Source organism: Nylanderia fulva, unplaced genomic scaffold (assembly GCF_048542155.1).
Source record: "Nylanderia fulva isolate GAGA-0341 unplaced genomic scaffold, ASM4854215v1 Scaffold128, whole genome shotgun sequence".
In the NCBI taxonomy this organism is placed as follows: Eukaryota; Metazoa; Arthropoda; class Insecta; order Hymenoptera; family Formicidae; genus Nylanderia; species Nylanderia fulva.
In genome coordinates, this window is record NW_028189496.1 from 10,078 (window position 1) to 71,025 (window position 60,948).

Below are 60,948 nucleotides of genomic sequence, written 5' to 3' on the forward strand. Positions count from 1 at the left end.
ATCTCTATATAAATATTATGAAATGCATTCAAAGATAGGACAAAATATAACCCCCATAGCAAAAACACCAGTGATATCATAGTGATATGTTCTAGATGTCATTAACGATATGCGAATGTCCGCTTGTGTCACAATGATATCATTGTGACATTACACTTATTGTGATAAAGCGGACATTCGCATATCGTTAATGACATCTAGAACATATCACTATGATATTACTGGTGTTTTTGCTATGGGGGTTATATTTTGTCCTATCTTTGAATGCATTTCATAATATTTATATAGAGATATAAATTAATGTTAATATTATATTATATCTTTATTTTTTGCTATATAGATAAAAAAATAGAATCAAATAATGCGATTTACGTTAATATACATTATTATTCAATGGAAATTAAAGATAAAATGACGCTTTTGGATTTTTTTTGTATCGCTATAAATAATAAATGAAATACATTCAAAGACAGAGCAGGACGTTGCTTATTGTGAAAATATTTCCGATATTTTCAGATATTCTGATTTTACGCAATCTTTAGGAGAATTCTGACAATTTTTATTTTTCACCAGGGATGAGGATAACATCGCTGAAGAAATCCATGAAGATGCTGAAATGGAAAATTACGTGGATGACGATAAGATCCAAGAGGACACAGAACGCGTAGACGATATGGAAGTACTGAAGTACTTAACAGAAAGTAATGTATGGTCAACATAATATTTTTTTAAGTACTTTAGAGAAGCAGTATCAAATTTGGGACGTGCTTCACAGGGATCGGCGGGGAGGGGCCGTTCTCACCTCTAATTTATTTGTTTTCTGTTTCAGGTAAAGCCTTGTGTCCACGATCCGAGAATTCGGTCCGAGAAGTTTGTAGCCAATAAAATAGCCGCTTTTCTGTAAAAGCTGCAAATTGATTGGTTACAAACTTCTCGGTCCGAATTCTCGGATGTGGACACAAGGCTTAAGATATGGAGGGGCAAATTTTTTGGTTGTGCCTCACAGGAAAAGGCGGGGATGGGGCCTTTTCCCCAAAAACAAAATAATAATAGGAAAAATTAATAAACCTGAAAAATAGGCCAGATAACGAGCAAAAAATTTTTTTAGATGTAGAAATAATTAAAACTTATTTATTTGTATTATAAAAGTATGATGAAGTTCAATTATTTCTACATCTAAAAAAATTTTTTGCTCGTTATCTGGCCTATTTTTTAGGTTTATTAATTTTAAATTATACACGAGCGTTTTGTTATTTTTATGGTTTTTTTTATAATAATAGGACTTAAATAAGATCGAGTACACTGAAAAAAAAATTTTGTTAGATTAACAAAAATTCTGTTCGAAAATGGACGAAACGGAATTCTGGTTGAATCTACCAGAATTCCTTTTAATACAACAAATATCTTATTTGCACCAATAAACTGATTTGTTGTACAAACAAGATGCTTGTTGCATTAAAAGGAATTCTGGTAGATGCTTGTTGCATTAAAAAGAATTCTGGTAGATGCTTGTTGCATTAAAAGGAATTCTGGTAGATTCAACCAGTAATTCCGTTTCGTCCATTTTCGAACAGAATTTTTGTTAATCCAACAAAATTTTTTTTCCAGTGTAGGATTTTCTTGTTACAAGTAGTTTCAGCGGTAATAGTTTAATTTATAATTTAATTAAAATAAATGTACTTTGCGTTTATAATTGATATATTAGTTATTAAACATGTATTGTACATATATTATATATATAATTTTTTTTTATACATATACATTATTACATCATTGTAACATAAAATACGCATATATATATTTATAACTTTTTAAAAAATTATATGTATTTTTTATATGAGATAAATAAATAATTGTTTTTTAATTATAAAATTGATTTTACTTTTTTTTTTAATTATAAAATAATAATAAAAAGAAAAGGGGAAGAAGAGGAAGAAGCGTGTACGAAAATCCTTTTTTGTACTGGAACTGTACTGATGTTGTACTGGTATCGTACTGATACCATACTAGTATTATAAGAGTACAGCGTATGATAAAATTTTATTTCAATATACAGTGGTGATACAGTGGCGCTACAGTAGCCGTACCGCGTACTAATACGGTGTATTGGTAATGTACTCCTACGGTACGCACGTACGTGATAGGTACCGTACTGATACATAAAATACGACGTACGCTCTCCGTACCGGTACCGTGGAAGTATTTTGTTATCTGGGTCTCATTTGAGTGGAACTAAAATTGTCGATAATTACCGACAATTTTAATTTCGCTATTATCGACAGTAATATATATATATGTCAAAAAGCCATTTTAGTATGTTCAATATATTGAAATCAGACAACATAATATATTTTTACTGTCGAATCATCTCGCACACGCATCTAAGCGTGTCAATGACAGTAAAACATACATATATAAATGTGTCTCTTTATGACATAGTTGAACACAATTTCAATATTGCTCTTTTATATATTTTGATGATATATGTAGTATGGTATATAGTAAGTATGCATATTTTCATGTATTTTTCAAAGGAAATATACAATCTACCATATATATTGTAACCGTGGATTTATTTTAGTCCGTCGGATTGATAATGATCCGAGAAATAGGGCCGATGTAAGTGGCCGACGGCACACCTTCGGTGCGGAAAGCGGGAAATTCGCGTAGATACCGAAAATTATGTTTAATTGGGCGCCAGGCGCGAGATTCGCGCCACTCTGAAAATTTACAAATCGACAGATGACCTTTATAATCCGTAAATCATCCCGAAAATTTCCGCGATGGCGATAATCGACTCGCTCAGATCGTCAGGGGGTAGAGGGGGGAGTTCGGACGTGAGAGAGAACGGACTTCGAGATAGGCTATTTAAAATCGCTCAAATGTAACAAGCATTGAATATATTTGAACAATGGTGAACAAAGATAGACAAAAAAATAATTGTATAAAAACTTGAGTGAAATGTTATGTCAAGAAGGAAAAATCAATATTCTCTCGATAAACTACAGATGGAAATCCGTTTTAGTGACGCCGAAATACAAATAAGCGAGACCGTAACTTGATTCGGACAATACAATACGGCGTATTTACGGCCGAGACGCGTTGTTATTATTCCGCGCCTTTGAGACGACCCGACGCGGTGATATCGGCCGACACGCGGGACCCGGAAGTAAATTCGCACGCCTACGTGTCGAATAATTATTAACGCACGAGACTTAATACGGTCCGTGCGACGTAATTGATTCTAATGATTTTAGGCAATACAAAATTTCCGTAAACTGTAGTAGGTCCCGCGCGACTTCCTTTGAGATCGATCACGCCGGTCGTCTCTCGCACAAGGTTACAAAGAATCGGAAGAATACTCGAATAATGGTATGCGCGAGAAAGAATACGCTACATTTCTCATACGTGACTATAGACCAGGCAGTATACGAAAAGCTTTAAACTCTAATAGACGAGAAACGACACAAGAATTACGAGACGAGACTTTATTCTACATTAATGTAACGAAATCGCGGCGACTGTCGGCGTATCCGCGGGAGAGAGAGCCTCTCTTAATAAGCGCGCGGGAGAGAGCACGCAGTCGGCCGGGCGCCGGGATAAATTCCACGCGGAATGAATCTCTAAATTAAACCTCTCGTAATATCGCAAAATGACACCGGTGAATATCTAATAACCGGCCGCGGCCGTGACACGCGTCTCTCCCGAATACGTTACTCACAAAAAAAAAGAATTTAGCGGCTTTACAAAATTATAGGGCCGTTCGTCTCACCGGTATCGGTGGGTCCTTCGATGCTTCGGCATCCGCACGCAGGAACCTCTGTTCTCGATCACGCTCCGCCAGACAGTGACGAGCAAGAGGCCTGCCGGGATCACGCTGATAATAAATTGGGCATTTTCCACCCGTGGCGCTCCTTATCCTGGCAGGGCCGCCGGGTGCCCCGCGGGGCCCTGCAAATTTGCTTGAGGAAAATCTCTCTCGCCGTTCCTCTGTGCTTCCGCCTCGGGTTCCGTTGTTCCTCTTTATTTTTCGTCGAGGAGACTCCTACGAGCGCGCCTCTTTGCTGTTCCTCCAAAAATCTGCCAGATCGATTGTTTGATCGATTGTGAACTTTCGTATATCCGAATAGGCTGAGACGCAAGGCAGTGTGTCTCCCGCGCCTCTCGTTTCCGGGGCTCTCTCGCCTCTCGCGAGAGAGTGGCCATCCCCGTCTCTTACCGGAATCTCTGCGAAAGAAGGAACATTTATTGACGGTATCCCGGTTCTTAACGGGAGGAGCAATCCAGAAAATCTGTGTGAGAATAATATTTACCGGGCGTGATCCGGACGTGGTAGCCCCTGCTCGGTCCGAAATCGTCCTCTTCGTTCTCTCCGTCCTCTCACTTTCTCTCTCTCTCTCTTGGTTTCTCCGGTTGAGACACGTACCCTATGCAAAATTGCTCGCCAAAAACGCAAAATCGCTTAAACAAAAATTATAAAAAAAGTAAGTCGCGGAACGGATGCGCGGGGCGCATCCTCCTACGCGGAAGAAAACGCAAAAATTATTTTTCGGGTGCTCTCTCTCTCTCTCAAAAGTTGGCGAGAGAGCAAAGGTTCCCGAATTTCTCGCCTTCCCGGCCGGGCCTTCGGCCCTTGTGACGGACAGTAAAAAATGTCACGTCACAATATATATATATATATATACAAGGTGGTTCAAAAGTCCGGCAACGGTCAATTATGTCCAAGAAATAGTGGTCTTATGAATAAAATATAAAAATTGCAGGGTTCAACACGGGAAAAATTTTTTATATATAATTATATCTAAATAATTATATAATTATACATAATTATATGTGAAATATATTCATTTTATATATAATTAAATTTATTTATATATAAATTATGAAGTTCTAGTGTAATTTTTTTCTTTAGCCTTCAATGTTTCGTATGTACAGCCAGATAGACTGTCGTACACTCGAAGCTTGGTGCCGTCAAAAGAAATACATCGCCAGTGATTACTGCAATTTCCTCCAATAATTTGTAAGCTTTTGTCGTTACAACTTGCTTCAATTATATGAGGATATAAAATATCTTTTTTTAATAAGTAGAACGCACATGCAAATCGTTCTGGGAGAAGATATTTTAGAAACAATTAGCAGGTAATACTTCATCTCGATAAGACTCGAATTCATCGAAAAGTAATTTTATCAATCTGTCTGCATTATAATTGATTGATCTGAGACATTCCACAAAAGTACCTATAATAATAATAATAATAATAGTATTTTATTTTAGTAAAATATATGTATATCTTCATTTTATATAAATACAAAAATTGTATTGCCATGATATCTACATTTAATTACATTTTATGCAAACAATTTTATTTCTTAGGAAACAGAATTTTTGCACTAAAAGAGATTCTGTTAAATTGATGATTTAAAAAAAGTGCGTGATTGATATAATTTTTTTACAAATAATGTAAGAATTTATACCTTCATAATTATTCAACAACACTTCTCCAACTTCGCGTAAAATCCTAAGTCTTTCGTCTATAAGTGGAATTATAGTTTTGCCATCGTCACTTTGTAAAATATGCTCAAACTCACTTTTATTCACTTTTATTATTTTTGTGTAATAATTAGGATTCCATAGAGGTTTTTCTTTCTCCTGCAAACATTGTACATTATCAATTACGGGGTTCCTTAACACCGTCTTGTTTTATCGGTAAAACATTATTTTTACGCACTTTTTTCTTTCTATTGGATGAATAGTAAATGCTTCTCCACGATTAAAGTACATATAAAAGCAAAGCGTAAACCTACCGATATTATATTAAAAACAAAAAAATGTTTTCATTTTTTAATAAAAACTTTTTCTTAAATCAGTACATTCGAGCTTTGTGTCTATACATATATACTTCAATTGTGGAAAAAGAGAATTATTATTCTATTTAAATAATAAAAAGAAGTGTGCGCAAAAATGTTTTATCAATAAAATGGAGCAGCGTTCAGAATCCTCTTAAAAAATAAGTATAGCTTTCAATATAGTACATAAACTAAAATTTTAACAAGCTAGAAACAGGCGGATGTGGAAAATAGAGCATCAATTAAAAAAATAATTCTTTATTGAAATTTATATGTTCTGCACAGAGCAAATATAAAACGGGGTATCAACTATTTAAATAAAATTTCTCAATTAATGATTTTTATTATAATAAACATTATCCAAACTTTTTAAGAATATGTATTATACATTATGTTGCAAAATTAAAATCAAAAAGACATCTACTAAAGAAGCTATAGCTATAAAACATATTTCATATATAATATAATATAGTAATATGGTGTTGTGCCTCCGGGAAGGCACGGAGAGTTTTGGGTCTTAGCCGACTGAAGGATGAGGATCTTAGGATCGGCGGGCGTCTCCACTTTTGACGAACTCCAATTTTTTATTTGAATAAATCTTTTATTTCTCTTATTTCTTGAGTTGGTTTAATTCTGTCTAACCTCGGCGCGGAGTGATCAGATTAGAATAGTTAGCGCTCGGCAGGTAGAATACAGGAGGTAATCTGTTTTAGTGGTGTATGCCGGTTACGCTCTGATTAGCGACTTGTCTATCTGAATTTTTGTTAACGACTTGTTTCTCTGGATTTTCGTTAGCGACTGACTTTATCGCCTCGCTCTCCGTTCGCGGTGGTCTCCTGTCTTTTCTACATCTTTTGGGAGAAGATGTAGAAAAGCTCTCCCATTAGCTAATTTTATTCACGCGTTTTTAATCTAGGTGCAAGCAAAGCAGGTTAACTCTTTGCTTGCGATCCGCGGTTTCCGGCGTTTCGCTTATTTTCTGTCGCGTTTGCGTCTTCTCGCGATAAGCACTTCGCGAGAGCGTGAGAACGTTTTTCGAACAATTATATAATGCCGACTTACTAATTTATTACTAATATGATATTTAATATAATATAGTTATAGTCATTCGGACTATAACAATACGTTTAATAAATTGAAGTCATGTAGGTATTGTGCATACACATCAAAAGTTCTGTGTTATTAGAGTAATGAACAAGATAATAATCCTGTACAATATCCAGTCATTCGACCAATGAAAACTCAACTAAAGTCATTGACTCAGTCTCATATTCCTGAATCTACGAAGTTGATAATAAAGAATTTTTTTGCTTATATCCAGATCCAATTAATTATTCCTATTTGGATAACTGGCTTTATTAAAAAATGCTGAAAGACATTGGGATTCTTATGCAACAACTATTATTGTATATATACAAGTAAATAATATTTAATAATAATTAATTTAACACATTACTTTAATTCATTGATTAATCTGACATTGCTTTCCTCATTAATTCTTTAGAAGATTTAAAACAAGGGAAAAGAAGGCTAAAATGAGCACTGAAATCAGACAATGTGAGAAATACAGATGACGCATGTTATAATGAAAAATCAGTCATATTATCTAAAGATGCCGTGAAAGAACAATTAAATACAGTAGAATCATTTTTCACAGTTGAAAACGAAATCGAAAACAAATTCCCTCCGATAAATTATTCTTCACAAACTTCTACGAAATCAACAAGACTAAGCTTACTTCTAATAAATCAACAGAGAAAAATCTTATTTAAATCATACAAAATACTTCTTCTGGTGGATAAAATAGATTTGCAAGTTCCTTCTGAAGCTGTTTGAATTTTAAATACCTCATATGTGTTCTGAGTTCTAAAACTAAAAAAAATAGAATAATTCATAATTTCATAATTTGAATAAACAGAACTTATATATTATAATTAATATGTATTTCTTTAAAAAAACTTTGGTTATCTCGCGCGTTACGTTCGTCTCGCGCGGCGCGATTACTTAGGAAGTATGTTTAATAGTGTGAGAACTGGTGCGCCGGTTGTAAGCGCGTTCTCTACCCAACGTTTAATTGCTAACGAGATGACGTTCCAACCGTGAGGCTGTTCCTCTTAATGCAGGATATAACGCAGGATAGATGAGTCCGCGTGTGATATACACACGCGGAATAACTATTATGTTCCGTTCCTTGTAACACAGGATTTATTATTGCGGCGTCCAAGTTTGCCGCTCGTCGAAGTACAGAAATTTGTTGTCGATATACGCGCAGGGCTGTGTATGTTTTCGCTGAGAAGTAAGTACAGAGAAGTGAGTCAGAGGAGCGTTCGTTCCTTTATTTATATTTTGGGAGCTATCCCCACGTATTTTCAGCCGCGAATCGCGTAAGACCATGTTCTCGAGCAATACTTATATTTCACGATTGGCTATTCTCTGATCGTCGCTGTAAGCACGAAACATCCCGCCCCCCTTGAAGGTCATGTCTTCAAATTAAGCTCCGCACCAGTCGATTTATGAAATTTACGTTGTAATGAAGATTTCGTTACGGAGCCCTGTTTAACAATCAATAATGGGAACGTGTCAAGCGGCGTGATATGAATTTAACAACGAATGGAAGCAAACGCGCCCAGTGCGTCACAGAGTGAAATAAAGATACGCAACAAGCACATGCAACGAAAGAAATGCTTGAGTAAAGATAAAATGAAACGCATTCTACAATAAAGAGAAACGGAATGCAACGCTAAACAATATAAAATAATAAAATAAATATAGCGCGCATTTTACAATAATAATAAAAAAAAGAAACGGAACGCAACGCTAAACGATATAAATAAAATAAATAAAAAGGCGCGCGTCGTGCCACATGCATAACACGTATAGCGTGGAAGGAACGCGCGTACAAATAATTCAATCGATCGCGAGTTTGTCCGTGTCATTTATTAGCAATATTGCCAGTTTTGTCAGGGGCCTTGTGACTTGTCCTCGTGCTGTCTTCAGCGTGGCCGTTCGGGCAACACCATCAGCGCCCGGATGCACTCGTTCAACTCGGCCCAACAACCACTGCAATGGCCCTAGTCCTAGCTGCTGAATTAATACAAGCTGACCAATTTTTAATTGCTGCCCCTGGTTAGCTTTCCACTTCCTCCGCTCGATGAGAGTGTGCAGATATTTCGTACTCCAGCGTCTCCAAAAATGCTGGCGCATTTGTTCCACGCGCTGCCAGCGTAACAGTTGTCCCGGATTTTCCGCTGTCAAATCTGTAACTGGGAAGCTATTAAGCGCTGCACCAATCAAAAAGTGACCCGAAGTTATGCAGTTGAGATCGTTTGGATCCTCGCTTAGCGCTATTAATGGTCGCGAATTTAGTACGGCCTCTATTTCACACAGGACCGTCTGCATTTCTTCAAAGGTGAGGTTCGCGTTTCCGACCACGCGATTCAAATGTATTTTCGCGGATTTCACCGCTGCTTCCCATAGCCCCCCGAAATGTGGGGCATGGGGCGGTATGAATTTCTAAACGAACTCGTTCTGCCGCACGAACTGACGCACTTTTTCCTGCCCTTCAGAACTATTGATTATTTTGTATACGAGGGTGGTCTGAAAAATTTCCGACCTAACAAAGATACAAGACACTTTTTCTTTAAATTTATTTTTATTTTTCTACATAGTCTCTTTGTAAGTCTACACACTTCTCCCAGCGATGCTTTCATCTCTTTAATCCGACCAAATAGTACTCGGCAAAATAATTGTTTACAAAGGTAATGGCCTCCTCATTTGACGAAAATCTTTGTCCTCTGAGCGCAACTTTTAGCTTAGGATACAAAAAACGTCGCCTGGGGCTAGATCTGATGAGTAAGGAGGGTGGTCGAGCAGTTCAAACCGTAATTCGTGGATTTTCGCCAAAAAATATTTAATGACAGCTTGATATTCGATTTTTTTCATTTTTATAAAAACACTCACATCGACTCACTCAAACGATTGTCAAACAACAACTGCGCGTCCAAAATGGCTGAAATTTTGGTGAGTATTTTTCAAAAGATGCGCAAACACATTCCCTAACTTTTATTGATGAGTGCTGTCGTCTTCATGTTAAGGTCAAAAACTTTTCAGACCACCCTCGTATTTCCCTAATTTGCTTATTGGCTCCGACGAATGTCGTGCCATTGTCGGAATACACGCACGCCGGCCTGCCTCTTCGCAACATGAATCTTTTAAACGCCCCCAAGAAGGCGTCCGCCGTGAGATCGCTTACGATCTCCAAATGCACGGCCTTGGTCGCGAAGCACACGAGAACCGCGATGTAAGCCTTCAGCATCCTGGCGTTTCGCCGCTTAGATTCCTTTATAAGTATCGGGCCGGCATAGTCTACGCCCGTATGCGTGAATGGCCTTGACACGTTTACCCGTGGTCCAGGCAAATCCGCCATCACCGCCTGAGATGCTGCCGGCCTACACCTGAAGCACGTTACGCATTCGCGTAACACCCTGCGAACCGCTGAACGTGCCGCCAAGGGCCAATAGCGCTGACGCACCGCGCATATTGTGGCCTGCAGTCCCGCGGGCAAGCTCCTAACGTGCTCTCCACGAATAATTAATGTAGTAAGAACGTGGCTTTTTGGTAGCAGCATGAGGTGCACCGCATCCGGCGGCAATGCCGCTCTGCTTATCCTACCTCCAACGCGAATGACGCCACACTTGTCCATAAATGGTGACAATGATAATATACGACTCCCGCTGCCGATGCTCCGGCCCTCGCCCAAACGGCGATACTCCCCCGGGAACGACCCGCGCTGCACACAACGTACCACGACCTGCATGGCCGCGGTCATCTCCTGGTGAGAGATCGATGACCCGATCTCTTCAGCCCGTCGCGCACGACCGAACCTCAAACAATATGACACTATGCGTAATATTTTCTCCAGGCTCGAAAATTTCTCTAATAACCCCGAGACTATCGGTCGATCTCCGACCGCCACGACAGCAATCACTCTTTTCTGCTCGGGCAGTTCTCCCGACATCTCGACGTTCTTAATCGGCCAATGTCCCTCGTTAAGTCGAAGGTACGTCGGTCCTTCCCACCACAGACCAGATACGGCCAGAGCCGCCAAGTCCGCGCCACGCGATAATATATCGGCCGGGTTGTCCGCGGACGGCACGTGTCGCCAATCCGCGCCCTCGGTCAAACGCTGTATCTCTCCGACTCGGTTCGCGACGAACGCGCTCCTTTTACGAGACGAAGAACGAATCCATTGTAAGGTAATGGTGGAGTCCGACCACAGAACCCCCGCGACGGGAAGCCCGACCGACTCTCGAACCTTTTCTATTAATTTTGCCAACAGCAGCGCCGCACTCAACTCTAAGCGCGGTAACGATATTGCCCTCATGGGCGCGACTCACGATTTCGAGACCAGTAACCGTACTCGGCCTTCCCCGGAATTGTGTGTTCTTACGTACACGCACGCACCATAAGCACGCTCGCTCGCGTCGCAAAAGCCGTGCAGCTGCACGCTCCCGGCATCGATCACGCGGCCCACGAAACGCGGCACGCGCAACTCACTAAGATTCGTCAATTGTTGTTTTACTCCCAGCCAACGCGTATGAATATCCTGCGGCAGCGACTCATCCCATTCAACCTGCGTCTGCCATGTGTCTTGCAGAATTAACTTTGCTACTACCGTCAATGGCCCCAGTAGCCCCAACGGATCAAAAAGACTCGCGATCTCCGATAAAATAGTTCGCTTGGTTACGCAATTGGCAGGCGAGCCGCTCTCATAGTCGAATTTGAAGCTATCGGTAACGGGATCCCACGCAATTCCCAGGATCTTAAAGCTCGAGTCCCCGCCAAGAGACACGCTCGCATCCGTCGCGTCCTCCACGTCCTGCAACAATTCTCAGCAGTTGGATGCCCACCTGCCAAGCTCGAATTTTCCGCGCTTCAGTAGCGCAACCATCTCCCCGCGGACACGCCTCACCTCCGGCAGGGTGTTAGCACCGGTGAGCAGGTCGTCGACGTAGAAATCCCGGAGCACGCACCCCGACCCGATCGCGTACTCGTCCGCATACTTTTGTGCCAGGTGCTGAAGGCACCTGGTAGCCAGGAACGACGCCCAACTCGTACCGTACGTGACCGTCAGCAGCTCGTACTCGCCGATCGACGTCCCCGAGTCCTCTCGCCACACTATTCTATGCAGATGTGTCTGCGATTCGTGCAGCAGTATCTGACGATATATTTTAATTATGTCCGCCACGAAGGCATACACGAATGTTCGAAAACGCATTAATATTGATATTAATTTCTGCAGGATAACCGGACCTATTTGTAAAGCCTCGTTGAGCGAAACTCCCGTGCTGGTTTTGCACGAGGCATCGAAAACCACGCGTAACTTCGCGCATGGACCGGTCCCCTTTATTACCCCGTGGTGCGGCAGATAGATAGGCTTACCCCCGATCGAACTTGCAGGTGCGACTCTCATGTGCCCCAACGATTGATATTCGCGTAAGAAATTCGTGTAGGAGCGCTTCAAACCCGGGTCGCGGTTAAGCCGCTTCTCGAGTGTAAGAAAACGCTTTATCGCTGTTTCGCGCGATTCGCCGAGTCGTTGAAATGTGTCCTCTTTTAGCGGCAATTTCACTACATATCGGCCTTCATCGTTTGTCGATACGTTCATCATGAAGTGATTTTCGCACGCCTGCTCGTCGCGGGTATAACCGTTAGAACCCGTCAGTTCCTCGATTTGCCAAAATTGATTAACTTGTTCGTGGAACCGCGAGTTACTAATCGTCGCGTGTAATGCACGCAATTTGGCGCTCGATCGCAAGGTGCCACCACCCGTACGCCCGGCCAAAATCCAGTCCAAACGTGTCTTTTGCAAAAGAGGGTGCTCGGATGTCGCACCAATCTGGCCCACGCACGCCAGCTGCCAAAACAGATCGACTCCGATTAATAAATCGATGTCGGAAGACACGTTGAATTTCGGGTCCGCTAGATCGATGCCGGGCGGCAGCCTGAAGGCCTGACGCTTCAGCGTGCTCGCCGGAACTCTATCTGCGATTTGATCGGTGACAACGCAGTTCAGCTCGGCCTCGAACGAACTCAGTCGCGACCGGAGTCTGACTCGCGCCATCCGATTCAAGACGGACGTCGAGCCGAATATGCCCGATATTGACATTTCCATAGGCCATATCTCTAATTTTAATTTCGCTACGAATTTAGTCGAAATAAAGTTCGCCTGTGCTCCTGCATCCAGCAAGGCACGGCATGCCACCCGTGAGCCGCCCGCGCCGTAAACGCACACAACCGCTGTCGACAGTAAAGGCTCCGCGCCGTCCCCCCCCCCACCGCACCGTGCGCGACCACGGCGGCAGGGTCGTTCGCGATCGGAGTCGAACCGTCCGTCGTTGAGCCGACGGTCCGCGAATTCTCGATTCCCCTTCCCTGATTCGAGAGATGTAGCAGCGTGTTGTGCTTCAGCTTGTATGTCCTGCAGCCGCTCGACGAGCACTCGGCCGCCATGTGATCCCGGCTACGCAAGCAATTCAAACAAAGTTTTCGGCCGCGCATCTCACCTATGCGCCGGTTTACCGGAAGCGCTAAGAAGCCTCTACAAAAGTATATCAAATACGCACCCCCGCAATAAGTGCACTTTCCCCCCTCGATCGTCGCATGCAGCGCGTGCCGACCCGAAGTCGATCGCGCCCGCGAACGAATGTCGGAGCGCTCGGAAGCGCCCGATCTCCCCCCAGCCGACTCCTCTAAAATCTGACTACGATGGGCGAGAAAATCAATTAATTCTTTGAAGGTGGGCAACTCCGAGCCCCCCAGGGAAGCATGCCACTCCCTGGATGTTACATGGTCTAATTTGGAAGTAATTATGTGTATTAACAACGCGTCCCATTTGTCGGCGTTGCAGTCCAATGCAGTCAACGCGCGTACGTGTGCCGCTGCACCGTCCGCCAGCTGCCGAATGCCACTCGCGCTTTCTTTTGTAATCGCCGCTAATTCGAATATTGCCTTTATATGTGTCTGCACGATTACACGCTTGTTGTTGTAACGGTCTTTTAGGATATTCCACGCAAGGTCGTAATTATTATTCGAGATCTCTAATGTTTTGATGATGTCGAGAGCTGAACCCGTCAACGACGCCCGCAAATATTGAAATCTTTGTATATCGGATAATGTTTTGTTGTTATGTATGACCGACATAAACGTGTCATGGAATGGGAACCATTCCTCGTACTTTCCAGAAAACGATGGTAAATTTAATTTCGGTAAACGGACGTGTGTTGCGGCTTTACTCTCGGATCGCGTTGATCCCGGCGTGGAGGCCCGCGGACTATTTTGAATGCTGTCATTTTGCAATAATCGCCGCATTCTCGCGCACAACAATTATACATTGTCTTCGAACGCGACCCTGTCATCTATCTCGGCCTCGTCTGTTGCCTCTAATTGCGACTGGACCTTGCAGTAATCTTCCCATATTGGGTCTAAGCACGCGCGTCTCACTTCCAATTGCGCTCGTGTCTCGTCATCTACCGCGATCACGCTGTTCACAAACGTCTCTATCCGCGTGCACGAGCCCTTTATTATTCCGCTTCTTCTTTTCAGCGCTGCTACCTCCGATGTCGTTACGTTTTACGTCGCCGCACCCGCGCCACTTGTACCAGGGCTACGGTCGATCGGCATTTTTTCGGGTCACAAATAATTTATAGTGACTAACGCGAATCGAGTATTTACAAATAAATAAATAAATAAGATAATTGCGCAGCGCAAAAAAATGATTGGTGCAGGCTCAATTACAGCTTACCCAGCTACGCCTCCTCTTCTCTGCCCGGCGCCACGCCGCCACTCAAAGTGCCGCTCCGACGAATATCGTCTCTCCCTGCGTGCAGCTCGGCAGCCCTGGTCACCGTCCTCCACGTCCACCGTGTCACACTGATTGCCGTCCTGGTCGTGGCCGACACCCTTGCCGTTTATCCGTACTCCGACTCGAGTCGGTTTCGCCTCCTCCGAGACGCCCGCCGCCTCCGGAAAATATCCGGCTCGAAAGACCAAATTGTTTAATAGTGTGAGAACTGGTGCGCCGGTTGTAAGCCGGCGCGTTCTCTACCCAACGTTTAATTGCTAACGAGATGACGTTCCAGCCGTGAGGCCGTTCCTCTTAATGCAGGATATAACGCAGGATAGATGAGTCCGCGTGTGATATACACACGCGGAATAACTATTATGTTCCGTTCCTTGTAACACAGGATTTATTATTGCGGCGTCCAAGTTTGCCGCTCGTCGAAGTACAGAAATTTGTTGTCGATATACGCGCAGGGCTGTGTATGTTTTCGCTGAGAAGTAAGTACAGAGAAGTGAGTCAGAGGAGCGTTCGTTCCTTTATTTATATTTTGGGAGCTATCCCCACGTATTTTCAGCCGCGAATCGCGTAAGACCATGTTCTCGAGCAATACTTATATTTCACGATTGGCTATTCTCTGATCGTCGCTGTAAGCACGAAACAAAGTACGATACGAGTCGGGAATTAATAACGTGAGGCAGTAATTGCAATTAACAAAATATATTCTTAAACACAAACTTTAAATGTCGATACATGTATGTGAAACCGCTCGGATTTATAATGTGCGTCCGTACGCGGCGACTGTCGAAAACGGAATCTCTCGCATGTAACAATGTTCTGCCTATCTCTTGCCTCAAAACGCCCTTCGATAGGCTTCAAAAGACTTTGCGAATTTTCTGTCTGTTTTACTTGCTTTGTTTCTTAATCTTGATATTTGTCTCTATCTGTCTCGTCTGTTATGTTTATTTCTATTTATTTATGTCTCGGTGACCGTATTCGTATACGTGTTTATCGCTCGATTATTTTAGGAAAGTATGTGACGATGTAATCGCCACAGTATTCCCCCGCCAGTGCTATACCGATAGCACGATATCACCCGAATATTGCACTGTTTCCGCGATAGTTTTTTTTTTTATGGCAGACCGAGACGAATTCTAAAATGTTGCTCGCCGTTATGAATTCGAAGCGCAAGTCGAGAATAAATATGACGTGACAATAAAATAATAATAAATAATAATAAATAACAATGATGTAATAATAAAATGCTAATAAATATCGACAACCTAGTACCCTATACGTAAACAAATTCCGATGTATTTATCGCTGCTCTAACGCACGTCGCTCTCGGTCTGAGACTCGTCAATTTAATTTTACAAAAATAAAACGCGGAATATATGTACAAGTTTTTTCTCTTTTTCGATCCGCGTTAACTTTTCCTTTCGCGTTCCGCGACTCATGTCGATCGTACTAAAAAAAAAAAAATTTTTTAACGAGAACAAAAATCAAAGAAAATTGAAATCGCGAAAAGTTTATAATTTAATTTTTTTATTTTTCGCGGCTATTTCTCACGGCTTTGCGATGCACATCCTGGCTCCGCGGTGTTACAGGCCCGCCTGGAATCGACTAGGGAATCGGACCTTTCTCTCCGCTCGCGTCGTTCTCTCGCTCTCTCGGGGCAGCAACCTCGCGTCCTCTCGCGCGCCTCGCCGCTCGACCTCGGTGTCCTGGTCTCGTGCCGTCGCCTCCGCCGGGCCAACCGCTCCTGTGTCGTGCTCTGAAACTGAGTACGCGGGTTTTAGCCTGTCTATTGAGACAGTTTTCTCCTTGCCGTGCATACGCACGACAAAGACTTTGTTGCCTCGGCTGACCACTGCGTACGGCCCCTCGTACAACGCCTGCATCTTTTTTGGCCCGTTGTGTCGCACGAACACCTGTTCGGCCGTCGCCAGGTCCTGGTAGACGAACGGCCGTCGTTCCCCGTGTCGGGTTCCGTCCACCGGTCGCAGCTTCTCAAATTGCTCACGCAGCGTTCTTACGAAGTCGGCAGCGTCGTCCTCGTTGTCCGCAGGCCGCCGGCTCAGAAACTGCCCTGGGATCTTTAGCGTCTGGCCGTACACCAGCTCCGCTGCGGTCGCCTGCAGGTCATCTCTCCATGCTGCTCGGATCCCGAGCAGCACCGTCGGCAGTACTTCTGTCCAGCGATCTCTCTGCTGACATTTGATGGCCACCTTAAGCTGGCGATGGAACCGCTCGACCATTCCATTTGCCTGCGGGTGGTACGCCGTCGTCCTCAGCTGCTGCACTCCTGTCAGCTCGCTCAGCCGCCGAAAAAGATGGAACTCGAACTGGCGCCCCTGGTCCGTTGTTATCCGCACGGACGCCCCGAATCGGCAGATCCATCCTTCGTAGAACGATCTTGCAACCGTCTCCGCCTCCTGGTCTCGTAGTGCGAACGCCTCCGGCCACCGTGTGAAGCGGTCCACGCAGACAATATCGCATGCTCTCCGAGACCGGCATCACGATTATGTCCAGGTGGACGTGTTCAAACCTGCTGGATGGAACAGCAAATTTTCCCAAGGGCGCCGAGACGTGTCGAGAGATCTTCGATCGTTGACAGGGCACGCATGCACGTGCCCAACCGCGGCAGTCAACGTTCATCGACGGCCAGACGTAGCGCTGCGCCACGAGTCTGCCCGTCGTCTTGATTCCTGGGTGTGCCAGGTTGTGCACCAGGTTAAATGCGGCCCGCCAAAAGGGCCTTGTCAGGAACGGCCGCAGTGTCGGTGTGTCACAGTAAATTTGTATCCCCGTTCCTAGAATCTGCACTTTTTCGAGCTTCAATCCGGTCTCCTGCCGTGTGTAGTTGTCGAGCTCTTCGTCAGTCCCCTGCGACTCCGCCAGTGCAGCGTAGTCCAAGGGAGAATGTAACTCTTCGACTCGAGACAACGCATCCGCCACGATGTTCTCCTCGCCTGTCACGTGCCGAATGTCGGTTGAAAACTGCCCGATAATTCCAAGTGGCGGAACTGGCGCGGCGTGCTCTTCTCCGGTCTTTGTCAAAAGGCTATAACCGTATCGCGCGGAATTCGCAGCGAATATCAATTCGTCGCGTAAGGAAAAAAGTCTTCTGCGGAATATCGGTTCCCTTCGGCGCGATCTCTCCGTCCGATCACACAAAAAAAAATTATAACAAAAAAAATAAAAAAAAAAATAAGATCTCGATTTAGTTGGGCGCCAGGTGCGGCAGCCGCACCGTCTCTCAATTAATAAATTCGCGGGACGCTAAGTCTTAATTTACTCGGACTTATTGTCCAAGCCCTCTCGCGGGCGTCAATCACGGGAGAGAGAGAGATCGCGACGGCAGCTTTCCCGCTCGGCTAGCCTCCGTACGGGTAGGGTTCGGGTGCGTGGCGGCGAGAAATCATCCGAGGAATTAAAGTTAATAAAACATATATTTAAATTTTGTTCATAAGACACATGAGTATATAATATACAGAAATAAGCGGCGTGCACAGACGCACGATGGAGAGTTTGGTGAGGCAATACGACCGGTGGTTCGCCGTGCCGAGTTATGAATAATATTTAACTAATTCGCGGCAACGAAGTAGTGTCTCCAATAACAAAAAAAATGATTAATTAAATCGGCGATGCGCCACCGGGTATATTACTCCACGCCGCGGGCGCGTGATCCGCGCGGTATGCGCGACAACAAAGGGGCCGGCGTAAGGGCGCACCGCGTGCGCCGTACATAAATTCCATACACAAAATCAAACGTAATCACGCCTTTTCTTTTAAGACAACATCAATACTTTCATGAGCCCGAATGCGTTTATGAGCTCCCCGATTTTTCGCCTCGAACAATATTCGGCAACGCGTAAATTGCGGTAATTTTCGCGCGACAATGTTACGCGCGAAGACCACGCGGGAGAGAGAATATGCGGAAACGCAAGAGAGTGGATGGGTCGTAGTTTCTCCCAATAGAGTTTCGTTACGTTAATACCGCGACTCGACAATAAAACTAATCTCTCGCAATTTTATGACGGGCCGGCAACCAAGTCCGGCATAATCTCTTAACGATAGGTAATTCGGGACCCATCCACCCTGCTACCTTAATTCGGCGACAGCAGGATGACCACGTCGTCTCACCAGTCCTGTAACGATCCTTATCGTCCTCTCCTCTCTCGCTCTCTCTACGTCGCGCTTCCGTCTCGGGACCTCCACTCTCTTCGAGCGCTCGCTAGACAGTGCCGAACCGGGGGCCCTCAGGAGACACGTCGGTGACCCAATTACCTAGATAGACCACTCGCGGCGCTATCAGGTCGGCCGCGCGCGCGGCCTCGGTGATCCTTGCGGCCGCGCGCTTAATTAGCCTTACCCGCGGAGTCCTGATCCGCGGGTTGCCCTTCGTAGGCGGTCGTCGCGGCAGCGCACGGCAGGGCCGCTCCTTGCTCTCCTTCGGGATTCCGGATGTCCCGGGGGCGGCAGCTCTCCTGCCGGCGCTCCGTATGCGGGGACTCGGGTGCTTGTTGCACCCGAGTGGCCATCCCCTGCTCGCTCCTGGAAGGTACAAATTTTTAGGCAGTGGCACCTACTCCGTTGTCGGATGTTCGGTGAAGAAATTTTGAATCTTGGGCTTACCGGGCGTGTCCCTGACGAAGGGGGTCCCCGTCGTCCCGCTTCCTATGCCTTCCTATTTCTCCTCCAGGGTTTCTCTCTCGGCTGAGACTCGTCGCACATCCTGTCTGCCGCCGAAATAATCCTAACTCTCAACAAAAAAAAAATATACGAAAACGAGTAGCAGCGGGATCGCGTCCGGTCCCGCGCTTTTCGCACGCACGCTCTCTCTTTCTCTCTCTCTCGCTGTCTCGGGAGAGCAGAGGTCCCGTGCCCTCCCCCGATCGGGCCATTCAGCCCTTGTGACGGACAATTTCAATTTGTCACGTCACAACTCCCCCTTTCCAGAGGAGGACCGGGGGAAAGGTTTCGACCAGAAACCGACGCCGTCATCCATCCGCCTACTACTTACGTACTGTGTACCTTGAAACGTTACTAGGGCGATGACTCGACAGCGGCTGATTTCTCTCTCTCCGCATCGACGGCTTTACTCTATTAATAGCGGATATTGATAGAGCGAACGGTCTCGCTTCAATGTTCACGTGGCACATGCAAAATTCGCAGAAGGGACGGAAAAGAAGGTCACTCAGCGGAGTACGATTAGGTGGGCCGGAGGCCTCCTTCCTCGTTTATTAGCTATATTTACACAAAAGAAAAACCTCAACGGCAACCAATCTACAACAACAAAAAAAAGACTAGTAAGGGCTAGAAGAAAAAGGTCATTTTCCGGAACGGCAACTAGGTGGGTGGTCCTCGGCGACCCAGATGTCCCTTATCCGGGTGATAGGGGCCCAAGTTGGCCCAGCCGGGTTTGTCCTCTCGGCCTGGTCCAGCAGGGCCGCGTTGCTCTGGAGGAAAGCCCTCAGTAAGCCCTCCATCTTTCGACGTTCTTTTATTGCCAGCAACTAGGGTTCCGACAACTATCTAGAAGCGAGGAAGGTGATAGGGTTTGAGGTCTTTTGCATGTACCTTTGAAACGATTCTACCCTCTACATTGGTGAGCTCATAAACGACAGGCGATAATATTTTACTAACTCGAAACGGTCCATGAAACTTTGGCACTAACTTGGCGGCAAAATTTTTCGACGCGGCTGACAGTACGTGCTGTCTTTTGAGTACCATATCGTCGACTTTGTACGCGACATCGCGGTGTCTCAGATTGTAATACTTTTACTGTTTTTGATAGGCTTGTTCGAGATTCTCGGAAACCCAGTTGCGCAAAGGCGCGATAGCCTTCATACGATCTGACCACTCAGCTGGGTCTCTACGTTGTATGTCGACAACTTCATTATATCTTGCGCGTATAGTTTTCGGAGGCCATAATTCCCGTCCGAGGTTCAAAAACGCGGGCGAGGTACCAATCGAGGAGTGATGAGCGGTATTGTACGCAAAACGAAACTTTCCCAAGTGCTCATCCCACTCTCGGTGATCCTGCTCGATAAACGCGACTATCATCGTCTTCATGATACGATTCACGCGTTCCGTCGGATTCGCTTGGGGATGATACGGGGGAGTGTTAGTAATCGTGATTCCGTAATCCTTTGCGAAAGCTACTAGGGTATGGTTGACGAATTCTGTCCCGTTGTCGGTCAACAGAAACTTCGGCGTACCCCATCGCGACACGACTTCGTCTAGCGCCTCGACGATTTTCTTACCGTTAGCTGCCCTTAGCGCGAAACACTCGATCCATTTTGTAAATAAATCCTGGATAACGAGGGCGTATGTAAAACCGGACTTGCTTCGAGGGAACGGTCCCATTACGTCGGCAGCTACTACGGTCCAGGGGGCGTCGACAACGCGGTGGCCCATTAAACCCGCAGGGCTGGCCTGTTCTACCTTAGTTCGTTGACAAACCTCGCACCGTTTCACATAGTCCGCGATATCTCTAAACATGTTCGGCCAATAATAACGAACGGCTAATCGGTGGTAGGTTTTCTCGACCCCGAGGTGCCCGGATCGCGGTTCGTCGTGTGCCTCTCTCAACGCGTCTCTCCGCAACTCTCTCGGCAACACGAGTTTCCACCTATCCAGATCCTCGACGATCTCCGACACGACCGGCTTCGGTCGACAGAAATATAGTTGTCCGTCCACTATCCTCCAATCGGTAAACGGACGCGCTTTCATGGCGACTTCCGTAAGACGCTTCTTATACCAGGCATCGTGCGTATTCGCGTTTTCTTCGACATCTACAGCGACGACAATGGGAATCTCGGTGTCACCCTCAAACATTCGCGACAACGCATCAGGCACGTGATGTAGCGCGCCTTTCCTGTGTATGATCTCGTAATCGTACTCCAAAAGCTCTAACGCCCATCTCGCGAGTCGACCTGTTGGGTTCTTTAAGTTGTGAAGCCATCGCAGACTGCTATGATCGGTAATCACCGTGAATTTATAGCCCTCTAAGTACGGTCTAAATTTTTTTATCGCCCAGATAACGGCTAAGCATTCCTGCTCCGTCACGGTGTATCTCTTTTCCGGATCGGCTAAGGCTCTACTCGCGAAAGCGATTACGTGTTCTTCCTCGTTAATAGTTTGCGTAAGCACGGCACCTACTCCGACCGAGCTAGCGTCCGTCTGAAGGACGAACGGAATACTGAAATCGGGTCGCGACAACTTGGGCGCGGCAACGAGATACGATCGAATTTCCTCAAACGCGTGGACCTGTTCGTTGGTCCATTTCCACGGCTGGTTTTTCTTTAACAGGCGTGTTAGCGGTTCGCTCCGCGTCGCGAATTGAGGAATGAACCTCCGATACCATGACGACATACCCAGAAATCGTCGGAGTTGTTTTAAATTCGTAGGGGCCGGGTACTCGAGAATCGGCTGTGCTTTCTCCGGATCTACTGATAATCCCTTCTTGCTCACAATGAAACCGAGATATTTAACTTGTGCGCGGCAAAATTCGCACTTCTCGGGATTGATCGTTAATCCGGCAGCGAGGATCTTTTGCAACACGCGATCCAGCCATTCTAAATGCTCTTTGAAAGTTGGCGTCACGATCACAATATCATCTAAATACGCGAAAGCATGCGGTTCCATTTCCGGTCCTATCAGTCGATCAAGTAACCGTTGAAATGTTGCGGGCGCTCCCGTCAAGCCGTACGGCATCCGCGTAAACTGATACAAGCCTTTCCCCGGAACGCTAAAGGCGGTAATTTCGCGGCTTTCATTCGCGAGGGGCACTTGAAAGTAGGCTTGGCTCAGGTCGATCGTCGAGATGTAACGCGCCGAACGCAGCTTATCCAGTATGCCGTTCATATTCGGCAGCGGGTAGGCGTGCTTTTTCGACACGTCGTTTACCTTCCGGAAATCCAAACAAAAGCGATACTTTCCGTTGGGCTTTTTGATCATCACAATCGGATTTGACCATTCGCTATGCGAGGGTTCGATTATCCCGGCGCGCAGCATTCTATCTACCTCGGCGTGAATTGCTTCCTGTACCTTCGGAGATACGAGGTAGCAGCGCTGCCGGATCGGCTTATTTTGTCCGACATCTATCGTATGCTCGGTAAGCGAAGTGACACCGGGATTCTCAACAGGGTCCGGCAACCGCTCTTTAAGAAATCTACCTAATCTTTCGGTTTCCGACGGGGTCAGTTCCGAGAGTCCACAGCACGTTCGCGCAGATCCCTTATTATTTAGAAAAGGGTACCTGCACGTCGATTCGTCGGCGAAATACCATTCCGCGGCAGCAAAGTCTACTATCACCTTAAACGCGCGCAAAAAATCGACTCCTAATATACACGGGACGGCTAGGCTCGGCAACAAACACGTGGAGACGTCGCGGCTTCGACCTGCTACTTGAAGCGTAATCTCTGCTTCTTCGCGTACCTCCGCTAGCTGTCCGTTCGCGGTTCGAATCTGCGTAAGATGGTCGCGGTTAATCGGCGATCTCAACCGGCGAATAATTTTTATGCCCGCGGCTCCGAGGATGGTTCTATTTGACCCCGAGTCGATCAGAGCGCGTAAGGTTTCGCCCCCCAGTGAGATCTCGCAGTACGGGAGCTGCGACAGCGTTCGGGCGTCGTCGCCGAGTGAGCTAGACGACAAGCTAGAGGCTCGCTCGTGGCTTCCGCGCGGGCCTTTTCTAAGTATTCCGGGATCACCAGGGCCCGCCCTAGTGATTCCCGCTCTCGTTTCCCGCACATGTCGGGCACGTTCGGACGGTAACGTTTTCCCGCAACAATAGCAATATACGCGGCGCGGCTCAGCGCATTCGCGTGCGATATGGCCGGCCTTGTCGCAGTTCCAGCATTTGCCGGATGATTTCGCAGGATTCGCGTGACTCGAGAACGCGATGTTACTCGTGGAGGCGGCAGCCTCACTATTCTGTCGTGCGGAATGAGATTGCGCCTTCGTCGCGCGAGCGGCCTCTTTTCGCGCGCGTCTCTCGGCACGCTTATTTCTTGGAAGGTTATCCGTCAATCCGATAGCCGCGACAGCGGGAGTTTTCTTAGAACTCTTCGGCGGTGCCCGATACGCGAGATCCGGGAATATCATCTGTTCCGGCGGCGGAGGCGCACGATATCGACTAGCGGCTTCGTACCCCTGCTCCACTCGCGTAGCCTGACTCTCCAGTGAAGCAAAATCGTAAAAGTCGCGGCGCTGAACTACGATTTGCAACCGCGGCAACATATTCCGGTGAGCCTGATTAAGCTGTTCTTCCAGACTCCACGGCGGACTCAGTCTCTCAAACATCGCGCGAATACAAGTAAGAAAATCGGCAATCGACTCGTATTCCCCCTGCGTGCGTCTCTGTGTGTCTTCGCGTAACGCGAACTGAAAGTCCGGACTACCGAACCGCGCACGCCACGATGTTTCAAATTCCTTCCAAGTCCGCCACCGTCCGCGCTCGTTCCGATACCAATATAAAGCCGTGCCGTTCAAAAAGAAAGGGATACACTTGAATACGTCGGCATCGGTGGCCGTGAATAGGGCGCGACCCTCCTCGATCCGCAATAGGAAGGCTTCCGCGTCGCAACCTCGAGCGCCGGAGAATTTAAGGTTCCACCGACGCATCATCTGATATACGTCGGTCGCGAAATCGGTACGACGCGCGGGCGCACGAATTTCCGGTTCGCGTCTCGGCAGCTGTAGTAACGGAGGCTGCAAGAGATGCTCCGCAAAATCCATTCTCGGGGTCCGAACTCGATCGTCCTTGATGATCGTTCCGGTACTCGATTCGCCCGATGCGCGATCGTCCCCGCTATCCTCGCCTTCCGTTTCCGGAGTCGGCGACGGCCTCCACCCTAATTGCTCGGAGCGAACGGCTTTGGTCAGCCGCGCACGCAAGACGGGTAATATTCCCTCCGTTTTCAATCCGCGGCATTCTAATTCTTCGCGCAATTGTTCTAACGATAATTCGTGGAGTCGCGCGACTCGTTGTTCGGCGTCGGAATCCATTTCAAGAATCGTTGTTCGTTCGGCCGTGGACGCGCTAATTGCCGGTCCTCGCGAATCGATCTACCGAGGCGTCGTATTATCGGACAGAAGACCGATCAGAGAACATACACAAAAAAAATTATTTTTCGCCAAACAAGGGAAGAGAAAAAAAAATTTTTCCGAGAACGGACACTCCAGCTAATACCCTGAAATATTTGCTTCACGGCTGTGGACTGCAGAACGTAAACATTCGGCGACAACAATAAACGGATTAGTCGTCGAGAAGCGATGAGCACGGCGGAGAACAATAGGGCCACGTCAATATAACGCGCGGTGTCACGACCGATCGAGAAAATAACAAGTATACACGACAGCGTCACGCTATGATATGCTAACGCGAGCGAATTCCCGAACAGCCTATGAGTCGCGATCGGATTCTTTCTCTTAATTAGGTTTAATTCCCTAGCCCCAATCAGTGCTGTAATTTCATGGATCGTTTCCGCACAATACAACGCGTCAATCGTAATCACTATATAATAACAATTATCGCTGAAAGAAACGGATTATCGCACATTATAAGAAACACATTTTATAATAATAAAGCATTTATAATAATGAGTACATCTTATATATGTTCGGCAGCAGGCACCTCTCTCTTTATTTCATATGCTTCTATTTAATTTTATATAAATGGTAGATATTTATTCGATCGGTACTTGATTACTTTATAAAAGATTATTATGATCTCAAAAGTTTGTATTAATGGAAACTCCTTTGCTGTGACAAGAGGAGCAGCAACAAGATAAAAAAAAATTTTGACCATAAGAGACGACAACTGATTGAACTCTATCTTGGAAATACGAGAAAAGAGAGAAAAAAAAATATATAATTTTAAAGTTATCAGTAATAATTTTTCATCATACGCTAATAGATTTTGTAAATAAGTTATAAAAGTTTCCATTGAGAGAGTGTGCGCCGGATTACAATTTCAAACATACAAGAAAAATTTTTAATTGATACATAATTCCGTCAAGTACATGTTCAGCCGAAGAAAAAAAATGTTTGTTCTCGTAATGTTAGTTTTCCCCAAATAGTTCCCGATAAGTAAAGGGAGAAAGAGAGAGAAAAAAAAACTTCTCTCCTCCAAATTAGCTCGTCCCAACAGATATCCTTAATTTTCCACGAAAGTTAATTTTTCGCGAAAAGAAAAAAAAAGAAAAATTTTCTCTCAGTCTTACGTGATATCGTTAACGTCAACGCAAAAAAAAACTAATTTTTCGATACTTATTTCACTCATAATAATTTTACAAAACTTTATCTTCCCAAAAATCTCCCAACAAAATTTTTCAACATTTATTAATTTTTGAAGAGCCAATTTCCTATCTCCCCTTAATTACACACAAAAAGAAAACTTTAACCCTCTGGTGAATTTCAGTTTCTTCGCCACGCACCGGGTCTTCGTACCTCGACGTTGGGCGCCAATTTATAACCGTATCGCGCGGAATTCGCAGCAAATATCAATTCGTCGCGTAAGGAGAAAAGTCTCCTGCGGAATATCGGTTCCCTTCGGCGCGATCTCTCCGTCCGATCACACAAAAAAAAATTATAACAAAAAAAATAAAAAGAAAACTAAAATCTCGATTTAGTTGGGCGCCAGGTGCGGCAGCCGCACCGTCTCTCAATTAATAAATTCGCGGAACGCTAAGTCTTAATTTACTCGGACTTATTGTCCAAGCCCTCTCGCGGGCGTCAATCACGGGAGAGAGAGATCGCGACGGCAGCTTTCCCGCTCGGCTAGCCTCCGTACGGGTAGGGTTCGGGTGCATGGCGGCGAGAAATCATCCGAGGAATTAAAGTTAATAAAACATATATTTAAATTTTGTTCATAAGACACATGAGTATATAATATACAGAAATAAGCGGCGTGCACAGACGCACGATGGAGAGTTTGGTGAGGCAATACGACCGGTGGTTCGCCGTGCCGAGTTATGAATAATATTTAACTAATTCGCGGCAACGAGGTAGTGTCTCCAATAACAAAAAAAATGATTAATTAAATCGGCGATGCGCCACCGGGTATATTACTCCACGCCGCGGGCGCGTGATCCGCGCGGTATGCGCGACAACAAAGGGGCCGACGTAAGGGCGCACCGCGTGCGCCGTACATAAATTCCATACACAAAATCAAACGTAATCACGCCTTTTCTTTTAAGACAACATCAATACTTTCATGAGCCCGAATGCGTTTATGAGCTCCCCGATTTTTCGCCTCGAACAATATTCGGCAACGCGTAAATTGCGGTAATTTTCGCGCGACAATGTTACGCGCGAAGACTGTTCACGCGGGAGAGAGAATATGCGGAAACGCAAGAGAGTGGATGGGTCGTAGTTTCTCCCAATAGAGTTTCGTTACGTTAATACCGCGACTCGACAATAAAACTAATTTCTCGCAATTTTATAACGGGCCGGCAACCAAGTCCGGCATAATCTCTTAACGATAGGTAATTCGGGACCCATCCACCCTGCTACCTTAATTCGGCGACAGCAGGATGACCACGTCGTCTCACCAGTCCTGTAACGATCCTTATCGTCCTCTCCTCTCTCGCTCTCTCTACGTCGCGCTTCCGTCTCGGGACCTCCACTCTCTTCGGGCGCTTGCTAGACAGTGCCGAACCGGGGGCCCTCAGGAGACACGTCGGTGACCCAATTACCTAGATAGACCACTCGCGGCGCTATCAGGTCGGCCGCGCGCGCGGCCTCGGTGATCCTTGCGGCCGCGCGCTTAATTATCCTTACCCGCGGAGTCCTGATCCGCGGGTTGCTCTTCGTAGGCGGTCGTCGCGGCAGCGCACGGCAGGGCCGCTCCTTGCTCTCCTTCGGGATTTTGGATGTCCCGGGGGCGGCAGCTCTCCTGCCGGCGCTCCGTATGCGGGGACTCGGGTGCTTATTGCACCCGAGTGGCCATCCCCTGCTCGCTCCTGGAAGGTACAAATTTTTAGGCAGTGGCACCTACTCCGTTGTCGGATGTTCGGTGAAGAAATTTTGAATCTTGGGCTTACCGTGTCCCTGACGAAGGGGGTCCCCGTCGTCCCGCTTCCTATGCCTTCCTATTTCTCCTCCAGGGTTTCTCTCTCGGCTGAGACTCGTCGCACATCCTGTCTGCCGCCGAAATAATCCTAACTCTCAACAAAAAAAAAATATACAAAAACGCGTAGCAGCGGGATCGCGTCCGGTCCCGCGCTTTTCGCACGCACGCTCTCTCTCTCTCTCTCTCTCTCGCTGTCTCGGGAGAGCAGAGGTTCCGTGCCCTCCCCCGATCGGGCCATTCAGCCCTTGTGACGGACAATTTCAATTTGTCACGTCACAAGGCGTAGATCAGTGGTTTGTGATCCGTGTAAATTACGAACGCGCGTGCCTTCAGCATGTATCGGAAGTGCTTGACCGCAAGGTAGATAACCAGCAGTTCCCTGTCGAACGCGCTGTACTTCTCTTCGGCTGGGCTCAGCTTCTTCGAGAAGAAGGCTAACGGCTCCCATCCGTCGCTGCCTCGCTGTTGCAAAGTCGCGCCGATGCTCTGCTCCGACGCGTCAGTGAACAGGGCGAGCTCTGCGTCTAACCTGGGGTGTCGCAAGAGCGCGGCCTGTGCCAAGCTCTCCTTCGAATCCTTAAATGCTTTCTGCGCGCGCGGCGTCCACGATATTGCCGCTCTTCCCTTGACGTTGCCGTGGAGGAGATCGTTAAGCGGCGCCAGCATCTCGGCGGCTCTCGGTAGGAAACGTCTGTAAAAATTGAGCATGCCCAGGTATCTTCGCAGCTCCTTTGCCGTTCCTGGCTATCGACACGCGAGGATCGCTTCCACACGCGCCGGCAGCGGTCGCGTTCCCCCGTCGGAAACTTCGTATCCGAGGAACTCTACCTTCCGCTGACGAACACGCACTTCGCGAGGTTGATCGTCACCCCGTATTCTCGCAGACGCTCGAATACCGCTCTTAGATGCCCTCGATGCTCTTCCTCCGATGTTGACGCGACCAGGATGTCATCGACGTACGCGTAGCAAAATTCTAAGCCGCGTAAGACCTCGTCACGAGAAATTCGTACATGCCAAACAGTGTGGTGATCGCCGTCTTCGGGATGTACTCCTCCGCCACTGGAATTTGGTGGTACGCTCGCACCAGATCTATCGTCATAAAGATCTCCTTTCCTCCAAGGGCCTGCGCAAAGTCCTGAATATGACGCACAGGATATCGGTCCGGGATCGTCCTCGCGTTCAGCGCTCTATAGTCGCCGCAAGGTCGCCACTCTTCGCCCTTTTTCGGCACCATGTGTAAGGGCGCCGACCAACTGCTCTTGGAAGGTCGCGCGATTCCGGCTTCCACCATTCGACGGAACTCCTTCTTTGCGGCTGCAAGTCGATCCGGAGCGAGTCTCTGTGGTTTGCACACGACAGGCGGTCCCGGCGTCGTCTCAATAACATGTCGCGTGGCGTGAATCGCTTCTCTTATCTGTCCTCCCGGCCTCATGATGTCCGCATATTCTTCTAATAACCGGTGGTATGGTGTCTCCCCCGTGATTGTTTTCACCTGGGGCACGTTGCATTGGACACAACGCCCACGTGCGGTCAAAGTCGTCAGCTGGTCGACGAGGCGAGAATTGCGCAAATCCACGAGGAGGCCATAATGCGCAAGAAAATCGGCGCCGATTATTAGCCTTGACACGCTCGCGATGACGAATCTCCATGTGAACGCCCGTCGTAACCCGAAATTTAGCGTCATGTTCTCCGTTCCATACGTAAAAATTGGTGTGCCGTTGGCGGCCGATAACTCATAGGTCGATCTCTGTCGTGGACCTCGAACCATCTTTCGAGGAAACACGCAGAGATCCGCGCCCGTGCCAATTAAAAATTTCGTCTTTGTATTTGCGTCAGTCACGAATAAGCGGAGCGCACTGTGTCCCGGGTCGCTCGCCGCTTCTAACGACCCGCTCCTGCGTTTCCCTGCAGTTGCATCGAGCAGGGTGCTCTGCACTGTCGTGCTTCCGCTCCGAACCTCCAATGGTACCAGCATACGCCGCTGGCTGGCGGACCACGGCTGCTGGATCGCGCTCGCGAGCGCGAACGCGAACGAGGTCGCGAACGACGTCGATCATCTTCTCGGCATCGATTATCTCCGATCGCTTTAATTGACTTACGGATAGCCGTCAGTTGTTCCGCCATCTCTTGCTGCATTGCAAGCCACGCCTGTGCCAGTCGCATCTCCAACCTGGCTTCCTGTGTCGCAATCGGGGCCGCCTGCATCGCGATCGGGGCCGCCCGCTGCACTTGCACACGCGGCTGCTCGAACGCCCGCGCCTCTGTCTCCACGCGCGAACCGACCACTCCGTCGTTTCGCGTTACAAGCATGTCGAGTCGTTTTTGCATACACTGCTGGTCACTCTCACTCTCGTGTACGATCGGACAGATCGTCTCACTCGTCGAAAATGTAAAAAAAAAGAAATGCACTGCTCTCTCACGCGAGCACAAAAAAAAATCGCGAATTCCCACTCGTTCGCGATCACGTCGGGACGTCACCACTTTGATTATCTCGCGCGTTACGTTTGTCTCGCGCGGCGCGATTACTTAGGAAGTACGATACGAGTCGAAAATTAATAACGTGAGGCAGTAATTGCAATTAACAAAATATATTCTTAAACACAAACTTTAAATGTCGATACATGTATGTGAAACCGCTCGGATTTATAATGGGCGTCCGTACGCGGCGACTGTTGAAAACGGAATCTCTCGCATGTAAAAATGTTCTGCCTATCTCTTGCCTCAAAACGCCCTTCGAGAAGCTTCGCGAATTTTCTATCTGTTTTACTTGCTTTGTTTCTTATTTTTGATATTTGTCTCTATCTGTCTCGTCTGTTATGTTTATTTCTATTTATTTATGTCTCGGTGACCGTATTCGTATACGTGTTTATCGCCCGATTATTTTAGGGAAGTATGTGACGATGTAATCGCCACAGTACGTTTAATATAAATTTCAAAAATTGTATACAAAAAATATTTTAATAAATATATAGGTACTTTATGCAGAAATAATAATTTTCTCCTACAAGTTATTTTTAGTGTAATTGCAATATAATTATATAAACAGTTATTAAATATAAAAAAAAATAAAGACAGTACGGCACTGTATTAAAGCCATTATTGGCAATGAATATGGGCATAATAAATTAACCATTAATGGCTCATTATTGTTCACCATGTTTGGCCGCGTAATTATCCTTTATTGGACCGAAGTTATCATTCCATAATATTTCCATTGATAGGCCAGTTATGGTTACTATTATCGCGCCAATATAACCTGGTAGCCAATTTTGGGCCAATATTAACCAATTAATGAATTTAGGCCAATTGTTAACCAATTAATGAAAGGTGAATACCCAAATAGGATAAAATGTAGATTATTTTATATTTAATTAGAATATTATATGTTATAATTAACGATAGGTTAACGCCCAAAATTTAGTGATATAAATATATTATATTTTATTTAGGGTAAATTTTATTTGCAATTTTAAATTAATATTTCAAAACGATAGGCGAATGTCTAAATATAGATAGTATTATTTGATATAATATATTGTAAAAAGCGGATAAATACGATTTCGACGATTTATATATGTCTAAACATTATTTGTTATAATAAATACATATGAGTAAGTTGGATGAATGAAAAAAAAGTTAAATAAAGTAAAATGAGAGCCCCCCCAGAAATAGTTACGGCGAAGTAAAATAATCTTTGATAGAATGTGCGAAAATAAATAAACCATAATACCAATATACATAAATATTGGTCAATTAGAAATTTACGTAACAGAAAGTGATTTTTATAATGCCCATATCAAAAATGTCACATAAAAGAAAGAAAATTTTAAATATACATAACATATAAAGTTTGGCGTGCTAATAATAATTTTTTGACATAGTAATTAATTTTTGAGCATTGCTACGAGTATAATTTAGATTTTATATTTGTATGTTACATTTATGTTGTATGTTGATTTTATGTTTTTATGTTACAGACAACCTAAAATTCGAGAGTGCCGTTAAAAGTATCGCGCGTGTTAATCAACGGATCTTAACAACCAGAGAGGACGAGGAGGCCTGAGGAAGGCGTCAGGCATTGGCAGAGCAACCCTAAGGTATATATTTTTATATTGATTTATTGTATTTGTTTATTAAGTATAAATCATATTAATTTCATTTATTAATTGAATAATTTAAACAAGAAAAAAAGCTAAAGATATATAAATTTTCAAGTAATTATATAAATATATAAATCCTATTTAAAGTTTCTGCTTAAAAATTGTTCTTTAATTTATAAAATTATTGTATATTTACATATAGTATTATAGGATTCTAACAGAGACACTCTTTATGATTTCAATCTGAATGTATTTCGGATCTCATTTACAAAGGAGATTACATACTCGCTCACTCGACACCTTGTTCACGGGTCTATCCTCTTATTTATTTTTGCTTAGTGCTCGCTCGATCGACAGACTCGTTCGACGTTCGAATAATGACTGCCACGTCCTTCGCATTCGCTGTTATGATCGCGCCTTACATACCTAAATTCACACCCGTAACAAGTGGGGTCCAATGCCCGAATTTGCATAGATACAATTGTTTTCTTTTCAAATCCCACACTCGGCCCTCCTGACTAATTATTCGCCCCGAATAATTACTAATCAATTACATCCTTCTCTTTTAATTCTACACTCGGCCTACCTGACCAATTATTCGCCTCGAATGATTGCTACACACTCGACCAGGGTTTCATGAATTCGGCGCAAGTACTAGTGCAACCCGGACCCTCTCCTGGGTTTGCTCGTTTAACATCATATGTATCGTTACATTTTACTTTTGTTACACAATACGGTCCTAAATACTTCGCGCGCAGCTTCCGTCCTGGGCACATTTGAGTGCGTTTAATTGCGACTAATTCTCCGATTTTATATTTCCGTGGCGCCTTTCGGTATTTATTAAATGTTTTGCAGTTCTCTTGTTGAGTTTTTAATATATGCTCCTTGGCTTTTATTCTAAGAGAAGAACGTTCGTCGTTAAATTGTTCCTGTAAAGCTTGTTCCAGGATTTCCTTTAAGCGTAAATCTTCCTTGCATCGCATTTTTACTCCTGTTAGCAATTCGAACGGACTTGTATTAATGCTCCTTTGATAAGTAGAATTCAAAATATTTTGTAACTGGCGCACATAGCGATACCACTTAGTAGGATCTTCCAATGACAATTTAGTGAATATCGGAATTATGATTAATCCTTTCCACCTGCCCGCTGGCTCTCGGCAGGCCCGTCGTAATCAAGATATGCTTGATTTTTTGACCGTCACAATAATCTTGGAACTCTTTCGATGAGAAAGCCGCTCCTCTGTCTGAAATGATGCATGCTGGATTGCCAAAAATTTGTTGTTGTGACTCTAATTTCTTGATTGCTTCTTGTGAGGTCGTACTTTTCGTCAGATATAACCAGGTGAATTTGGTGAAGCTGTCGATCACGACTAAAATGTGCTTATATGCTTTACTGGTAGATTCCAAGGGACCCACATGGTCTATGTGATACGTATACAAAGGCACATTGCCTTTAAGGAACGGATGAAGTTGACCTTCTTGTTTGCCTTGTTTTCAATTAGCAAGTATGCAGAGGATGCAGTTTGCTATTAACTTCTCGATTTTCTTCTTTAAATCTGGTATGAAATATTCTTTTCGAACAACGTCTTCTGTTCTCTTCGCTGATAAGTGGCCCCTGCAATGAACCATTTGTATGACTTCGTTCTGCATACGATCTGGAACCACCAACATATCTCTGCCCTCGACGAATTTATAAAGCACACCTCCCATCAACGTATACTCATTGTTAGGTTTTAACTTTAACGTCTCTATTGTCGTTTTTAATTCCGAATCGTCTGCTTGGGCTGCCTTTACTCTTACCAAGATGCCGTCTTTAATTATCGTCATGATTGCGTTCCTGCTTAAAGCGTCGACATGTCTCATTCTGGTGCCTGATCTGTGTTCCAGCGTGTAGTCAAAATCCTCTAACTTCTCAACCCATCGCCAGATCTTCGAAGAAACTTCCTTTTTCCGCATAGTTTGCGTAAACGCCGCGCAGTCTGTTATTACCTTAAATTTTAATCCCAGTAAATATACGCGAAATTTTTCAAGTGCTTCTACGAGTATCACAGCTAACACTTTTAATTCGTAGCTTTTATATTTTTATTCGGCCGGCCGCGACTTACGACTCATATATTGTACCGGATGTAATTTACCGTCTATTCGTGATTGTTGCAATAATATTGCGCCCAATCCATCCTGACTGACGTCGGTGTGCAGCTCTGTCTCTAGTGTCTGATCGAAAATCCGCAATACCGACTCATTACTTAACATTTGCTTCAATTTATTAAAAGCTTCTTTTTCTACTTCTCCGAATTGAAACATTTTATCTTTACGCAATAGATCGCTTAAAGGTTTCACCGTCATCGAATATCCGCTAATAAATTTGCGAAAATACCCCGTGAGGCCGAGGAAACTTTGTACCTGTTTGATCGTCGTCGGTTTAGGAAATCGCATCACCGCTCTTACTTTTCCCGGGGATGGCGATACCGTTCCGTTCTCTATTATTTGGCCTAGAAGTTCGATACGCCTTTTCATAAATTTGTATTTCTTAATATTTAATTCTAATCCATACTGGCTCGCTGTATTTAATACTATTTCTAATCTGTCTGTCGCTTGCTTAAAGTCAGCTGCCAAAACTATAATATCGTCTAAATATAGCGTCATTATTCCGTCGTTAACCAATGGTCGAAAAATTTGACTAATAAATCTTTGGAATACGGGAGGAGAGTTAGACAAAAGGAACCCTGAAAAATTGATATTGACCTTCATGCGTAATAAATGCAGTGTATTTTCGACTTTCTTCATCAACTTCTACATGCAAAAATCCATTTTCGAGGTCAAACGCACTAAATAATTGCGCATCCTTCAATTTGTCTATCTGATCCTCAATCAATGGCAATGGATACCCATCTCGTTCTATAATTCGATTGAGTGGCCGATAATCGATGCACACCCGTGGAGATCCGTTTTTTTTCTTAACTACAACTACCGGACTAGCATATTCAGAAGAACACGGTTCAATTATACCATCTCGAAGCCATTCTTCTATTTGTTTCTCTACTATTTTCTTTTCCGGCGTAGCTAATCTACATGGTCTCTGAAAAATCGGTTTTTCGTCCTTAAGCGTTATTTTAAGTTTAATTCCCATCGTTTTACATTTTTTAGGCTCATATTCGGTTATTAATTTTTTAATTCTGTCCCTTGTTTCCGCGTCTGAAATGGCTTCAATGTCCGCTTGCGAATCTTCCGGAATGTTAATATGGGCGAGAAAATCGGCTTCTAATTTTTTAAAGACAGTCACGCCGTCTTGATTAAAATTCAAATTAGCTTGTTCTAATATATCCCTACCAATGATTGCTTCTACGTTCATCGTCTCATAAAGCACAACATAAAATGTCAAAGGAAAGTCATCACCGTCTATACACACTACAGTTTGAAAATAGCCCACGGCTTTAGACTCACCGCCTCCAAATCCAGAAAATACGCGCGTCGATTGAGCCAGTTCAAATTTTTTCAGTTTCGCGAACGCATCCTCTCGAATCAAACTAGCAGGGCTTCCCGTATCTATAAGCGCTCTTAAATTTTCGTTACCAATAACAACATGTTTGATTACATTAGCCAAGGCCGCGCTTACCAGATTAACCGCCTGCTCCGCCTTCGAACTAGAACCGCTTACTCTCTTTTCCGTACAATTTCTTGCTTCGTGTCCGAATTTGTTGCAATTAACGCATTTTTTTCCTAGTGCCTTCTTATCACAGTTCCTAGCGTGATGTCCACTTGCGCCACAATTGAAGCAACGCATCGACGTTCCGTTCTCCTGGCTATCAGTTGTCCTCCTTTCGTTCTTGCGCGAGAATTTCCTACCCGCGTTCCTCGTCAATTCGTCTCGAGTCTTCGTGTATTTTGACGCTTTGTCTGGTTGGTTTTTCCTCATTTTTTCATAAATCTCGAGTTTATCCTTAAACCCACGAACGGTTTTTACTCCATATAAAATCATTTTGTTACTTGCTTCGTCGTTGATGCCGTTAATCACATAGTCAATCGATGCATCCAACTCCACCGCGCCTCTTGAAGCCAGCTCTCTCATCGCTAGAAAATATTCTTGTACAGTCTCTTTCTTTTTCATCCTGCGTTTCTCTAACATTTTGTGTAGCTGGGCGCTGGTAATTTTAGTGGCAAACTCTTCCGTCAATGCATCCTTTAGCTTCTTCCACGTCTTGATAATTCCTTCGCTCTGTATGAATAATTTGGCCACGCCTTTCAGCGATCTTTTTGCGAAGAAAACCTAACCTTATGTAGATCAATCGAACATGGCAGCGGCTTCCTCAAAATCGTTAATCCAGCGTTCAACTGGATACGAATCGGTTCCACTAAATGCACGAACCGAATCCTCCACATCTCTATAATTTAAGATAAATTGTTTAGCGTCGCTATTTGCATTTCTTTGCCTCCTACCTCTTTCAGGTCGACGGTTGTTTCCTCTTTCCTCATCGGCATCGGCATTCTCGTCGTTGATCTCGTCGACATCATTCTCGTCGTTATTTCTATCATCCATCTCGTCGTCGTCGTCCTCTCCGTCATCCTCGTCCTCGCTGCAAACTGATCGCAAAGACCCGACGTCCATCAGAGCCCTCACTATCCGCTCTCTCAGCTGCTCGGCATTTCCGGTGTATGCAATGCCAAGAACATTACAAATTGATATCAAATCTCCTATTGAAAATCTCACAGCATATTGGAGCTTAGCTCTAAATTTGGCTGAGTCGTCGTTGAATTCGAACCCGCGAAATTCTCGCAGTCGCCGTCGATTATTCCTATCTCCATCTATCTATCGCGATGCTGCGGCAATTTTTTGTTTAATTGCAGATATTTGCCCTAACTTCTCCATAACTTCGTCTATCGATTTTGCTTTTGCAAACGGCGATTGGAGATTTTGCGTTAAGCTCTGGAATATTCTCGGTCATACATACGTTGTTCGTCTATCTTCGTTCCTCCTTAGGATTCGCGAACGCTCTCGATCCCTGCTTACTCGCTGTCTATCGTCTATCTTCGTTCCTCTTTTGGATTCTCGAGCACTATCGATTCTTGTCCTACGTCTTCTTCTCGTCTTCCGCCTCTCGTCCTTCGTCTCTCGTCTTTTTCTCGTTTTTCGTCTTCTTCGTCTTTCGTCTTATCTTCGTTCCTCGTCTTTCCTTCGTCCCTCGTTCTATCCTCGTCTTTCGTCTTTCCTTCGTCCCTCGTCTTTCGCCTTTACTTCGTTTCCTATTCTTTGAATTTCCTCATTTCTCGTACTTCATTTCATACAGTCTTTCGGCTTTCCGCTCTTCCTTTCGGGCACTCATTAACACTTTCTCTTCGAATTGTTTTGGCACGGACGAGCCCCCAATAATTTATAGGATTCTAACAGAGACACTATTTATGATTTCAATCTGAATGTATTTCGGATCTCATTTACAAAGTTTCGGAGATTACATGCTCGCTCACTCGTCACCTTGTTCACGGGTCTATCCTCTTATTTATTTTCGCTTAGTGTTCGCTCGATCGACAGACTCGTTCGACGTTCGAATAACAACTGCCACGTCCTTCGCATTCGCTGTTTTTAGTTTATTGTTTTTAATCTATGTATTTTTATTTTGTCATCATGTTTGTTAAACTTGTCCAACAGATAAAAATGACATCGCTTGGAAGTCTTTTAAAATTATTTTAATTACGGACGTTTATAAGTGTTATAATAGAATTAATTACATTTTACATTTAAACTGTAAGTGATATACTATCGGTAGAGTTAAAAAATTTTAATGTTTCAATTTTAAGAATTTTTTCTTATTTTTCTATAAATTTTGATTTTAATTTATATGTGGTATGACAGTTTAACTTGGAAGTCATTGCATCGGTTGTCTTCAAATGGATAGTCTTTCGCCAACCAACGAGGAATATTGTTTGATGGATTGCCGATTTAATACTTAACAGAACAACAGAATTTCGGTATTCATGTAATTTGGAAGGATTTTTTTGGACTTCTAATCGAGTTATTTTTATTTATATATTGTTTCACTTTATTGTATAATTCTTATATTTTATCAGCTGTTTTGATGTAATGCATCATTCGCTCATAAATATCGATTTTTTATTTGTTAACTGAAGAGGACAAAGTATACGAAATGTTTGACATTGCAATTTTTTTTTTATTCTATCCTATTTGATTCTATTTTAATTTATTTTATTTTATTTTATTTTATATTATATTATTATATTTAATTAATTTATTCAGATGACTGTATGATCTCATAATTAAATGAATTAACAATTAAATTATATAGATTTTATGTTTTTATAATTAATGTTCTCGTTTTCTGGCCTTATTATGTGTGTTTCTTTTGAGTTTAAATTAATATATGTTCTTAAAGCAAAAATTATAGTGCTGAATAATTTTATACCAATTATAAGGATACTTTTTTTTGAAAAATCTATACTACGCAGAGACAGTATTCATTTGATGCATTTTTAATGTTTATACAGAAAGGTTAAATATATATAAAAAAAGAAGATGCTTTACTAAAAGTTTCCTTTACTTATTTATATGACATAAGAATAAAATGTTTATACACATTATTCTTAAGATATTATACCGATTATGGGGTGTTTTTTTTTTTTGAAGATGTACAAACAAGGAATGAGATACAATACATCAAGCATGTAATTATCTCTCAATTACACTCTGTATAACTATACATATATAAATTTTCAGAGTAGTCGATGTCGATATGTTGACTAGGAATAATGCGCGTATTATACATCAAACCATCGCTACAATTTGATTTAGTAATCGAAATCATTTATATTTAGAGTTGACAATTTTTTCAAATATTGTTTTGGATAAATTTTTTTGTATACATGCAGTATATATAGCGGATTTTAGCACTTTACTATCTTCAGATAGTAGCTTAAGTTGGATGTCTCCTGCAATACAGGAATGTCGCAACTTGATTTTCGCAGACTTCTTGCCGTACCAAGTCACCTATGTACAACTTGATTTGAAAAAAAGCTCCCTGCAATATTAACCTTTAGAGGGCGGGAGTGGTCGATATTTCGACCACCCAAGGCACACAAACTATTTGATGTTTACAGCCAAAATTTGGTGTGTTTATTAAAGAAAAAATAGTGAAAAAAATCCTGAAGGCATCCTTGACTTTGGAAATTGCCATTTCAAGGTCAAATTCTTTTTTTTCGCTATTTTGGCCTCAAAGTTCGTATAGCCACATTATTTATGCGCTAAGTGCGAAAAAATAGTACTGCGTATCGTAAAACCTAACCTAACATTTTTCACTATTGGATTGCATAAGGTAAATTTGCTGCAGATCGCTACTATTGATTCATAATCTATTACGATTAGAATTCTTGCAGTACATATTTTATTTGTTACTATTATTATCATTTTTTTGACACTATTATCCAAACATTTTATCAGATTCTTATCTTTGAAAAATGACTGAGGTCAAGGATGATTTTTTCCAATATGTTTTTCGTATTCAGAACATCAAAAAACATGAATATACCAACTTTGAGGCTGAAACAGCAAAAAAAAATTTTTTATATTGGCCTTTACGTTACGGCTTAAAGTCCTGGGGGATGTGTCAAATTTGTGCTTAATAGAAAATCCGCTACTGTTTTATATTAAAAAAAAAAGAAACAGAGAAAATTTTTCAATCGATTACATAATCAAATTGTATTACATAGTCTTTTTCATAATGTATAGAGCTAACTATGTCTTAATTTTATAAACTTTGATTACAATCTTCTATATAACATCGGATATGTCTTGAGCAGATAATGCAATTAACAAAGCTGGCGGGATAAAATGGGAGCAAGAATATTTGTGCGAGAAAAAGTCAAGTTTTCTTCTTTATAGGTATCGTAAAGATCCTGATTCATATATTTAATAGATGATCATTAAGTATCAACGCATTCGTGTTTAAATGTGTCATGATGTGTGATCGTAGCAAGAAAGACAACTAACAATGATCCGTAATTGACAACCAACATTTTTTTACAAATATTTTATAAAAATAAAAGAATTTTTGGATTTACATTTTCGTAGAAAAATTTAATATTAAAAAAAATTAGTTTCTCTTATTTTATAAATGAATGCAAAATTTGTCTTTTTAAAACAATAAACAAATTAATTTTAATTATATATATATATATATATATATATATATATATATATACATATATATATTATATGTTCCTTATAATTATATTGAAATCAAATAAACAATTGTGTTTTAACAACAATTCTTTGTATTGCAATCCTTGTAATAGATTCTACAATACTTATGTCTTTATACTTTAGATATAACCCAGCAAACGCTAAGTAACAATTATATAACTGTTAGTTATAATTTTCCACTGAACAATGTACCATAAATGCAATATAACACGTGTGTTATATTGCATTTACATTGTTGAGTGGAAAATTATAACTAACAGTTATATAATAATTACTTGGTGTTTGCTGAGAACATATCAAATATGTTGCGTCAATTATTGTTTATTGTTGAGTTTATTTCTTTACTACAAATCAGGATGTATAATAATGTGGCATTTCTTCCGAAAGTGCATCTAGAAAGTGGATCTAGTGAATTGTAAAAGTAATTATGACGCCTAATGTGCCACATAAATACACGTATTTTATATTTCAATCGTATGAATCAACTATATACACACACGTAGATACGTATAACAGCTCGACAGAATATACTCGTCATGCAATAACCTTCCTGGCAAAAACTTGTCGATCATCAACCATCAAATAGTTTATCAGTCTATATTACGCATTAAAATAAATTAACAATAAAGACAAGAATAAATATACAAGATAAGTATATATGGTGTCCCATTTTCAATAGTCAAATATCTCGAAATAATAACATTTCAAAAAAAATGTATTTTAAACACAAGTTGTAGAGAAGTACATATCCCAGCAAACACCGATATATAATTGTTACATTGCTATAATAAAACGGAATATAACAGCCCATACAGCACGTCTAAATATAAGTTACATTATAGAAACGTAACATAGTTTCAGTTTCAATTGACATGTATTAGATACGTATTTGAACGAAATGATGAAAGCAAATTTAGTTTCAATTTGCTTTCACGGAATGATGAATTATAAGCTTCGTATAAAACGTATCTGACATGTATCCAAAAGGTAACAAATTATGTCGTTTGTTATATATTAAAATGATATCAGTTTGGTATCGGTTGTGCATTTGACACAAATTAGATCTTCATTTCACATGAAAATATACGCCACATTGGGTCACAAATTCGCGGGAAATCAGAGCATATTGCAAGAGTTAGATGCAAAATATAGTGACGGTGGGTGAATTTCTTGTAAGTTTGTGACTATTTGAATTTTCATCGATAGTTATAATTATAGTGTGTATTGCGAGCTCTGCGATAGTAGTGGAATACTCCGAATTTCGGAGCGGATATTATTACCAGCAGCTACATAACTTGCGTCAGTATAGCTGATTCATTTTCTTATTTAATTCTAAGGTAAAACTTTTTTAGTAAGTAAATATATATATATTATGTATCCTTTCTAAAAAAGATATGTGTGTATAAAATATATATATAAAATATATATATAAAATATATATATAAAATATATACAATATAATGGGAATCTCTTATGAAGGTTAAATAAGTTAATTGTTTTCTTAAAATATATATTTTTTCACAGCATGTCTGATAACAAAAGAAAATATTCGTCGTACTCAAAACGTCATCGTAGATATTTAGTTGCTACTGAAACACAGAATGATTTGGACAGATTCCGATATGTAGATGATAATGATGATAATGATATTCAATTTTGTGAGGATCTTGAAGGAGTTACGGCTATTCATCATTCTTCTACCGATAACTTGCACGCTGCTAGCTCATCATCTTCTCAATCCAATAGTAATTGATGAAATTATAAATAAACTTGATAATAAAAAGTACATAATCAGTTTTGTCATGATAATTAATTAGATTTTTTTTCAGGTGATAATCCTCCATCTAAATCTGATCTGGCAAATAATGAATCTGATTATAATATGAACTCTGATAGCGATACCGAAAATTGTAGTTCAGATGATGACCCATTATCTGATGACAAAGGTTATGGATGTGACTGGTTCGATGAAGACAACATCAATGCTGCAGGTAACAGATATGAATGTCACGACTCATGATAAGTAAGGATGGGATACAGAGTTCTGAATTTATGTCAGATTTAAAGTGGTGGGCAATAAAATACAGAATTTGTTTGAATGCAATTAGTGACCTCTTACAAATTTTAAAAAAACATATTCCAATATTATCATTTTTGCCTAAAGATGCCAGAACTTTTTTAAGAACACCGCGTGAAAATAATATAATTAATTTAGCAGGCGGATTATATTGGCATTGTGGTTTACGTAATTTTATTGAAAAATTAATAATTGACTATGATAAATTAGCACTCCCATCAAATATTGATTTAATTTTAAACATAGACGGTTTACCTTTAGCTAAGTCCTCTAAAGTTTCGTTTTGGCCTATTTTAGTATCCGATATTAAGTTAAAGAATGTTTACATGGTAGGTTGCTATTATGGAAATAGCAAACCAAGCAGTGCAAATGATTTCATGAAAGAATTTATTCATGAATTAATTAGTATAAATAATAAATTGCCTATACAAGTTTCACTTTATGCAATTGTTTGTGATGCTCCAGCAAAATTGTTTTTATTGTCCACCAAAGGTCACATCGGGTATGACAGTTGTTCAAAATGTTACATTCAAGGCACGCATAAAAATAGTAAAGTTTGTTTTGTTGAAAATGTTCCAAGTCGTCTTCGAACTGATACAGATTTTCTTGAGCAAACAGATGTAGATTATCATAAGGGGGAAACAATATTGACAATAGTTCCTAATTTAGGTTTAGTGACAAATGTACCGTTAGATTATATGCATCTTATTTGCTTGGGAGTCGTTAAAAAATTATTGATTTTATGGATAAAAAGACCTTTTTCGGTACGTTTAAATTCTACTCAAATACAAAAAATTTCAAAATTATTAATAAAAATTAGAGAACGAACTCCTATAGAATTTGTAAGAAAACCAAGAAGTCTTAACGATGCTATGTATTGGAAAGCTACAGAGTTCCGCCAATTTTTATTGTATACAGGACCCGTAGTGCTAAATGGATTTATACGGCAAGACATCTATATCAATTTTTTAACTTTACATGTAGCTATATCAATTCTTATTAATCCAAAATTAATTAAAAACCAAAATAATATTTTATACGCTGAAAAACTTTTGACACATTTTGTTAAGTCATTTCAAATTATATACGGAGATCAATTCGTAACCCACAACATACATAATTTATTGCATCTTAGTAGAGATGTTCAGAAATTCGGAGCATTAGATGAATTTAGCGCTTTTCGGTTTGAAAATTATTTGCAAATGTTAAAAAATATTTTAAGAAAATCAGATAGGCCTTTGCAACAAGTTGCGCGACGTTTTGGGGAAATGCATGCATGCGAATATCAATTCCATTCAAAATTAGATAATCAATCAAATACTATTTTGAAAAACAAACATTGTGCAGGCCCTCTGCCGAATAACTTAATTATGCAAAATAATCTTAATCAGTACAAAATTCTTAAAACCCATTTATATTATATAAATTGTAAAGAGGACAAAAATAATTGTTGTGTATTAAAAGATGGATCTAATATTTGTGTTGTAAATATTATTCAATCACAAAATCTAGAGATATTTATTATCGGAGTAAAATGTAACAAACTCAATACGTTATATTCTTTACCATGCTCTTCTGGAAAACTTAATATTCATATTATTAGCAAAACAACTGAAATGTCTTTGTGGCCTATCACTGAAATTGAAGGAAAAGTTTATAATTTACTAAACAGTAAAAATGAAAGCATTGCAATTCCCCTATGTCATGCCGGTGTATAAGCTTTAAGCTTTTAATTTTAAATGATCTTTTAGTTCTTTTAATCTACTGTTTGCTCAAGAATTACAAAATTTTTATTTTTAAATTACTTAAATTTATATTTATATATAATTTAATAAATTACATTTATATATATATATATATATATATTTTAATAAGTTACATTTATATATATATATATTTTAATAAGTTACATTTATTAATATGTATCATAAAAAGTAATAAAAAACAAAGCATGTATTGTGTCTGTGTTATGTATGTGCCTTAGCATGTGACTTGCTGCATTCTGCACAAGCACAGGTCTGAGAAAACATAAACAATATTGTGTGTGTCGTTGTTATAATAATGGTGTTTTGTCGCTAAAATCTGAATGGAATAATAGTGCAAACAATATAGCATTGCGCAGACCGCTAAACCATTATTTTTTTCATGATCTGATACTTGCGGAAATGATTAATGAGCAAGGAAGTCAATGGAAAAATGTTGGCAGCTCTTCCGATCAAACACAAGATGTAGGACCAAATCTAAGGCTGGCTCAAACTGTTAAAAACAGAAATAAATTTAAGTAAAATTAGAAAAGTTAACTGTACATGCAATAAGCATACATATATGATATACTTACCTTAATTATGAAAAAGGTAAAAATCTTCTCTCGACCGTACTGGCAAATATTATTTATTCAATCACAATGTTTCGACCCTTCTTGTGATTGAATAAATAATATTTGCCAGTACGGTCGAGAAAAGATTTTTATCTTTTTTAAATTCTGTCTAGCGTTTCTCAAATATCTACGTTCTTACCTTAATTATGTCTAAAATTGAACAATTGTTAATTTCAAATATGCAAAACAAGTCTCAGCTGTGAAGTCAAATGTTCGCATCTTTTGCTGCATATTGTAATCTGAGTAACAGCTGATAAGTTGTGAAATGTGTATAATACAACATGATTATTTCGTTGAACAAAATTGCCATAATTCCTATAATAAAAATATACACATAATATAAGAGTAATAGTATGTCAGCACGTGACTTGTTGCATTTTGCGCAAGCGCAGGCCTGAGGCTGCGTCCCATTAGATTGCATCATAAGTATAGAAATATTTTAATTAGTTTAAACTCGCGTGACGCAACGCGCTCAGTGGGAACAGTGTTGTTAGACGGGCTAGGTTTTTTCGCGCATGCGCATTGAATGTAGTATTAATGAAGTAGTCACTCGCATGAAATGGGGTCCTGATTTCCCCCTCTGTTTAATTTTTCTTAAATTATTGAAAATTTTTTAAAATAATTAATGAATCGTATAATTTTTATTATAAATGTAATAAATTTAATTAAAAATGTTAAATATAAACATACAATAAACAAATAATGAAATTATAAAATATATACATATACGTGTACCTATGTTATAACATACGTAAATTACGAGTTTAGTTTTTATTTATACAATTTATAATTTGAATTATTGATTAATTTTAATATACATAAATTATAATAATACACTTTTATATTACATATATTGTAATAATTTATTTATTTTTACGTACGTTCAATTTATCTGTTTCCTGCGATTCCGCCAAAACTCCGTGGTCCAGGGTCTTGGTCCATAGTTGCGCGCGCAAACATTATACGTTACTGTAGTCGTCATGGTTACGTCACGGTAATACGCGCATGCGCGAAAAAACCTAGCCCGTCTAACAACACTGAGTGGGAACGCAGCCTTAGAAAACGAGACGCCCATAACCTCTGTCGTCTGCCGCCTGTGTATTCCAGGCGCAACGGGCGCATGTACACTTTCCATTTACGCATTATACAAGATACGAGAGGTCAGTAGATTCTCTAATGTTTAACAATAATTATCATCGTTATCGTTACATCGTCGCGCATGTATTTCGACATATGAAAATCGCCTTAAAGTGCCTCTTCCAAAATATATATATTTTTTGTGTATGAAGAACGAAGAACATTCACACACGTGCGTGTATATTGCTGCATATTATATTATACAAATTTGGTCTAAAGTATTCATTGAAGGTACGTACAATATTTTAACATATTTAATACATAAGGCTGGCGTCCCATGTATTTTTCGCGGAAACCGTATCGCGTAATTAATGAGAGATACATTTTTCTGTTATGCAGAACATCTTTCAATGGTTACGCGATACGCGTTCCGCGAGAAATACGTGCCATGGGATGTCAGTCTAAGTATAAATATTTGATAGAAAATTGATAAACAAACTTTATGATTATTTTCTTATTTTATTATGCTTTTCAGATGGCATTTCATATTGTACAATTTGATGATGGTTTGGCTCTTGTGCCAACAAATTGGTTATCAACAAATCAAACATCTTGTTTCTATCCCATGGGCTATACGAATAGAAAAAAACTACATCAAGCTATAGCAAATGCAGAAAATCCCAAAATAAATAATAAGAGTGCCAACTGGGTTTTACACGATGTAAAACGTTATTTTTCATCTGCAGGTATATTCATATATATATATATATATATATATATATATGTATATATATGCCCATATTCAGCGCTTTTAAAGATATTAATGTGCTTTTTTGTCATTTGATCTTTATTTTACATTTAATGAACAATAAATAAAGAATGACAAAAAAGCGCGTAAACATCTTTAAAAACGCGTTCTGAATATGGCTTATATATAATTTACATGATCTATGTATTGTAGTGGATCCAAAAATAAGGACTTAAGCAGAAGAGTGGCACCTGTTGCTGTGAATGGCCTCTGGTCAATTACAACGTGACCAATTAGGTGCCACCGAAGCAGAATGGCTAACTCGTAATTTCAAAACATTATTTATGTCTTAAATCCTGTCTTGAAGTAACGCATAATACTGTCTTGTTTCTTGCAAACGCTAGAGATTTCAGACACAAGACAGTAGTGTGCGTTACTTTAAGACGAAGACTTAAGACATGAAAACAATGTCTTGAAATTATGTGTCAGCCATTCTACTTAAGTCCTCAAATGAATCGAACAAAAAGTAAAAATCTTATAATTTTTTTATCTTAATGCATAATTATTTGATTCTTTATAATTTAACGAAATAGAATCGAAATAATAATTTACATAATTTCATTTCAATTATATATTATAATTCTAATTACATATATAAATATGTGGAATTATTACAAGTATATGAAATGTATTATATTATATATATATATATATATATATATATATATATATATGATTTTTATGAAAATAACTAATTTTTTTACAGATACATTTGAAAAAGGGATGGAAAAATTGAAATTTGCTGAAAATATATCAGATTTGGACTCTGATAACAATAAAAAAAAACCCATCATTCTAGACACGTTGTAAATTTTGAAAGTGATGACAGTTCAAGCAATGATTGCGCTGATGAGCTACCTTCTACATATCACAAGTTCGATCATTTTCCGGACGATTCACAATTTAATAAAGATAGCGCTACAACATTTAATTCTGATTCAAGAATATTAGCAAGTTTCAGCTGCCCAGTTATTACTGAAACTGATGATAGAGTTGGAAACATTATTTTATCTAAAATAAAAGAACATAAAAATGTTTCACAAAAAGAATCCACAGTATTATTGAATAAGCCTGCAGTAGAACAAAATATAGAATATAAAAAAAACTGTTAATCTCGGCTCGAATTATTGTGTTACAATAAAAATAAAATATCGACGGCAATCGGAGCCTATGCGGATGACATGCACAAAATTAATAAATTAAAATGAGATCTCAAATCAAACTCATTTATTAAATTCTAAACGTTTCGACCCACTTCGGGTCTTCTTCAGTAGAATCCGCAAATAAATTAAATATCATTCTCCTCCCTATTCAAACCGTCCGGCCGTCGGAGTGTCTCCCTAACGGTGACCATCGTCAGGAAGGAAGCAGAGCCGTGACTCCCTTACCAACACCCGACAGTAAAAACAGAGAGAAGACGATGCTACACGTGACACATCACTCTAACGACTGGTCGTCGACGACCAGTCGTTAGAGTGATGTGTCACGTGTAGCATCGTCTTCTCTCTGTTTTTACTGTCGGGTGTTGGTAAGGGAGTCACGGCTCTGCTTCCTTCCTGACGATGGTCACCGTTAGGGAGACACTCCGACGGCCGGACGGTTTGAATAGGGAGGAGAATGATATTTAATTTATTTGCGGATTCTACTGAAGAAGACCCGAAGTGGGTCGAAACGTTTAGAATTTAATAAATGAGTTTGATTTGAGATCTCATTTTAATTTATTAATTTTGTGCATGTCATCCGCATAGGCTCCGATTGCCGTCGATATTTTATTTTTATTGAAAATATAGAATGTACCAATTCTACTACAAACAGTAAGTTTATATAATTATTTGTATCTATACATTTAAAGAATAATATTTAGAATGCATATATATATATATATATATGTATGTATGTTGTATATGTAACTTTATACAGTTTGGTTTCTGTATAATTTCAGAAAAGGAACAACTCCCGTTAAGACCTTTTAAAAACAAAGATGCAGATTATAATACCAATAGTAAGTTTTCATTAATCACTTAGGTCCGATTGCACCAACGTTATTTAAATATACATGTGTCTTTATTTATTTAGAAAGAAAGATAAAGATAGATACATATTTAAGTCTCGCTTAAAGCAAAAATAACGTTGGTGCAATCGGCGGGTTTTATACGTTATACGTAGTATATTATATTCATAGAAAATTGCTTGACAAGTCTTTCTCTCCAATGACTTTTCTCTACCTCGAGTATTATTTCGACGTTGCCAGCGTCTCGCGTTTGCCAATACAAAAATATTCAACTTTAAAATAGTTAACTTTCTATTTGCATTCTTACTTAGCCCCATCTCTGATAATGTAATATTTATAATATTTAACATTTCAGAAGGATTATCAGAAGTTTTTAGAAAGCTAAATAAGTTACTCCAGGAGGTCTATATAATGAAAGAAGACATCGCAGAAATAAAAGAAAACGTTGTACTAATAGATCCAAGAATGATAACCGCAGCGAAGGTTTACACATTGTTAACAGGAAAGTTATTGATGGAAAAAAAAACTTTATTGAAACGTTGGATAATCTGGATATACTGGAGAGTGCTTTAGAAGATACTGAATATTTCCAAAAAGTTGTAAGAGCAGTTTATATAATTTATTTCCATAGATATATTAATCCATATATTAATCAACATATATACATTAATTAATTCCATAAGAATTAATACATTTTAGTTATCATTATTACTATTACTATTAAATTTATTACAAATATTTTCGGAAATAACTTTATTTCAGGGTACAGCTCTTTGTCAAATTGGTGGAGACAACGTAAAAAGTATTACACGAAATGTCCTGTTTGAAATCCTGTCAAACAAAATTGCGGCAGGCTTCAGTTGGGCGGGAGTCAGAGGGAAGAAGAGTTTCAAAGATTTACATATAACCAAACTAGTTCGAGGTAAATTTTACACATTTATATACTCATTTTAAAAATTAATTTTTAATTGTATATAATGTGATATATATTGTATATTTTTTGTAGTTGTGGTGCAGAGCCAGCGAATCAATACGTCAGAAACGGAAATTGACAATGTTATTGGGAAGTGGTTGGTCCAAGCCCCGTTACGATGCAAGAGAGAAATGTATGTATATAATTTATATTTGTATACTTATTATGATATTAAATAAATATATAATATATGTATGTACAATATATTTTTTAAAAATATGCAATATTTTTAATTTTGTGTTTCAGAACGAAGATCAACAAACCAGTGAATTCAAAAGACAACAGTGACGATAAAAATTCTGATCTTTAGCATTCTGATGAAATCTTATTCATCAATGATTTGATACCGTATTCAGAGTTAAATAGAAAGTTATAGTTAAAAAAAACATAGTTTATTTTTTGTTGTAATCTAATAAAATTATATATACTTATGTTTTACGCAATATAAAATTAGTTGCTTAAAAATTTTTAATAACTGTGTAACAATTTTACGTACAAAATGTACATTCTATAAAAAAATTTCATATGTATATGTTATATATATATTATTTAAATACACATATTCAAATGTACATTTTACATTATAAAATTTCTTATACCTAATTTCTACCTTCTATTAATTATATTTCTTTATCTAAACGAAAAGAATTATAAGTTTCAATTATTGACGAAAAACTGTACAAAACTATTGAAAACCGAAGTTTTTAAATTATATATAGCAGTATATATATATATATATATATATATGTTTATATGTTGATGGTTGAATATTATATAGTGTCTATATTCTTTTTCATAGAGGAAGTGCAAGCATTATTTAATTATCAATCATGTAATTTTTTCGTAGGAGCGGAAATGTATATAAAAAGTAAAAATTTCGCGTAAATTCGACAAATAGGAATTGTTATAAATTCACGTAAAAGTTTTCACTTTTTACATTTACCCTAAGACGGAAAAAGTAAAAACTTTTACGTGAATTCATTAATTCTATTTGTCGAATTTATGCGAAATTTTTAATTTTTACATTTTCGCTCCTACAAAAAAATTATATGATTAATAGCCAAATATATTTCAGTTACATATCTATTGCGTACCAATTACATTTTTGAAATATTGCAGTTATATATTTATTGTTGTAAGTATGTTACGCAACAATATTACACTTCTGTTACGTATCTGAAATAAACTACATTTCATGTTATGAACGCGGAGATTGGAACTAATTTGAGCGGTAACGGACACATATTTATTTCATATCAAATACATATCTGTAATGATAACCATTGTTATCGTCTCGTAACAAATATCTCTCTGAAACTAATTTGAAACGTATCCCTCGCGATTCGTACTGTATGGGAGGTAATATAACGTGTATGTTACATGTAACATCCATGTTAGTTGTAATTTCCCACTCATAGATGTAACATTTTATTATAACATATATTACATTGTAGTCATATTGTAATTATATACCAAATAGCACATTGATGTATTGATAAGTCAGTGCTATCTTGGGATATAATGGCAATATAACTACAATGTAATATATGTAATATTAAAAATGTTACATCTATGAGTGGGAAATTACAACTAACATATACGTTACATGTAACATGCTTAAGTATATAACATTTATATACTGTGTTTACTGGGATAGTATCGTGATCTAGAATTACGCTTGGATAATGTTTTTCAAGGTCATTTAGAAGTTAGTATTTTTTTTTAATAAAACCACCATATTTTTGTATAAATTGATTTCACATGAATAGTTTGATATTTTAATTTGATATAATTTTAGATAAACTATAAAATATTTTATAAAATATTCATTCTTTGATAATCTTATTTCAATATTTTGATCTATACAAAAGAATGAGAACAATCAATTGATGTAAAAAAAGTACTATTCATTAAAAAAATCAGATTGACCTTTAAATGACCTTGAAAAACGCCAAATGATTTTGTAATGATCAAGGCTAATTCTAGATCACGATATTAAGTCCCATTTACAATGCTACAACTTTTATTAATACCCAGCTAGCAAAATGATACAAACTTTGCACAAAGATTGCGGTAAACTCGAGCAGGCCTTTGTAGCAAAATTGCGACAAGGTGTGTCCGCATTAAGCTGAGTTTTTGCTGGCAAGCATCATATAACGAAAAGTTTTGCCGTTAATTTGTTCGAAATATTTAGACAAGACGAAGCAAGGCAAATGTTTGCCAGAAAATTGTTGTTAAAATTAAAGCAAACTTTACCGCAAAGCTTTAACGAAACGTGATTTTATCACTCTTGGCTAGCTGGGTACATTTTGTTCTAAAACCTCGTCATTTCGAGTTATTTGACTGATCAAAATAAAATGCGGAACTACTTTGTACATAACATTATTTTCTACAAAAAAATCAATTTTATTCTTTTCATCGCTTTTAAAAATATATTTGAAACAGTGATTTTTTTGCTGATACGAAATAAAAGGCATGCGATATCCTTCATAACAAAAAAGAAACATTTGAAGTTCGACGTGTATCTCGCGATAATCACTTTTCAGCTTCATACCTCTGTAAACGCAATTTTATACACAATTGTTACAATTTCTTTGTGCGTGTGTTTAATCTGATGTTATTTCGAAAGACAACTTTATCACAGTACATACAAAATAAAGTGCACCATATATATGGTATAATGTAGCCTACGCATAAATAAATATTACAAACGCAGTATCCAATATCAACATTCACAATAAAAAAAATTTCAATCTCTTTTAAAATAAAATATAAAATTCAATTTTTAATTAAATCAACGTTTACTATAATATATAATTATATTATGCAATTTACAAAAATAGCAGAATACTCCGAATTTAAATAACATATTTATAACAATTTATAATGCCTGTTCTTATCAACTTGGAACATAAATATAATAATCAATTTTATTTATTTTTTTATTTATTGTTAGATATAAATTAAAATTAAAATATACTTTATTTTGTTTGCGTTATACATATAGAAATTCAGAGTTAAACAGAAAAGTAATTGAGATGATCTACGTCACTCAAACTTTTAAAATATGAAATAAATAGCATTGTTTATACATTTAATGTTATTTAAATTATGTTTTATTTATTCAATTAATAGCATTTTTAATAATAGCAAAGTTATATACAATGTATATAATTAAGATTTAAATTTAAACTTTTTAAACGAAAGATTAATTTTTTTATAATAAAAAAACTGATAAAGAAACCTTTGTATAAATGTTAAATATTATGTTTTTATCACCCTTAAAAAAGGTAAATTGAACCAAATTTTATACAAATGTAGGCCATTTTTAAAATAGATAGATTTTTAAAATTATTTATCTATTTTTAAGTAAATATAGATTATAGAAGAAATTATAATTATTTTTTATATGTGTAGAAATAAAAGTATTACTGACAAAATGTAAACGGAAAAATATTTAATATAAAGAGTTCTTCCTTTGAAGCAAAAACAAAGAGGCACTATTTAAGTTATTTAAAACATATATATAAAGAACTAAGAAGTCACCAGTCAATAATTAAAAATGTTAATAATTTCGTCAACCATATCTGGCTATAAATACTATTTATTAAACTTTACGACGTTTCGGCCATGGGTTTCGGCCCTTATCAAGTGCTATAACAATTGATATATAATTAAATTATGGCTTGATAATAAACTCATAGACATAAATACTTATAATTTTTTAAACACAACTAATGGTAATTTACCACGTTGTTATGGGTTACCGAAAATTCACAAAATTGACTTTCCATTGCGTATCATAGTGTCATCTTTATATAGTCCATTATATTACTTGTCGACTTACATACACGATATACTGAGTAAATCTATTAAGAAACCAAGATCATATGTTAAGGACAGTTGGTCCTTTGTGAAGAGCATTAATAACATGTTAATCAAGGACGAGGAATTATTAATATCGTTAGACGTTGCTTCCTTGTTTACGAATATCCCTAAGGAATTAGTAATCAAGGGAGTAGAAAAGAGATGGAATGACATCATGATCAATACGACTTTCAACCTCTCTCAATTTTTATATGTGATCGAGTTTATCGTGGATTCGACTAGTTTTGTTTTTAACGGTCAATATTATGAACAAATTTATGGTAGTCCTATGGGGTCTCCGCTTTCACCAATATTAGCTGATATGGTGATAGATGATCTAGAGACTGAGTGTCTGGAAATGTTGGGTTTCGAAACTATGCCGTTTTTTAGATACGTGGATGACATTTTCACAATTATCCCTCAGGGGTGTGTTGATGAAATTTTGTCAACTTTTAATAATTATCATCCCAGATTAAAGTTCACGCATGAGATTGAAAATAATAACATGATTAATTTCTTAAACACTACAGTAATTAGGAAAAATGGCAATTTCTTAACTAATTGGTTTTTGAAGCCCACAAGTTCAGGCAGATATATTAATTATTATTCCAATCATCCGTTTAAATATAAAAAGAATACTATTTTCAGTTTAGTTGATCATGCGGTGATGCTATCTAATGAATGTTTTCATCAAGCGAACATCCTCAAAGTAAAAACGATATTGATGAACAATGGTTTTCCTTCGGACATTGTCAATAAGTTCGTAAAAAACAGATTAAAATTACTTAGTACACAAAACAACGATGATTATATTAATAATAACAATAATTTAGGCAGTGCGAAATTTAATCATGTTATAAAATGACCTTATGTCAAAGAACTCAGCGATGATTTGACGAGATTATTACAAACTACGGGTATGCAAAGCGTTTACAGTATACCGAAGAAATTAACTTCTTTAATTAAACGTGTAAAAGACCCTATACCTTTAAAAGAAAAAACAGAAGTAGTGTATAGAATTAATTGCAAAAATTGTCCTGCATCATATATAGGTCAAACTAAACGACAATTAGGCACACGTGTAAAGGAACATTTTAATAACATCAAGGTACACAGTAGTAATTTTTCGGTCATTACTAATCATAAAATTGATATGCGACATGATTTCAATTGGTCTTCGCCCGAAATTTTACATCATGAAAAATATGTTAGAAAACGAGAAATAGCGGAGATGTTTTTCATCAAGAAATTTGACAATAATATTAACTTACAAAAAGATACTGACAATCTAAACAATGTCTACGAAAAATTAATAAAGGTCGTTTAGTCTGATCTAGTATATAAATACCATAGTTCCGTATTGACATATTAATATAGTTAGTTCGTAACACATTATCATGACAGTACATCACGTCATGACCTAAGATCAAACAAGTAGTGTTATTACAATAATGCGGTATTAAGTAGGTTGGTATATTAATATTTAAGCACCTAATTTGTATTAATCTGTAATATTATTAATTTAATTATATATCAATTGTGATAGCACTTGATAAGGGCCGAAACCCATGGCCGAAACGTCGTAAAGTTTAATAAATAGTATTTATAGCCAGATATGGTTGACGAAATTATTACCATTTTTATTTAAAACAATTAAATAGACATAAATTATGATATTTTATATATTCAAGCATGTTTGTAAATTCCAAAAGTATTTTAATACTTAATTTAATAATAAAATAATAATAAAATTTTTTATAATTTTTTTAAAATTTTATTTTTTTATTTTCTCACAACATCGTGTATTAAACTTAAAATTTTCAAAAAAATAATTAATTTTTTTTTTTTGTTTTTACTGGTTCATATTTCTCCTATAGTGCATCTAATTCAATTGCATATACATATATTAAGGAAAAAATATTTTTTATTTTTTGATTCTTTTTTCATGCTATTTTCATACATTAATTTTTTTATACATTAATAACAAAATTTATTAATAAATAAAAAATCTATTAGAATGTTTCAAATAGAGAAAAATTGAAAAAGTTTATGATTTTGAAACATGCTTTGTTTCTTATTTCTATTATTGTTTTTAAATCCAATCTCGAATTATATTGTGTTATAAATAATGTAAAGAACCTTTAAAAGATTTAAAAGGTTTAACTTTTTGCATTATTTTCTGGCCTTTTATTTCCAAGATTGATATATCTTATCTACACAATTTTTATTAATAACCAGAACATTCAGAAACAATTGCTGAACGTCTCGTGCTTTAATAATATATTACATATTGTTTGAATTGTATTATATTTTATTTTTATCACTTGCAATAAAATTAGGTATACTATTTCTTTTTTATTATTCTAATTTTTTTAAAAACAATCTTTACATAAAATAATCAAGCAAAAAGTAAATTCAGAAATGATACATAATATGGACACAAACAAAATATAAGCTTTATATCTTATATGGTAGTTAGCAACATAACCAAAAAAATTAAACACTTGTCAACAATTATTACAATAACTTACAAATTTCATCAATTTAAACACTTTAGCTTTATAGCGACTTCTTCAACTCGTATATAATTTTTTTGCGTACACACGCACACATACACCTATAATTTTTCTTTCTTTCTCCTCTCCCCCCCCTCTCTCATATATGTGAAAGTACCAGATTTAACACAGCGCAAACATATGCGTCCTAATGTTGCAAAATCACGTTACTTGCCGAAGTGGTAACATTAGCTAAGAGCTTCGGTAAGACCGTCGTGGACGCATTCAGCGCCCCTTCGTCGCTTAGTAGGCTTACGGTGCTATTCGACAATAACGTGGACATCAGAATCGTAGTTAGCACATTGGCAGTGGTCTTCGCCTTCGGCATCGTCGTCATTCTTTCAACGACGGGCAAAGTGGAAGATATCCCGTTCATCAGAATGCTCGCCGTCACGTTGCTGAGCGGGGTCGTCAAAATTTGACTATTCGCCAACTGCGCGCACACGTCCTTAGCTTGCACAGACGGGCCGAGACAGGCATCCATCACATACGCCAATAAAGATTCGATGGTCAATCCAGTAGTATACGATAACGTCATAATGTTACCTAATAAAATATGATATTGTATATTATTAACTTTTAAGTTTAACGGATTAATAAAAATCTTCCTAACAGCACAACATATCCAAAAAACGTTCAGAGGATATCCAGAGGACATTCGAATATCTTCTGCATGTCTAAACGTCTTTCGAATGTGTGCTGTTAGAGCTGTAATAGATTAATTTTGAATATTATTTTAAATAAGAAAAAAAATTTATATATAGATGTCTCATTTTAATTGTCTACTTGAAATTGTTTGAAAAAAATGTTATATATGGTCTAAAGAAAAACAAATAATGGCAAAATTAATTTTGGGAAAAACAGTTCCTTCTAAAAAACCTTTTTTCCTCGGAAGCAAATTTCAAGCACTCAAAAATTTATAAGAAACATGTCTATTTTAAAATACCTTGTCTGATTTAAAATAATGAAATAAGTATTTTTTTGTAAACTAGTGTGTTTTGGAATCGTTTTGCGACTATCGCTCGCCTCGACTTATTGTCTGCGCGAGCGAGCACACAGCTGATCAACCAAAAAATTATATATAAACACGGCTTGTCATTGCCAGCGCTCTGACTTCGTGTTATTTCCCTTACTTTTCTCCGAAAACCGGCGGGTTCCTGCGATCCGACGGTCGATTCCGAGAGAGTGAGCGTTCGGCCGTCTAAGCGACCACAAGTCAGTGAAATTCTATCGAAACAGTTTTCGCTCTGTATTCTTCGAAAAGTGCGTCCGCCGAATACCGCCTAGTTTGCGGATTTTCGCGCTGTGGCGATGTTAACCCGCTCCCGTTGAGAGAAGGACGAGCGAAAGACTACCAGACCAGAGGAACGACACCATAGTTATTACCTAATTAATAAAATTAAAGGGAGCCTTCGACAACCAACCCGGCCATCGTTAATATTCCTGAACATTCCTTGCCCACCGATCGTTCAGTAAATGATTAAAACCACACATAGTGTAATTTTTAAATAAGTGACATACAAAATGTTTAATATTAAATGCTGGAGTACACTAGTTTTTTGAAATGTAAGAAGTAGACGAATTGAAAATAAAAAAAATTTTTTAATTACCGCGTTTCAATAATTTATATTCTGTGTCCTTCCTTCTTTTTTCTCTTTTATCACTATTATATTTTAACGAAAATAGTGTGAACAAGTGCCTATAGACCTGTTGTTCAAACTTTTCCCGATTCATTTTTGGCTGAAAATAAAGTTTACGACACGTAGATTGCGAATATGCATAAGTTTCAAAATGGACCGAGTTACCATTTTCAGAGAATAACTCATTCTAATTCCAATATGACAGATGATCCTAATGGTTTTAATCCCATTTTTGCTATATCTGATTGACCTGATTGACTGACACTTGCAGTTAATCGTAACACTCAATAAAATGGCTTTTGGCATTAGTTTTCTTGTTTGCTTTATTGTCAAAATAAATCTTGTTGAAAAAAAAGAAAGAAATAAACATGGGGTGTAAATTATTGAAATTGAGCTGATTAAAAGAAATCTTTTCATTTGACGTGGCATCATATTTGTTAATCAGAATTTTAAATGAGCTATTTTTTCTGGAATAATTTGGTCCACTTTAAAACTCGCGTATTCGTAATCGCATCATATAAATTTCATTTTAAGTCAAAAAATAAAATCCAATCTCGAGTTAGGAAAATTTTGAGCAACAAATAGCAAACTGACGTCATTTTGGCATTCAATGACGTTATTCGACGTCAAAATGACGTATATGCTTGTCACTTGGGAACTGCCCGTACTCTTTGTTTTTATAATATATACCTGCGAGTTCTCGATGTTCTTCTGGTAATTTGCTTGGCGCCTGAATCATTGGTATGGAACCGATTACACCATTTGTAAAGCCAAGGAGCCAGAAGAGCACAAGCGGGAATCCCTCGCCGGAGAGAATAGGAGCACCACGTGGAATTGCGCAAAGTAGAAATAGGGGAATAAGTATGATTCGCGCACTAGAGAAATAGAGTAACTGAGTGCGCTTCCATTCGTAAGGTATTAAACCAAATGCCTATAAAAAATTCAGATAATCTGTATTATAATTCTATATAAAAAAAACATAACTGCTTTAATACTTTTTAATTTTATAGTTTTTATCACTTTTATATATTTTCCATTTTTGCATTAATATGTTGTATTTATATTCAAGCAACATCTATTACATTGTTCAACAAAAAAACACCGGCACGAAACTATAGTCGTTTCTTATAGTTTTTTGGATGCTGAACACAAATCTGTCTTCAAAATTGCTCCATTACATCACTGAAAATTCCTATTCAGGGTTAAAATTCTAACAATATATTTTATTTTGATAGCAAGAAAACTTTTTTAGCATGTCGCATATTGTAGCTATAATATGACAAAGTTCATGAAAATAGCCTTTTTTGCAACTTTAATTGCATGTCTCTTAAAATTGTGATGTTATGGAGCAATTTTGAAGATATTATTCGTATTCAGCATCCAAAAAACTATAAGAAACGACTAGTCTCGCTCCAATGTTAAAAAAAATCATTTTTTGTTGCACAGTGTTATATCTTTTAATTAGATTTTCTAGAGATATTAAAAATTAAATAACATGATAATATAATAGCAATATTAATCAAAAGGAAAGTATTTTAAGAATAAGTATAAATAAATAAAGTATTAAAAAAGTGTTAAAATATTCGTCCATTTGAATGCGAAGAAAACAAAATATTAAAAAAAGAACAAAGAATTAATGTCATATACAATTTAAATAATCGACAATCTTGCCGAATAAATCAGCGGAGTTGAAGACGGTTATCAGAATAACTGGCATCCACGATTCGAATTTGCAGGATATTATTTCCGATACGATTCCTGGGTACAAGCAGAGAGTTACGAGGTAAGCAACTCCAATACTGGCCATGTACGGAAAGATCAATTTGGCGACTTCGAGTCTAGCGAGCAAACCTCCTAAAAAATTATTTTAAATTTTCCCTATGAATATTAATCGATCTTATTGAAACATTGTTGTTTCACAACAATGATTCAATAATCACAATCATGTAAAATTGGTAAAAAATAATATCAAATACACTCACTCCAAAAAAAAAACAGTACACTTAAAATTTGGAAAAAATTTACCAAATTTCAAATGACGATAACTTCGAAAATAATAAAGATAAAAAGGTTTCTAAAAAATGAATATTTTTTAAATATTTAATGGGTTTTTTAAATTTTATATATCCTTTTTTTATGCAGACTTTACTTAAAAGTCAATTAAGTGTTTGGATTAGAAATCATCGAGTTTTAGAGAAAAGACAATCTCAAATGAAAAAGAAAAAAGAGGAGGAAGAAATTAAATTTACTGTTAAAGCTAGTACTACTGCCAATATTGATCGGTTAGAAAATAAATTTATTTAAAAAATTAAATAAATTAATTCTTGACTCAGTATATTATTAAATAAATACGAATATGAAACAGGCGTTTCCGAGCCATATGCCGTTAATGGTGCGTTAATCTTGTAGAAATTTAAGATTTCTACGAGACTTAAATTACAAGAATAGACGAGAAAAAATATCGGGCCAGGAAAGTCGCAGATTCGGGAATCGCATACCACTAACCGCGTATGGCTTGAAAACGTCTGTTTCATATTCTTATTTATTTTATAAATTTTTTATTATACATTTTCTATATTAATAAAATTTATTTAAAATAAAATAATATATAATTAAAAAAAATTTTTACAGGACGATTAATCATATTACAAATGCAGATATTCAAAATGCCTTAAAAGAATTAGAGAAGAAAAAAAATATTGACCATAAAAACATTTCTCATATAAAACGTCTCTTAAAGATGACATTATCTCATCGAAGACAATGGATTGATGAAGCGAAACGAATAGTTGACATTGTGCAAAAATATCCTCAATTAAATAATTATGAGTTGGTACGTTTTGTATAACGTACATTTATTTATCAAATTTTTATAATGAAACACACGCACACCCATACCCACACACATACACATTATTTATTTATATACTTTTCTCTATTATTACAGATACTGTCAGAATTTTTAGAATTAAAGAAGATTACAGAAAAAATACTTTTCGACGAAATTGGAAAAATGCTTGAAAAACTTACAACATATTATTCCATAAAAAAGCCAACTGATAATAAAATTTTTATTATGCAAAATCTATGTGCTGACCTTATAAAAAAAAAAAAACTTTCTTGCTCTATTTATTATAAAAGAAGTTAGTACTGATTTTATATGCTTATTTATAATTAAAATAATTATTTAATTAAATATTTAACTTTAAACAAATTTATTCTCAGGTAATGGGAGATATAGATAAATTAATTACAAATGAAGGCGATGCACCTCGTGTAGTTATATACACAAATAATCATGATATTATGATTGCCTACTTGGTAGCAGATGCAGAAATAAAAATAGAAATTCCTCAACCAACAATGGAAAAAATAACTGCTGGATTATTTGCTTCTTATTATGCATGGAACAGGACATTTCCGGCTGCTTATGCAAATGTTTTGAGGTTTATAAGTTATGAGCTTTTAAAAACTCCACTACCAA

The 60,948-nt window shown here is 38.9% G+C and overlaps 6 protein-coding genes and 2 pseudogenes across 7 annotated transcripts in view; 5 read left to right on the forward strand and 3 right to left on the reverse strand.

The window, feature by feature from the left end:
• LOC146724497 (uncharacterized) overlaps window positions 1-884 on the forward strand; it is a 5,234-nt gene extending 4,350 nt beyond the window's left edge. The window contains exon 6 of the mRNA XM_085479682.1: window positions 574-884. Coding sequence (XP_085335808.1) covers window positions 574-721 — 148 coding nt within the window. The 3' untranslated portion in view covers window positions 722-884. The remainder of the gene's footprint in view (window positions 1-573) is intronic.
• Window positions 885-9,931: 9,047 nt separating this feature from the next.
• LOC146724498 (uncharacterized) lies at window positions 9,932-11,230 on the reverse strand. The gene has a single exon (XM_085479687.1). It carries the CDS (start codon window positions 11,228-11,230, stop codon window positions 9,932-9,934), a length of 1,299 nt encoding a protein of 432 aa, XP_085335813.1.
• Window positions 11,231-36,259: 25,029 nt separating this feature from the next.
• On the reverse strand, window positions 36,260-36,737 carry LOC146724499 (uncharacterized; annotated as a pseudogene).
• A 3,563-nt stretch (window positions 36,738-40,300) lies between these two features.
• LOC114932803 (uncharacterized) lies at window positions 40,301-44,836 on the forward strand. 2 transcript variants are annotated; one of them, XM_029305205.2, is made up of 4 exons: window positions 40,301-41,430; window positions 41,604-41,824; window positions 41,909-42,070; window positions 44,338-44,836. In XM_029305205.2, the coding sequence occupies exons 2-4, from the start codon at window positions 41,605-41,607 to the stop codon at window positions 44,439-44,441; spliced, it is 486 nt and encodes a 161-aa protein (XP_029161038.2). In that variant the 5' UTR covers window positions 40,301-41,430; window position 41,604; the 3' UTR covers window positions 44,442-44,836. The 2 variants fall into 2 exon arrangements, with proteins under 2 accessions (XP_029161038.2, XP_029161037.2); XM_029305204.2 differs by having other exon boundaries at window positions 40,301-41,416.
• Window positions 42,023-44,003, forward strand: LOC146724500 (uncharacterized). The gene has a single exon (XM_085479683.1). The coding sequence runs from the start codon at window positions 42,084-42,086 to the stop codon at window positions 43,872-43,874; it is 1,791 nt and encodes a 596-aa protein (XP_085335809.1). The 5' UTR covers window positions 42,023-42,083; the 3' UTR covers window positions 43,875-44,003.
• A 718-nt stretch (window positions 44,837-45,554) lies between the features above and the next one.
• Window positions 45,555-49,974, forward strand: LOC114932804 (uncharacterized). Its single transcript, XM_085479688.1, is given in 12 exon segments — window positions 45,555-45,901; window positions 46,010-46,065; window positions 46,146-46,356; window positions 47,125-47,224; window positions 47,362-47,410; window positions 48,145-48,232; window positions 48,361-48,420; window positions 48,785-48,870; window positions 48,873-49,028; window positions 49,192-49,351; window positions 49,436-49,535; window positions 49,649-49,974. Coding segments are annotated over 12 exon segments (1,215 nt in total). The 5' UTR covers window positions 45,555-45,816; the 3' UTR covers window positions 49,713-49,974.
• A 5,983-nt stretch (window positions 49,975-55,957) lies between these two features.
• Window positions 55,958-58,203, reverse strand: LOC114932806 (uncharacterized). The gene is made up of 2 exons (XM_029305209.2): window positions 58,155-58,203; window positions 55,958-56,370 (listed from the first exon to the last, which is right to left on the reverse strand). Exons 1-2 carry the CDS (start codon window positions 58,201-58,203, stop codon window positions 55,973-55,975), a joined length of 447 nt encoding a protein of 148 aa, XP_029161042.2. The 3' UTR covers window positions 55,958-55,972.
• Window positions 58,204-58,207: 4 nt separating this feature from the next.
• LOC146724501 (uncharacterized) lies at window positions 58,208-60,655 on the forward strand (annotated as a pseudogene).
• The last annotated feature ends 293 nt before the right edge of the window (window positions 60,656-60,948 follow it).

What these genes read in the sequence shown, in the direction of transcription:
- LOC146724498 (XM_085479687.1), bottom strand. Translation starts at nt 11,230, where the DNA reads ATGAGGGCAATATCGTTACCGCGCTTAGAGTTGAGTGCGGCGCTGCTG.
- LOC114932803 (XM_029305205.2), top strand. Translation starts at nt 41,605, where the DNA reads ATGTCTGATAACAAAAGAAAATATTCGTCGTACTCAAAACGTCATCGT. An exon ending in ATCATCTTCTCAATCCAATA is followed by an intron (nt 41,825 to 41,908) that starts GTAATTGATGAA and finishes ATTTTTTTTCAG; the next exon opens with GTGATAATCCTCCATCTAAA. An exon ending in AGACAACATCAATGCTGCAG is followed by an intron (nt 42,071 to 44,337) that starts GTAACAGATATG and finishes TTAATGAGCAAG; the next exon opens with GAAGTCAATGGAAAAATGTT.
- LOC146724500 (XM_085479683.1), top strand. Translation starts at nt 42,084, where the DNA reads ATGTCACGACTCATGATAAGTAAGGATGGGATACAGAGTTCTGAATTT.
- LOC114932806 (XM_029305209.2), bottom strand. Translation starts at nt 58,203, where the DNA reads ATGATTCAGGCGCCAAGCAAATTACCAGAAGAACATCGAGAACTCGCA. An exon ending in AGAACATCGAGAACTCGCAG is followed by an intron (nt 56,371 to 58,154) that starts GTATATATTATA and finishes ATATTTTATTAG; the next exon opens with GTAACATTATGACGTTATCG.